The sequence below is a fragment of the Dipodomys spectabilis genome, unplaced genomic scaffold (assembly GCF_019054845.1).
Source record: "Dipodomys spectabilis isolate Male_0828 unplaced genomic scaffold, ASM1905484v1 ptg000002l, whole genome shotgun sequence".
NCBI lineage: Eukaryota > Metazoa > Chordata > Mammalia > Rodentia > Heteromyidae > Dipodomys > Dipodomys spectabilis.
In genome coordinates, this window is record NW_024870679.1 from 3,726,939 (window position 1) to 3,792,292 (window position 65,354).

The 65,354-nt window shown below is 46.1% G+C and overlaps 3 protein-coding genes and 1 pseudogene across 3 annotated transcripts; 3 read left to right on the top strand and 1 right to left on the bottom strand.

The window, feature by feature from the left end:
- Nucleotides 1–7,416: 7,416 nt before the first annotated feature.
- On the top strand, nt 7,417–9,105 carry LOC122108186 (RING-type E3 ubiquitin-protein ligase PPIL2-like). The gene has a single exon (XM_042680174.1). The coding sequence runs from the start codon at nt 7,417–7,419 to the stop codon at nt 8,977–8,979; it is 1,563 nt and encodes a 520-aa protein (XP_042536108.1). The 3' UTR covers nt 8,980–9,105.
- Nucleotides 9,106–26,984: 17,879 nt separating this feature from the next.
- On the bottom strand, nt 26,985–38,380 carry Ampd2 (adenosine monophosphate deaminase 2). The gene is made up of 18 exons (XM_042678210.1): nt 38,132–38,380; nt 34,386–34,516; nt 34,028–34,158; nt 33,682–33,750; nt 33,473–33,584; nt 32,842–33,028; nt 32,476–32,617; nt 32,276–32,365; nt 31,913–32,042; nt 31,557–31,751; nt 31,338–31,469; nt 31,042–31,205; nt 29,559–29,685; nt 29,306–29,469; nt 28,916–29,036; nt 28,480–28,653; nt 28,203–28,313; nt 26,985–28,083 (listed from the first exon to the last, which is right to left on the bottom strand). Exons 1-18 carry the CDS (start codon nt 38,220–38,222, stop codon nt 27,874–27,876), a joined length of 2,481 nt encoding a protein of 826 aa, XP_042534144.1. The 5' UTR covers nt 38,223–38,380; the 3' UTR covers nt 26,985–27,873.
- Nucleotides 38,330–39,866, top strand: LOC122109293 (annotated as a pseudogene).
- An 8,848-nt stretch (nt 39,867–48,714) lies between these two features.
- On the top strand, nt 48,715–57,608 carry Gnat2 (G protein subunit alpha transducin 2). The gene is made up of 8 exons (XM_042681156.1): nt 48,715–48,886; nt 50,464–50,506; nt 51,112–51,253; nt 51,949–52,106; nt 53,758–53,886; nt 54,101–54,230; nt 56,480–56,633; nt 57,075–57,608. Exons 1-8 carry the CDS (start codon nt 48,769–48,771, stop codon nt 57,263–57,265), a joined length of 1,065 nt encoding a protein of 354 aa, XP_042537090.1. The 5' UTR covers nt 48,715–48,768; the 3' UTR covers nt 57,266–57,608.
- Nucleotides 57,609–65,354: the final 7,746 nt, after the last annotated feature.

The following is a 65,354-nucleotide window of genomic DNA, read 5'->3' on the forward strand; positions in this document are numbered from 1 at the left end:
CCTGTGCAGGGACAGTTGCTACTCCCCTTGGAATGAACTAGGCAGACTCTCTTAATATCCCAATTGGCCATGTGTATGTCTTCTCAGAAAAATGTCATGGTCCTTGCAAAGATATATTACTTTGATATACCACATTAAAAGAAAGATTAAAAATCTTATGATCCAGATGGATGCTGATGGCCCATGCCTATAATCCTAGCTACTCAAGAGGTAGAGATCTGATGATTGCTGTTCTAAGCCAACCCAGGCGGGAAAGTCCTTGAGACTCTTATCTCCAGTAAAATACTCAGAAAAAGCTGGAAGTGGAGTTGTACCTCAAGTGATAGAGCACTAGGTTCTACACAAAAGCTCAGGGACCGTACCCAGGCCCTGAGCTCAGGCCCCAGGACCAGAAAAAAAAAATCCTATGATCATTTCAAAAGCATTTGACAAAATTCAACATACTTTGTTGATTTATAAAAAAAAAATTCTCAATAAGCTAGGTATTAGAAAAAATGTATGTTCATATAACAAAAACCACATATGACAATCATGATTAACTGTAAAACACTGAAACTGAGCTGGGCACCAGTGGCTCACACTTGTAATCCTAGCTACTCAGGAGGCTGAGATCTGAGGATCAAGGTTCAAAGCCAGCCCTGGCATGAGACTCTTATCTCCAATTAACCACCATAAAACTGGAAGTGGTGCTGTTGCTCAGGTGGTAGAGTGCTCACCTTGAGCTAAAGAGCTCAAGGACAGCACTCAGGCCCAGAGTTCAAGCCCCATGACCTAGGGAAGAAAAACCAACAGCACTGAAACTTTTTCCTCTGAAATCAGAAACAAAGCAAAGGATTCTAGCTCTCATCACTTCTATTTAGCACAGTGCTGGAGATTCTAGCAGAGCAGGTAGGCAAGAAACAAAAATAAAGACATTCAAACTGGAAAGAAGAAAGTTAAAAAAAAAAAAAGATTTGCAGATGATATGATCTTACACATAGAAAATCTCAATAATTTCAGAAAAAAAATTCAAGTTAGAACTAATCAGTTAATTCAGTGTAAAATGTATTGTTTTGTTGCAGTTGTTTTGTTTTGCAGTATTAGGGTTAGAACTCAGGGTCTCGAAATTGCTAGACAAGTATTCTGCCACTTAAACTATGCTTCCAGCTGAATTCAGTATAAAGTTACAGGGTCCAAACAATATACAAAAATTAGTTGCATTTCTATACACTACAACAAAAAGCCCAAGAGGAAACAGAGAAAGCAATCCATTTAAAATAAGACCCCCAAAATCCTTAGAAATAATTGTAAGCAAGGAAACAAAAGACTTGTACATTTAAAAAAGAAAAGGCCAGGAACATGAGGGTTTTTTTGTTTGTCTTTATTATTATTGTTGATAGTGATGGTGTTTGTTTTTGCTTTTGAGTTTCTTTTTAGGGGGGATAAAATAAGGGTCGCACAAAAGGAAGGAGGAAAAGTGAACAAATGCAATTATGCTATTCAGTATATACCATGTGGAAAATGAACTATATGGGCTGGGATAGTGGCTCAGTGGTAGAGTGCTTGCCTGACATGCATGAAGCCCTGGGTTCAATTCCTCAGCACCATATAAGCAGAAAAAGCCAAAAGTGGTAGAGTGCTAGCCTTAAGCTGAAGAGCTGAGGGATAGCACCCAGGCCCCTGAGTTCAGGCCTCATAACTGGCAAAAAAAAAAAAAAAGAAGAAGAAAGAAAGAAAAAGAAAATGAACTATACAACTTATGGGCAGGGATAGGAAGGGAAAAATGAGGGAAAGCGAAGGAAGGCGTGATATTGTCTAAAAAGAAAGAAAAAGAAAAAGAAATGTACTCATTACCAGGCTTATGAAATGGTAACCCCTCTGTACAAAGCCTTAATAATAAAATTATATTTTTTTAAAAACCAGGCAAGCTAAGCACCAGTGGCTCATACCTGTAGCTACTCAGGAAGCTAGCCAGTCCAGGTGGACAAATTTGTGAGATGCTCTTCTCCAATTAACCAACAAAAAGCTGGAAATGGAGCTGTGGCTCAAGTAGTAGAGTGCCAGCCTTGAGCAAAAAAGCCAAGAAGAGCACAAATCCCTAAATTCAAGTCCTAGTACTGGCACATGCGCGCACACACAATCATCAATGGACTAGAATCTACCCTGTGAATAGATGCTGGGCTTTGCCAGAGACCTTCCAAATTCTTGGGAAGGATAGGGATGAGGCAAAGTAGCTATATGGGTGTAAATACATGAATTTCAAAGTGTGTTTAAAGTTGAATACTGTTGGTTCATGTCTGTAATCTTAACTATTCAAGTAGGCTGAAACTCAAAAGGATCAAGTTTCAAAGTTAGCCCAGGCAGAAAAGTCCCACAGGCTCCATCTCCAATTAATCAGCAAAAAGCCAAGCCAGACTGGGGGCATGATTCAACTGGTAGAGTACCATCCATGAGCAAGAAAGCCAAGCAAGCCCCTCTAGTGACACAAAAACAAGTAAAAATACACTTTGTAAACGTCTATATGTTATTTATTTTCATATACAATAATTGGCTGTGAGGGTTGAGAGCTCCCAAGGCTGAACATGGCAGTGTCAAAACTTCTCCAAACTTTGGAGCTGAGCTCCAGAATGAGCTCCAGGTGAGGTGGGAGAGAGTCACTAAACAGGTGGAGAGGGAAGGGGAGGAGGAGGGAGGAGGAGAATGGGGGCAGGCAGAGAACAGAAGAGCTCTTTATCCTTTCTTTCCTTTTTATCTTTCTCTTTTTATTCTTTTTTTTTTTTTTTTGATCCGGTCGTGGGGCCTGAACTCTGGGCCTGAGCGCTGTCCCTCAGCTCTTCAGCTCAAGGCTAACGCTCTACCACTTGAGCCACAGCACCACTTCCGGCTTTTTTCTTTTTGCATATGTGGTGCTGAGGAATCGAACCCAGGGCCTTAGGCATGCAAGACAAGCGCTCTGCCACTGAGCCAACTTCCCAGCCCTCTCTTTTTATTCTCTACTCTTTCTCTTCTTTCTGCCTATTTATTTACTGTTTATTTTGCGATGCTAGGACTTAAACTCAGGGTCTTGTGCTTGTAGGCACTTACTCTACCAACGAAGCTATCCCCCTTGCCCCAGCCCTTTTGCTTTTATTTTGTTTTCAATACAGAGTAATACTAGGCATTGCAGGGATAGCCTCTAAACCCAATGTCCTTCTGCCTCTGCTTACATGAAGCTGGGATGACAGGCCTGTGACACCTCGACCAACTCTACTATCATATTTACATCAATTGTAGGGCTGGGAAGGTGGCTCAGTGGTAGAGCACTTGCCTTGCATGCTTGAGGCCCTGGGTTCGATTCCTCAGCACCACATAAGCAAAAAAGAAAAAAGCCGGAAGTGGCGCTATGACTCAAGTAGTAGAGTGCTAGTCTTGAGCTGAAGAGCTGAGGGACAACGCCTAGGCCCAGAGTTCAGGCCCCATGACTGGACCCCCCCCCCAAAAAAAATCAATTGTCAAGAACATATTGCTCCTCAAGACACCCCAAAGCAGAGGCTAGGGGCAGTATGTTCCAGGACTGGGGGGCTATGTTCCAGGACTGGGGGAGAGCTGCACCCCCACATGGAAGGTTTTCCCAATTAGTGTAGCTGAGAACTCTCTCTAGGCAGGGGACCTTGCAGAGAGCATGACGTCCATTCCAATGGCTAGACCAGGAGAGCAGAGGCAGAGTTATCTCAAAGGAAATAGGTAAAAGGTTTACAGTCAAGCGTGAGATCAAATCTCTAAAAATATAAGAGCAGAGAGGGACCCCAGGAGAGCACTCACTGGCCACAGAGCAAGGAAGGGCAGAGCCTGGCTGAAGATCGCACACATTTACCATACACTAGGAACGTCATGCTGGCCAGACACTTTTGGCTTATGCTTGTAATCCTAGCTACTCAGGAGGCTGAGATCTGAAGATCACGTTGCAAAGTCAGCCCAAGCAGGAGTCCACAAGACTTCAATTAACCACTAAAAAACTAGAAGTGGAGGTGTGCCACAAGTAGTAGAGCACCAACTTTTGGCAAAAAGCTAAGAGATCACACCCAGGCCCTGAGTTCAAGCCCCAGTATACACAAACACACACACACACACACACACACACACACACACACACACACACACACACCTCATACTATATGATGCTGGTCAAAGAGATTCCTACTATCAACCCCACTGCAAAATAAACCCCACTGAAGAAATTTTTGTGAAATCTGAACTTTGTCTATTTGCTTACTGCTGAATTTCACAGCAGTGATTTGGTAAGTATTAGATACCTGATAAAATGAGGTGAATAAAAGTGCCCTTTGAAGTATGAGCTACTATAATCAGAAGAGGAAATTCAAGAACAAAGGGATTAAGCCACTTACTCAAGATCCAGATTGCTTACAAGTAATCAGATTCCTGACCTTCCTCCTACCTGTTTTCAAATTCTGTCTAACCAGTTTCTTTACCAGTGTGTGACTGACTTATTTGGAACCTTTCCTGTCATGGCTGTCTGTAGGGATTTGTAGAGCCTACAAGAAATACCTTTGGGGCACTGGCTATACTCGCTATTAGCTTTCTAATTTCCCCTAGAGTTCTCCATAGCTGAGCATAAGTCATAAATTTGAATAAATTATGTACTTTATTTGCATATTATATGTCAAAGGTGGGAGACACTGAGATTTCCAGAGCTACAGACATGTGGATTTTCACTCTGTTGGAAGTCTTCTGGACCATCAGAATCACAGCTTTCCCATTTGTCTAGCTTGCTTAGTGAAGGTACAAAACACTGCTGTGATGTTGGAGTATGTTCTGCCTTCCAGGCAGCCTGGGAGGAGTCATCTCATGAAGTAGAAACTTAATAGGAAATAAAGGAGTTAGGTATGGTAGTACATGCCTGCTATCCCAGCTACTCCAGGTGGGAGTCAGGAGGATTTAGAGTTTGAGGCCAACCTTGAGAAAGTTCATGAGCAAAATGGCAGGAAATATGGCTCAAATGGTAGAGCGCTTGCCCAAACATGAGACACTGTGTTCTGCAAAATAATATATATACCTATATGTGTGTATATACATATACATATATATATATTCAGAAGACCCAGGGCCCACAGATGGTGTGTTTATATAACTATATAGATATAAATATGTTTATATAGATATAAACATTGCTTAGGAAAAATCTATGCTCTTCTCTAAAGAAGGGGTCTCAGTGGCTCACGTCTGTAATCCTAGATACTCAGGAGGCTGAGATCTGAGGATTGCAGTTCAAAGCCAGCCCAGACAAATTCCGTGAGACTCTTATCTCCAATAAACCACTCAGAAAACCGGAAGTGGCCCAGTGGCTCAAATGGTAGAGCCCTAACCTTGAACTGAGGAGCTGAAGGACAGCTGGTGTGTTTTTATAGCTATATAAACATGTTTATATAGATATAAACATTTCTTAGGAAAGATCTATACTCTTCTCTAAAGAAGGGATCCCCGGGCACTGGTGGCTCATGCCTGTAAACCTAGCTACCCAGGAGGCTGAGATCTGAGGATCACTGTTCAAAGCTAGCTGGGGTAGAAAACCACTCACAAAAATAAACCACTCACATAACCGGAAGTGACACTGTGGCTCAAGTGGTAGAGTGCTAGCCTTGAGCTGAAGAACTGAGGGATAGTGCCCAGGCCCAGAGTTTAAGCCCCAAGACCAGAAAACAAAAACAAAAACAAAAAAAATGGCAAAGAAACATATGAGGAAATGTTCATCATCCCTGGCTGTAAAGGAAATACAAATAAAAACAACCCTGAGATACCATCTTACCCCAGTTAGAATGGCCCACATCCTAAATTTAGCCAATGACAAATGCTGGAGGGGATGCGGAGAAAGAGGAACCCTACTACATTGCTAGTGGGAATGTACACCAATACAACTATTTTGGCAATCTGGAGGTACCTCAGAAAGCTAAATATAGACCTCCCCTATGACCCAGACATTCCACTCCTAGGCATCTACCCTGAGCAACAGGAACCAGTATACAAAGACACATGCACCTCCATGTTTAGTGCAGCACTGTTCACAATAGCCAAGATCTGGAAACAACCCAGATGCCCCACTACTGATGAGTGGATCCAAAAATTGTGGTACCTATATACAATGGAATATTATGCAGCCATTAGAAAGGACAAAATAATGGCATTTGCAGGGAAATGGATGGAACTAGAGAAAATTATTTTGAGCGAGGTAAGCCAAGAACAAAGAGAGAAAAGGCATATGGTCTCCTTGATATGCGGATGCTAAAGCCAAAATCCAAGAAGATATGACAAAGTAAACAGGACTCGAGAAACAAAGGACAGCCACTCATTTTGTCGTATCATTACTAAATGACTCCATGTTCTTGACCATATATATGGTAATATATGCACGCAACAGAGGGAAGCCAGGAGGAGGACACAGAATACATGGGAAACAGAACAACAAAGGGGCCCATCAGCTGACTGGACATAGAAGAAAAAGAACTAAGCAACCCAAAGACAGCAATGGGAAAGGAGGAATGAGATGGAGAGGGGGAATAGCTTACACTAAGTAAAAGGAAAGAAATGTAAACACTGATGTGGAAGAAATAATTTATATTGTCAAAGCTCATAGAATTCACAAACTTTATAGACGATGATAATGACAATATGCCTTGTGAAGGTTAAAATGTGTTTGTGACTTTAACTAAGTGTCACTATTCCACAATACTGTGAAATATGTGAAATTTATGTAATCACCTAATCTCAATTAAAAAAAAAAAAGTGAGGGAAGGGATGGGTTAGGAGCGATGGGTAACAATGTTGTCAGACACCTTGTATTCATATAATGTTTTGTAGAATGGGAATTTCTTTGTACAACTACTTAAAGATAGTAATTTTTTAAATGTTTAAAAAATTCTTCAAAGTGGAATTGCAGAAATTCATGTGGATTTAGTAAACAACATGGACTTGCTGGGCACAGGCTCCTCCTAGTGACTGAACTGGAAAAATGTGTAAGATCTTCCAAAGTTGCATTGATTAAAGGTTTATAAACCGAGGGGGGGAAACTTACCTGTGATTCAGCAAAGAGCCCCAGACTCTAAGATTGCTTCCTCTTCAGCCCCAGCCACGCCCTCATCCACCCAGCCACGCCCTCACCCACCCAGCCACGCCTTCTTCCCACAGTTAGAGGCTCCCTAGGCTCTGAGGTCATTTCCGCAACTGCTGTGGCCACACCTCCTCCTTGCCCTCCACTATATAATCCCTCTCCCCTGCCCTAAACGTTCAGTCTCTTCGCACCTCGGTCACCTGCAAGCTGGTAAGTTCGCCTTTCTTCTAAATAATCTCTTTCCAAAGAAGTCGGTGCAGGGTGTTTTAATTCAAATAGAATTAATTTTCATTCTGAGTTGTACGCTCGCTAGTTCTGCAGTCGCCGCTGACACCATGGGGAAGCGGCAGCACCAGAAGGACAAGATGTACATCACCTGCGCTGAATACACTCACTTCTGTGGTGGCAAGAAGCCAGAGATCCCAAGGTCAAATTTCCGTCGTCTACCTTTTGACCACTGCAGCCTCTCTCTACAGCCCTTCACCCACCCAGTCTGCACTCCAGAAGGCATCATCTTTGACTTGCTGAGTATTTATCCATGGCTTACAGAGTATGGGATCAACCCCAGCAATGGAGAGAAACTTGATACAAAATCCCTGGTCATTCTGAACTTTGCCAAAAACAGTGAAGGGAAGTACCACTGCCCGGTGCTGTTCACCGTGTTCACTGACAACACCCACATTGTGGCTATTAGGACAACTGGCAATGTCTATGCCTATGAGGCAGTGGAACAGCTGAACATCAAGGCCAAGAACTTCCGGGACCTGCTGACTGATGAGCCCTTCTCTCGCCAGGATATCATCACTCTCCAGGATCCCACCAATCTGGACAAATTTAACATCTCCAACTTCTTTCATGTTAAGAATAACATGAAAGTAACAGACTCAAATAAGGAAAAGGCCAAGCAAGACCCATCTTACTATTTGAAAAACACAAATGCTGAGACCCGAGAGACCCTGAAGGAGCTCTACAAGGAATTCAAAGGGGATGAGATCCTAGCAGCCACCATGAAGCCCCCAGAGAAGAAAAAAGTGGATCAGCTGAATGCTGCCCACTATTCCATGGGGAAGGTCAGTGCTTCCTTTACCTCCACCACCATAGTGCCAGTGACAACTCAAGAAGCAGCTGCCATCGATGAAGATGTGCTGCGATACCAGTTTGTGAAGAAGAAGGGCTATGTACGACTGCACACCAACAAGGGAGATCTCAACCTGGAGTTGCATTGCGACCTGACACCAAAAACCTGTGAGAACTTCATCAAGCTCTGCAGGAAGCACTATTACCATGGCACCATCTTTCACAGGTCCATCAAGAACTTTGTGATCCAAGGTGGTGACCCCACAGGCACTGGCACAGGGGGGCAGTCGTACTGGGGCAAGCCCTTCGAAGATGAGTTCCGACCCAACCTCTCTCACACAGGCCGTGGCATCCTCAGTATGGCCAACTCGGGGCCCAACACCAACAAGTCTCAGTTCTTTATCACATTCCGCTCCTGTGCTTACCTGGATAAGAAGCATACCATCTTTGGACGGGTTGTTGGGGGCTTTGATACACTGACTTTCATGGAGAATATAGAAAGTGACCCCCAAACTGACTGTCCTAAGGAGGAGATCCGTATCCACAACACTACAGTGTTCGTGGACCCATATGAGGAAGCAGATGCCCAGATTGCCGAGGAAGGGAAGAAGACACAGCTAAAAGAAGCCCCAGAGATCAAGGTCAAGACTGGCCAATCCCAATCTGGTAGACAAAGCCCCCAGACATACCGTCAGGGGGTGGGCAAGTACATCAACCCAGCAGCCATAAAACGAGCAGCAGAAGAGCCATCAACCAGTACAGCTGCCTCTGAGACCAAGAAAAGGCCCAGACGGGGTTTTGGAGACTTCAGCTCCTGGTAGCAGTGGGCTGCTACCCTGGATCTGGTAGGGGTGCAGGGATTGAGGGCTATGTCCACACCACTGCAAATTCTACCCTTGTAAACTGCCTGACAGGCTCGGATTCAATGAAACCATTGCCTGTTGCCCCATTCCTGGCCCCTGGGAGGCTGTGGTCTCCCCATCCCTCACCCGGGAGGAGTCTGGCTCCTTTCTAAGGCTCAAACCCAGCCTTCTGGGTCTGACTTTCCATCTTGCCTGGTATGCTAGTATCTATAGGAAAGCCAGCATTATTGACAAAAGTTGGGTCCCCACCAGGTTTTCCTGTCCTCTCTTCTGTCATCTTAAGAATGACCCGTGTGCTTATTAAGCATGGTCACCTGACCAGTGCCACCACCTAGTACCTTGTTAGAAATACATATTCTCACCAACTGTGTGCTGAGGTACATGTTTGTAATCCCAGCACTCAAGAGGCTTAAAGCAGAGATGGAGAGTTCAAGGACATCCTGAACTACATGGGAAGACCTTATCTCAACAAAACAAAACATCAGGCACTAGATAGAGCTGACCCTAAGGCAGAGCTTAAACACCCGTTGAGTTCTATAAGCTGGTGAGCTTTACAAACTACGTCTAGCTGCTGCCTGTTGCTTGGGTCTGACTTATCCACACTGCTGGCTGCTCCACTTGTCTTCTCTGTCAGCCATACCTGCATGAAGCTAATAGCCCACGTGTGTGTGTGAACAGCTGAAGAAGAGGCCGCTCTGCTCCAAGTCCAGCCCATCTTCTCTGGCTTGCAAACCATGGCACCAGCTCCTTCCCTTGGCCCTGTGAAATATGTCCAAATCCCTCACCTCTCACCTGCTTCTCAGTGCTTGTTGTCCAGCCTCAGTCTGTGTCAGTCCCAATCTCAGGACCTGCTATCTCATCTTCCCCTAAGGGCTTCTCTGGAAGTGTGGAGACAGTGTCATAGCAGTGTTCTGTCTGGCATTAGTCCCACTTGATGTCCAGCCCAGCCCAGGCTGCCTGTTGTCTTTGCATTACCACTCCTTTCCGGTTTGTATCAAATTCTAACTTAAACTTGATCCTTGGTTTTCTCTTTCTCTAAATTCTTGAATTTTCAAAGACTCAAAAGCTCCTGAAAGGGAACAACAAAATGGTGAGACAAAGGACAAGGGGGAAACCAATGCAACAGTGATACCCACAAGACAATATATTGGAAATGATCTGCACAACTTGGGGGGACATAGGGGGAGGGAAAGTGGGAGAAAATGAGGGAGGGGGAAACAAGTTCAACAAGAAATGTACTTATTACCTTATGTAACTGTAACCCCGTACATCACCTTAATAAAAAATAAACATGTTTGGTTTGTAATTTCCCTTTAAACAAAAAGAGATAGCTTGCATTTTCCATATATCTCTCAATGAATGTACTGTATTACTGTTTTTTAAAAAATTGATGAAATAATAATGGTTTGGTCTCATTTGTTATCTGGTCCTTGTTTAATTTGTGCAACGGTTTTTGTATATAAAAGTTTACATTTTTATGTATATTTTTCTTGTGTAAAAAGGGATGTAATATGTGTGTTAAACCTCTGTATGTATTATCTGTGTATAGTGTGACAAATGCTTTTTCTTTCTTTTGGATGTATTAATAAATTTTGCTGTGAAATTAAAGAAATAAAAATAAATCAATTTAAAGGCCAAGCACTGATGGTTCATGCCTGTAATCCTAGCTATTCAGGTGGCTGAGATCTCAGGATCATAGTTGGAAGTCAGCTCAGACAAGAAAGTCTGTGAGGTGGGCGCCAATGGCTCACACCTGTAATCCTAGCTACTCAGGAGGCTGAGATCTGAAGATCCTGGTTTAAAGCCAGCCCAGGCAGGAAAGTCCCCGTGAGACTCTTATCTCCAATTGACCACCAGAAAACTGGAAGTGGTGCTGTGGCTCAAGTGGTAGCGTGCTAGCCTTGAGCTGAAGAGCACACGGACATGCCCAGGCCCAGAGTTCAAGCTCCACAACTGACAAAAAAAAAGTCTGTGAGACTGTTATCTCCAATTAGCCACCAAAAAGCCAAAAGTAGAGCTGTGGCTCAAGTGGTAGAGTGCTTGCCTTGAGCAAAAGAAGCTCAGGGGCAGCACCCAGGCCCTGATTTCAACCAGTTAGAAATATGTTGAGAGTGTCACATAGGAATAATGACATCAACTTGAAAGGAACTCAGCAAGACAGAGTTTACTTCTGCAGAAGAATGCACCATGAGACAAAACTCTGACAAGCAAACACACAGAGTAGGCAGGCTGCTCCCTTTTTATCCCTAACACAGCAGGCTCCGCCCTTCTGCACACATTGGCTAAGCTCAGGTTCACAATCTGCAAAAGGATGTGATTTAATTAACAAAATGTAATTAAAGTTCAAGGAGCTTTTTAACCTGATTATTTATTTATTTATTTTTTCAGGTCGTGGGGCCTGAACTCTGGGCCTGGGCACTGTCCCTCAGCTCTTCAGTTCAAGGCTAGTGCTCTACCACTTGAGCCACAGTGCCACTTCCGGCTTTTTTCTTTTTGCTTATGTGGTGCTGAGGAATCGAACCCAGGACCTCATGCATGCAAGGCAAGCACTCTACCACTGAGCTACCTTCCCAGCCCCTTAACCTGATTTTTTCAATTATAGTGCAGCAGGAAAAGGATGCATGTAACTAAAATGCAATTAACAAGGGCCAAGCCACTTGGTCAAAGCAGCAACTTTTCAGAAAAATAATTTTCTTAAGATTAACAGAAAGGCATTGTCCAAAGGAAAATTAAGTCATTACCTGACTTAGGTAACTGTAACTCCTCTGTGCATCACCTTTATAATGACAATTTTTTCTTAAAAAAAAAAAAAAAAAAAAGAGATTGGGGCTGGGAAGGTGGCTCAGTGGTAGAGCGCTTGCCTTGCATGCCTGAGGCCCTGGGTTCGATTCCTCAGCACCACATAAACAAAAAGAAAAAAGCCAGAAGTGGTCCTGTGGCTCAAGTGGTAGAGCACTAGCCTTGAGCTGAAGAGCTGAGGGACAGCGCCCAGGCCCAGAGTTCAGGCCCCACGACTGGACCCAAAAAAAAAAAAAAAAAACGATTAACAGAAAGGAAGCAAACACTTTGGTAGAAATAATGTTTTTCTCACAAACCCAGGACTGGGAAGTGGCGGGGGAGAGGGAGGGATCAATTTAAAGAAACTATCAGCTGGGTGCCGGTGGCTCACTCCTGTAATCCGAGCTACTCAGGAGGCTGAGATCTGAGGATGGCAGTTCAAAGCCAGCCCAAGCAGGCCATGTTGTATATTTTTTTATTGGAGCCCTTAACCTACAAATCCTAATCACTTTAAATTGTTCGATAATTACAGATTCTGTATTATCCCTGAGTTTGGTTCAGAAATTTGGTTTTTCTCTCTTTGTAATTTATTGAGATTAAGTGATTGCATAAATTTAACCATATTGCCGCAGAGTGATACTTAACTAAAGTCCCAAACATAACCTTCACAATGCAAATTGTCATTATCTTAATCTACAAAGTTTATGAACTCTACAAACTTTAGCAGTAAAACTATTTCTTCCAAATCAGGTGATTTGTACATTTCTTTCCTTTTTGCTTAGTGTCAGCTGTTCCCTCTTTCTCTCTTGTTCCCTCCCTCCCATCCCCTTGTCCAGTGCTGCTGATGGCCCCTCTGCTGTATTTTTCACCTGTTTGCCTCTCATTCTGTGCCCTCCTCCTAGCTCCCCTCAGATGTGCACGTGTGTACCCCATAGTCATCTAGAAGCTATAGGACAAATTAAGAAGAGGTCCTTTGTTTTTTGAGTCCTGTTTACTTTGTCATATCTTGTTGCACTTTTTTTTTTGTCGGTCATGGGGCTTGCTCTGTGCCTGGGCACTGTCCCTTAGCTCTTCAGCTCAAGGTGAGTGCTCTACCAGTTGAACCACAGCACCATTTCCAGTTTTCTGGTGGTTTATTGGAGGAAAGAGTCTCACGAACTTTCCTGCCTGAGCTAGCTTTGAACCGCAATCCTCAGATCTCAGCCTCTTGAGTAGCTAGGATTACAGGTATGAGCCACCAGTACCTGACTTCTCGTTGCATTTTGAATCTAACATCCACATATCGGGGAGAACATGCACTGTTTTTTTCTCTGATCTTGGCTTATTTCGCTCAACATGATTTGTTCTAGTTCCATCCATTTCCCTGCAAATGCCATTATTTTGAGCTTTCTAATGGCTATGTAAAATTCCATTGCATATAGGTATCACAATATTTGGATCCATTCTTCTGTGATGGGGCATCTGGGTTGTTGCTATATCTTGGCAATTGTGAACAGAGCAGCAATGAACATGGAGGTGCATGTGTCCTTGTATCCTGGTTCCTGTTGCTCAGGGAAGATGCCTAGCAGTAGTATGGCTGGGTCGTAGGGAAAGTGTATGTTTAGTTTTCTGAGGAACCTCCAGACTGCTTTCCAGAGTGGTTGCATTAGTATACATTCCTACCAGCAATGCAGTAGGATTCCTCTTTCTCTACAGCCCCTCCAGCATTTGTCATTATCTGAATTTAGGATTTGGGCCATTCTGACTGGGGTAAGGTGGTATCTCAGGGCTGTTTTTATTTTCATTTCCTTTACAGCCAGGGATGTTGAAGATTTTCTCATGTGTTTCTTGCCAATTTTACCTTTTCTTCTGAGAAGTACCCCATGGCTCCCTTGCCCATTTAGTGATTGGCTTGTTAGATTTGGGAGGGATTTCTTGAGCTCCTTGTATATAATGGATATTAGGCCTTTGTCTGATATATTGCTAGTAAATATCCTTTCCAAATTGGTAGGCTGTCTCTCTAGTTTGGTAGCTATGTTTTTAGCTGTGCAGAAACTTTTAAGGTAGTCCTATTTGTTGAGCCTCTCTCCAATCTGTTGTGCCCTCTACCCCTTCTTTTTTGTTGTTTGTTTGTTTTTGTTTTGTTGGTTGTGGGGCTTGAACTCTGGTCTGGGTGCTGTTCCTGAGCAATTCAGCTCAAGGCGAGCGCTCTACCACTTGAGCCACAGCGCCACTTCCAGTTTTTGGTAGTTAATTGGAGATAAAAGTTTCACGGACTTTCCTACCCTGGCTGGCTTTGAACTGCAGTCCTCAGATCACAGCCTCCTGAGTAGCTGGGATTACAAGCGTGAGCCACTGGTGCCTGGCTACCCCTTGTTTGAAGGTGAGCTCAGGGTCACCTCTTGGTAGCAAACCTCCTCAGTCACAGTCATCATTATGCCCCTCACTTCAATACCAACTTGCTGCCCACGGAGCCCTGAGCTCTACCACAAGCCTGGGCCAGGAACTCCCTTACCCAGGACCATGAGGGCTCCCAGGAGTGTATGCAGATGACATCCTTTACCAGAATATTTTTTTTTTTTTGCGGGGAAGGTGGGGGGCAGTGGTTGTTGTTGCTGTTTTTCCTTTTTAAACACTGGGATTGGGACTTGGGGCCTGGCATTTCCTTCACTTTTTACTTCTTACTGGGAAGATAGTTCAGTGGGAGAGTACATGCCCAGCCTGCTCAAGGTCTTGGGTTTGATCCCCAGCACACTAAAAATAAATAAAAAGTAAAATGCATTCAGAAAAAGTACCAAAGTTGTAAGTGCACAACTTGATGTATTTTCAGAAATTTAACATTTTGAGGTAGCCAGCAATTGGCTGAAACAGAACATTCAACAACTCCAAAATCCCAAGGGTCTGTGCTACCCCTAAGAGTGACTACTCTGATTTTTTTTTCTGGCAGTACTAGTATTTGAACTCAGGAGCACACACTTGAACCACTCTGCTGGCCCCTTTTTGTGTGTGTCAGGGGGAGTAGAGGTGTGTGTGCATGCACTGGTCCTGGGGCTTGAACTCAGGGCCTAAGCTCTGTCCCTGAGTTTTGTTTTTGCTCAAGGCTAGTACTCTACCACTTAAGCCACAGCTCCACTTCTGGTTTTCTGGTAGGTAATTGGAGATGAGTCTCATGGACATTCTTGCCCAAGCTGGCTTTGAACTGCAATCCTCACTCAGATCTCAGCCTCCTGAGTAGCTAGGATTACAGATGGATGTGAACCAGCAGCACCTGGCTATGTGGATTATTTTTGAGATAGGATGTTGTTTTACGCCCAGGTTGACCTGGACTCTAATCTTCCTATTTGTATTTCCAAGTCCAGCTATTTAGAGAGATGAGGAGCGGGTGGGTCTCATGAATGTTAATGCTTGGGCTGACCTTGAACTGCAATCCTCCAGTGTCTGCCTCCCAAGTAGCAAGGATTACAGGCTTAAGATATCCTGTCGTGCTGGTGGCTCACACCTGGAATCCTAGATACTTCGGAGGCTGAGATCTGAGGATGGAGGTTCAAAGCCAGCCAGGGCAGGAAAGGTTGTGAAGCTTTTATCTCCAATTACCTACCAGAAAACCAGAAGTGGCACTGTGGCTCAAGTGGTAGAGTGCTCACCTTGAGCTGAAGAGTTGAGGGACAGCACCCAGGTCCAGAGTTCAAGCCCCATGACTGACAAAAAAAAAAAAAAAAGATATCCTGTCTTGATCACTTTTCTGGCTTTTAATACCGCAGATTAATTTTGCTTGATTTGACATTTCCCTAAATGGAATTATATAGTATATATTCTTTTGTGTCTGGCTTTTTCCACTCAGCATTATTTGTGGAACTTGCATTCACGTTGCTGTAGGTAACAGCACTGTGTCCACTGTTGCTTCCATCTCCTGTCCATAGCTTGACCAGATGCCATGTGGCTGTTTCTTCTACAATTGACTGGTGTATAGTATTTCCTGAGCTACATGAATAGTACTATCCCAGTGGGATTCCAGATCATCATCCTGTGTTCCATTTCACTCTGCCACCATTAATGCCTTAGAATTCTGTTCCACATCCTCACTAGCACAAACTTTGAGCTTTAGGCCTTTTTGTGTGTGTGCTGGTCCTAGGGCCTGGGTGCTATCCCTGAACTTCTTTTATCTTTTACTCTAGGCTAGAATTCTTACTCTAGGCTACCACTTGAGCCACAGCACCCCTTCTGGCTTTTTCTGAGTAGTTTGTCAGAGATAAGAATCTTATAGACTTTCCTGCCTGGGCTGGATTTGAATCCCATTTCTCAGGTCTCAGCCTCCTGAGTAGCTAGGATTACAGGTGTGAGCCACCAGCACCCAGCTTTGTCCCTTAGTTTTTGTGCTCAAAGCTAGCACTCTAGTAGTTGAGCCACAGCTCTCTTTCAGCTTTTTGTTGGTTATTTGAAGATAAGAGTCTCCCAGACATTTCTGCCTGGGTGGCTTTGAACCACAATCCTCAGATCTCAGTCTCTTGAGTAGCTAGGGTTACAGGTGTGAGCCATCAGGCACCCAGCTCTGTTGGATTGTTTGGCTTACACTTCCTTTAAGTCTTAATTTGCATTTCCCTGACAGTCATTTTTTGGTTCTTTGGATGCCTTATTCTAGGAAATGCCTGACCAAAACCTCTGATTATTTTCTATTTTTAGAACTAATGTAAAATTTTCTTATTGACTTGAAGGAGGATGACTTTATTCTGAATATAATCCTATTTGTTTATTTGCTTATTTATTTATTTTGTGTCAGTTTAGGGGCTTAAACTCAGGACCTGGGCACTGTCCCTGAGCTTTGTTTTGCTCAAGGCTAGCACTCTACCACTTGACCCACAGCTCCAACTTTTTTGGTGGTTAATTGATGATAAGAGTTTCATAGACTTTCCTACCCAGGCTAGCTTTGAACCACAATCCTCTGATCTCAGCTTTCTGAGTAGCTAGGATTACAGGTGTGAGCCACCAGTTCCTGATTTCAACCCACCTCATTTTTTAAAATATCTAATTCCATTCTGTGGCTTCTCATAAATAGGATTTATCTTAATATAATATCATTTTCCTCTTTCCTGTGTCCTGTTTAAGAAACCCTTGCATTCCATGGCTATCAATATTTTCTGTATTTCTATCTTAAAGCAGATTCATTCTCAAAGTGCCTTTCCAGTGCTCCTAGAATGGATTTCCCTGTAAAGTATGTTTTGTTGTGTGGCTCTCACTGCTGGGCTGGCACCAAAGGCAGGGAATTCCCTCATCAGAGATGAGACTGACTGGGATTTTAAAGAAAGAATCACTGAACACCAAGATGACTTGTCGAAATCACCAACTCAGGAGAACTGCATACCCAGTGATGCAGTTAATCGATGAGTTGGACAAGTAAAGAAGTGATCTGAGCCAGGCACTGAGGAATCACACCTGTCATCCTGATTACTCAAAAGGGTGAGATTTCAGGATAATAGTTCAAAACCAGCCCAGGCAGGAAAGTCTGTGAGACTCTTATCTCCAATGAACCACCAAAAAAGCCAGACATGGAGCTATGGCTCAAGTGGTAGAGTACCAGCCTTGAGCAAAATGCTCATAGACAGTGCCTAGGCTCTGAGTTCAAGCCCAGGAGTGGAGGAGGAGGAGGAGGAGAAGAACGAGGAGGAGGAGGAGGTGAAGGAGGAGGAGGAGGAGGAGGAGGAAGAGGGGGAGGAGGTGAAGGAGGAGGTGGAAGAGGAGGAGGAGGAGGAGGAGGGGGAGGAGGAGAGGGGGGGGGGAGGAGGAGGAGGAGGAGGAGGGGGAGGAGTGGCAGTGGTGATGATCAGCTTCAATATATCTACACAAAAGTCAGGACATGGGGTTCATATGAGGATGTAGTCTGGCTTAGTACTGCAACTAGTTTCTACATGTTTGAAGTTTCAGTGTTTTCTTCTCTAACCTAAACAAGTTTATCAGTGCCTAGGAATGTCCCAGGCCCTGTTTGGTTTCTTCAAACCCTGCCTCCAAGAGAGGCAAGGAGACCATCCAGGTCCCATCCCAGTAGAGTACTGGTCTGAAGGCCAAAGGCAGTGCTGTCCCCTGTTCCTGTGGCCTTCTATTGTCCCTACCCCAGAGGATGAGGAAGAGATGCCCCCAACACAGTTCCAAAGTGTCTTCCATGCAAGTCCTCCCTGCCTTGCACAGTTAGTCAAAGCCCATCTCCTTGGACACCGCCCAGGTGCTGCAGACCTCAGGGCTCCCTGGCTGTCATGACCACTCACAGCCCAGCTGGGCCTCTACCAGGGTTCCTAGTGTGCAGCCTCATCTCCACCAGACCCGGAGTATGACAGTCCATGGGGGTTCAAACGAAGACTTCTCAAAGCTCTGAGGGTTACAGGAAAGTCCATCAGAAAAGATAAAGGGCATACCTGCAGAGGGGCTCCAGACAGACAGGAAGGGAATCTGGAAATCCAGTTAGGATCTGATGATGTAAGAGAAGATGGGGTCTGCTGGACACTGGTGGCATAGGTAGCTCACGCCTGTAATCTCAGGAGGCTGAGATCTGGGGATCGTAATTCAAAGCTGCCTGGGCAGGAAAGTTTGTGAGACTCTTATGTCCAATAAACTACCCCAAAAAAGCCAGAAGTGGTACTGTGGCTCAAGTGGTAGAATGCTAGCCTTGAGGAAAAGAATTTCAGGGACAGTGCCCAGGCTCTGAGTTCAAGCCCCAGGACCAGCACACACACACACACACACACACACACACACACACACACACACACACACACACACACACACAGGGGTGTGGCTCATCCATACCACGCCCACATATCTGAAGGAAGGATATAGCAATGAAATAATGCAGTAATGGAATAATGCTCAGAGAAGCAGAGTCTAGAATGGGTGCCTATTATATGAGCTAATATATGCCCATTATATGAACTAATGGGATGGATGCTCAGGGAAGGGGAACTCTCCTGCCTTCAGCTGCTGTTCTTACAATATTCTCTGTACTGTCACCCTGTGGACAAGTTTAGAACTGCACAGGACTGTAAGTAAGTGGACACTGAAATCCTGCACTTGGCAGTTCTCAGGAACTTTTACCTTGACACACTACAGACACAATGATGTAGAAGGAAGTTTACTTGAAGATCTTTATGCAAAGATACCATCAGTTCTCTGAGCGAAGTCTGAGTGAACTCCCTGTTTTCTCACACAAAGGTTACATGGAGGTAAGCAACAGCTTGGGAACAGTGCAAGACCCAGAGGCTCAAAGCAGGCCTGCAAGGGTACCCAGAGGTAGAAAGGAGACAATAGCCACACACCTGGATTCTTCACAGTGTGAGCTCCTGGGCCACAGCAGATACCCTTGGGTCACACACACACACACACACACACACACACACACACTGTACACCATTCAGCAGTCAATATGTTTGCAGGGATGCATGTGACTGAGCTCGCACTGATTTATAGTCTCCTTTAGCTTTTTGTTGTCGTTTGTGGGAGGGGGAAGATTGTTTTTGTTGGTTTATTTGGGCCAGTACTGGGGCTTGAACTCAGGGTCTGGGTGCTGTCACTGAGCTTTTTTTTCTGGAACCTCTACTTTGTCTCTTTAAGAGACAAAGAAGAGAAGGCATACAAGCCTGACACCCATGGCTTATGTCTAAAATTCCAGCTACTCAGGAAACTGGGATCTGAGGACTTCAGTTCAAAGCCAGTCCAGGCAGACTCATTACTAATTAAACAACAAAAAGCCAGAAGTGGAGCTTGGCTCAAGTAGTAGAACAGTAGCTTTGAGCACAAAGCTTAGGGACAGCATCTAGGCCATAAGAGTTCAAACCACAGTACTTGTGTGAGTGAGTGTGTGTGTGAGAGAGAGAGAGAGAGAGAGAGAGAGACAGACAGACAGACAGACAGACAGACAGACAGTGACAAAGAGGGAGTACAATAACCCTTGATGCAAGATCATTACGTAGCCAGTACTGGAATTTGAACTGGGAGCCTCATGCTCTGACCTGGCATTTCCATTCAAGACTAGTGCTCTATCCCTTGAGCCATACCTCCACTTCTGGTTTTTTTCTGGTACACTGAAGATCAAAGTCTCTAGGAAATGTCTGCTTAGGATGGCTTTGAACTTTGATCTGTCTCCTGAATAACTGGGATTACAGGCATGAATCTCTGGTGCCCGGAGGTCCTTCGGTACATTCAATGTACTCATGCTTTTCAAGGGCTTTGCCTAATGCTAAAGTATGTGCAGATCGTTTATCTCATGAGAAATACACCCCAGTCCTTTGCTTCATTTGCAACTGGAAATAAGCTGTTCCTCCTTCACCTTGCTTATCTCCCCAAAGCCCAGGATAGCAGGAAGAGGGCTGACTTCCCACCTGATAGGCTCACAGCCAGCTCAGTTTCTCATCTGCCAAGCAAAGGTGGAAAGTGCATACAGAAGACACCAGGCAACAGTATCGGCTCCATGTCTGCTCAGCCTTGTGTGTGTGTGTGTGTGTGTGTGTGTGTGTGTGTGTGTATTGAATCCAGGGCAAGGCATTGGTGGCTTTCCTCCCTGGACTGACTTCAAACCACAATCCTCCGATCAAGCGAGAGCCGTCCGAGCCCAGCCTTTTCTTTATTTTTTGGTCGTGTGTGTCAGTGCTAAGGCTTGTACTCAAGGCACTGTCTCTGAGCGTTTTGAGCCATATCTCTCCTGTTCTGTTTTGTTTAATAATTCATTGAAGATAAAGTTCTCACAGGCTTTCTTGTCTGGCCGGCTTTGCACTGGAATTGGGGTTGGGGCTGGAGTTAGAGGGTTGGGGTTTGGGTTAGGGATTAGAGTTAGGTTTAGGAATTAGGGTTAGGGTTGGGATTTGGGGTAGAAAGGATTACAAGTGTGAGCCACCAGCTCCTGGATCTTGCATCTAATTCTCACAGGCCCCAGTCTCTGTTAACAAGCATTAAACATACTAAGCAAGAGAGTGAAGAGGTAACATTGTCCAAAAAGAAACCTACTCATTACTTGACTCATGAAATGGTAAGCCCTCTGTACATTGCCTTTATAATAACAATAAAGCATGAAGATAAAGATGCTTAGATCGCTGGGCGCTGGTGGCTCACGCCTGTAATCCTAGCTACTCAGGAGGCTGAGATCTGAGGATCGCGGTTCAAAGCCAGCCCGGGCAGGAGAGACCGTGAGACTCCTATCTCCAATAAACCACCAGAAAACTGGAAGTGGTGCTGTAGCTCAAGTGGTAGAGCGCTCGCCTTGAGCTGAAGAGCTGAGGGACAGTGCCCAGGCCCAGAGTTCAAGCCCCATGACCGACAAAAAAAAAAAGATGCTTAGATCATAAGTGAAATTCTCTCACAGGTGAGTTACTTCTCCAAGTGCAAAAATCTGTCTCCTTTCTAGAAACTTCCACCCCATGAGCCCAGCTAACTTTCATAAATCCATGTTTGGGTCACAGAGGCAACTAGGTGAGGCAGTGAGAACACCCCAAAGAAAGTATATCACCTCCTCTGGAGGTTTACTCTTACACTCTTCGGCCTCTTGGCAATAGCAAGAAGCATCCCGTCAAACATACCACTAGAGAGTGTAAAGTTGTTTAAAGAAATATAGTGTGATTTAAAGAAAATGAAACTTGAATTTCTTTTACATCACTATGAAGGGTGGACATAATTTTAAATACAGGATTTGCAACTACAGCTTGTCTTCTGTTTTTGTTTTGTTGGTTGTGGGGCCTGGACACTGTCCCTCAGCTCTTCAGCTCAAGGCTAGCACTCTACCACTTGAGCCACAGCGCCACTTCTGGCTTTTTTCTTTTTGCTTATGTGATGCTGAGGAATCGAACCCAGGGCCTCAGGCATGCAAGGCAAGCACTCTACCACAGAGCCACATTCCCAGCCCCCATCTTCTGTTTTTATGAATAAAGTTTTATTGTAACAAAAAATACACAGCATTTTCCTCATCCATGTAACGCTTTGTTTTAAACTTGAAAAGTTTTTTTTTGTTGTTGTTTTGTTTTTGTTGCTTGTTTTCTGCTGGTCCAAGACTTGAACTCATGGCCTGGGCACTGTCCCTGAACTTTTTGCTCAGTGCTAGAGTTCTACCACTTTAGCCTCAGCTCTACTTGTTTGTTTGTGTTTTGGTTTGGTTTTTGGCAGTTAATTGGAGATAAAATTATCCCAGACTGGGCTGGGAAGGTGGCTCAGTGGTAGAGCGCTTGCCTTGCATGCCTGAGGCCCTGGGTTCGATTCCTCAGCATCACATAAGCAAAAAGAAAAAAGCCAGAAGTGGCGCTGTGGCTCAAGTGGTAGAGTGCTAGCCTTGAGCTGAAGAGCTGAGGGACAGTGCCCAGGCCCAGAGTTCAGGCCCCACAACCGGACCCCCCCAAAAAAAAAATTATCCCAGACTTTCTTGCTCTGGCTGGCTTCAAACTGAGATCCTCAGATCTCAGCCTCCTGAATAGCTACGATTAAGACATGAGCCACTGGCGCCTGGCTAACAAGTTTTTAAAAAATAAATTTGCTTTTGCAATTACTTGACTATGAGTAACTCATTTAATTTACTATTGGCCATGATTTCTCTTCCATCATCCTGTATTTTCTAGAGCTTTTGCCAAAAATCCAATGTACAATTTGTTTTCAAATATAGTGACATTTGTAACGATACTACACTTAACAAATATTGAAGTTGACATGTTATTTTCTGAAGGCATTTCATTAAGCGTTTGTCAATTTTGCTTTTGTCATACTTTGTAGCCCTTGGAGATTCAGCAGCCCCACATTTCCCAGGTTTTATAAAATTGGCTCTATCCTTTGCAGAGGACAGGCTTATGCCCAAAGCCAGGGCATTTAGGGTGCCAACTCCAGACATGTACACAGCCCTTGTGGCCCAGCCAAAAGACCGCACACCCCCCAAAACTAACCAGGAAGTATCGTTGGGCAACTTTTCTCTCAATTCAAAAACAAATTCAAACATCCAAATGTGATATAATAGTTAAATATTTATTGGAATTTACTTTGAGAAAATTCATCAGAGGCAATACTGTATTGGAGTTAATGTTCCCAGAGAGAGTCTGGACTCTGATTTTAAGCACCTCCCCATCTGTACTCCTTGATAAACCAGGGCAGAATGTGGCTTGGTGAGTGGTCCAGGAATTGTCCTGTTGGCAAAGTTTTGTGACTGATAGGATCAGTCCCCAGGTATAGACTTCACTCAGCACCAGCTCTAGTATGGAGAGAAGGCAGATTCTGCTGTTTTATATTCTCTGATTAGGACTTTTTAAGGCAGAACAAGTAAAAAAAAAAAAATCTCACCACACCTGAGACAGAGCCCCGCCCCAAGTGCCAGCCTGGAAGGGAAGACAAGTCACATACCTTCCATGTGTGTCACCAGAGGTGCATGATCGGACTCCAACATGGGTAGAGGTAGAGGACATGGAAAGCTGATTCATTTATCTCTCTCCGTGTGTGTGTGTGTGTGTGTGTGTGTGTGTGTGTGTGTGTGTGTGTGTGTGTGTGTGTGTGTGTGTGTGTGTGTGTGTGTGTGTGTGTGTGTGTGTGTGTGTGTGTGTGTACGCGCCTTAATGGTGCTTGAACTCAGTGCCTGGGCATTGTCCCTTAGTTTTTCCACTCAAGGCAGGCACTGTACTACTTGTAGCATCCATGACTCTTCTTCTGGCCTTTTTTTTTTTTTCCTGGACCTGGGCTTGAACTCAAGACTTGGATGCTGTCCCTTAACCCTTTTGCTTAAGGCTAGCATTCAAGCCACATCTCCACTTCTGGCTGTTTACTGGTTAATTGGAGACAAGAGTCTCACAGACTTTCCTGCCTGAGGTAGCTTTGAATTGAAATCCTGAGATCTCAGCCTTCTGAGTAGTGAGGATTATAGATGTGAGCCAGCAGTGCCTGGCATCACTTCAAGCTTTTGCTGACTAATTGAGGATGAGTCTCACAGACTTTCCTGACCAGACTGGCTTCCAAACATAATCAGATCTCAGCCTTCTGAGTAGCTAGGATTACAGGCATGAGGCACCAGCACCTGGCTGATCTATTTCTATGGAAAATAATACTATGTCTGGACTTGGCAATTTTTCTCATGGACATCTAGGAGAAAAAATCTCTATAGTATTATACAAAGACAACAGCTAATGCTTATTGAGTGCTGAGTGCTGTGATTGAACCAACATCAAGGCATTAGGAGAGTGATTATCATCCTCATGCAATGGATGAGGCTGAAAAGAGGAAGTCACCCAGCTGCGTACAAAAAGGGGTGGAGCCCAGTCAGAGCATTGTTATTTTTTTGGTGGTAAGGGCGAATGATCTCATGGCCTTCACTTACTGAGCAGGCACTGAACCATCTTGAGCCAGGCCGCCAGCCTTTTTGCTTTACTTATTTTTCCAACAGAATGTCTCATTCATGCCTGGGCCCACCCGGGCTTAAGACTTTACTCTAAATCAAAGATGCACACCATGATGTTCAGCTATTCCTAGAGAAAGGGGCTCATAAATTGGGTTCTTGAACTATTTGACCTAGACTGGCCTTGAACTCTGATCCTGTTTCCCATGTATTAAAGTTATGTGTCTCTGTTTCCCATGTATTAGTTATGAGCCTGGTGTATAGTTTATTAATGTGTGTGTGTGTGTGCGCGTGCACGTGCGCGTGCTGGGACTTGAATTCAGGACCTGGGGGCTATACTATACACTATACTCAAGTATAGTGTTCTTCCACTTTGAGTCCACAGCTCTACTTCTGGTTTTGGGGTAGTTAGTTGGAGATAAGAGTCTTACAGACTTTCCTGCCATGGCTGGCTTCAAATCACAATCCTTAGATCTCAGCCTCCTGAATAGCTAGGATTATACAAGTGAGCCTCCAGTGCCAGGCTTTATAGTTACTTTTTTTTTGGTTGTCATGGAGCTTGAACTCTGTCCCTGTCCCTGAGCTTTTCAGCTCAAGGCTAATGCTCTACTACTTTGAGCCACAGCACCACTTCTGGTTTTTGAATGGTTAATTGGAGGTAAGAATCTCATGGACGTTCCTACGTGGGCTGGCTTTGAACCCCGATCCTCAGATCTCAGACACCTGCATAGCTAGGATTACAAGCATGAGCCACCAGTGCCTGGCTTATAGTTATTCTTAACAGAGATCTAGGATGGTAAATCGTGGTGAGGCTCACAAATGGGGCAAGGCAGTCTAGTTAAATGTATAGTTATAAAGTTTTTAAATCAATTTGTAGAATATTTCATAAGGAATACATGTTAAAATTATTTTAAATGCAAAATTAATACATATACCACCTCAACTGAAAAAGAAAAGCCATTTAAATATCCAGCATGGTTCACATCAGTAATCCCAGCACTTGGCAGGCTGCAGCAGTTCAGAAAGTTCCAGGACAGTCTGGGCTACACAGAAAACCCTGCCAAAAAAAAAAAAAATAGTGTTTTCTAAAATTCTTTGGAAAAAGAACTAGAAAGAAGATGTAAACATATAAAATGTGTCACACATATATACATAAATCTTAAGCATGCAGGTTACCTGCATTTCGTTGAACTGAAGATTGTTAGTGGATTTTTTTCTTCCAAATTTTTCTGTACTTCTCCATGTTCTTTAGCACGTATTATTTTCTTTTTAGATCCGGATTTAAGATTATTTGCTCTTGGTAAACATTAGAAAGAAACTTCTGAGAAAACTGGAGATCACAAACATTGTGGAGAGGTTGCTAAGAAACTCTGCATTAGTATATTCTTAGGGCAAGACCTCAGAACAAACTGAGAAAACCAGAGGACAAGAAAATGAACAAAAGACTCGATTAAATGACAGATTTATTCAGTGTGTAAATATAGAGTGCCCACTTCTTAGCAAAGTCTTGAGAGCTGTCATGGACAAGCAGTCCTTGCTTCAAGGCAAGGTCTCAACCAGCTTGCTTGTTTGACAAAGGAGTGGTTTTGTACCATTAGATGTATTCACCTCTTTGAAATGCCAGCTTCCATCATCTTCAAAAAGCATTGTTGGGGGTCAGACAAGGCCTGAGGGGGGGAAGAAGAGAGTATTGGATGCCAAGCACATCTAGATTCTGCCACTGGCCATTTTTACCTCTGTCAGTTTCTTCAGCAAGAAATTGGCCAATGTTGTAGCCTTCGACTCACCCAAGCTCCAGCATTTTCTTCTGATATTGGCAACACATCTTCTGTACCCCCAAAGGGTCCTGGCCAATAAGCCTAGCTATAACCTTTAGCAGGTGAGTAGGTAACCTGCAGAGGCAATGGTGGGGAGGGGTGGGGAAGGGGGCAGGGAGATTAGCCTCTGACAAGGGGAGGGAGTGGGGCAAGGCCTCTGTGGGAGGGAGGGAGGGAGGGCCTCTGACCTGGGGCAGAGGAGAAGCCCACCTTCCTCCTTGGATGTCCCCAGCCAAGCCCCCAACTACACTGGGCAGGGCATCCCTACCAAACAGCAGGCCACAGGTTTCTGTCACCTACATGGATCTGTGTACAGCTTGGTACATATCGCTTCCTCTTTGTGACACTAGGGATGGAACTCAGGGCCTTGTGTTCACTAGGCAGGTGTTCTGGTTCCTGAGCCACATCCCCAGCCTCTTGTATAGTGACAATCAACTCCAGCAACCTTGGAAGCAAGGAGATGCTGCCAGACAGCGTAAGGCTGAACACATCGCTTGTTCTAGACCCTTGTCATCACCCACTCCTCAGAGCTCTTGGGTCTGTGGCCACACGTCCTACCTCAGAGCCTTACAAAGAGCAGTGGAAACAGGTTCTGTAGGAAACCCGTTCCAGTTGCCTCCATCCAGCTAAGCATGGTGTAAAAAGTGCCAAATATCTATCTGGAAGTACAAAGAAGTGCCAGGTGGTATGAAGTGCTTCATCCAGGCTGGTATGACAGGGATGACCCCCACCTGGGGCCTGAGAGGTCCTCCTCAGAGGAAAGCTGGATGACTGGGTTATCTCCTTTCTCCTACAGCTGTCAGGTGCACACCCATATGCCATACACGTCCGGCAGCTCTCCTGTCGCTTGCTGGGCATGTTGGCACATTCCTGTACTTCCAGCACCCAGGAGGCTGAGGCAGGACAGAAAGTTGGAGACTCACCTGAACATCATCACCAAGACCCTGTTCACTCTCACACACACACACATGCGCACATGTACACATGCTACCTCTATCCAGAGTGGCCCTGCCCCCATACCACAGCTCTCCCTCTTCCAACAGACACTCCACCCAACACATTACTTAAATAGTCTTTATTTCTCATGCACTAGGAAAGATGGGTCATATCAAACACTGCTTTTCACAGCAAAGGCCTCAGTGGAGAACACAACACAGGGGCCAACTGGGATTGGGGTCTGGTCAGAGATCTGGGGACCACAAAGGGGAAACTACCCCCAGGGTTACTAGAAGATCCAGCACCCTCCAGCTGCAGTGGCCCAGACAGCACAGGGATGCCGCCCCTCCTACAGAGGCACAGAAGCGGACACCAGAGGAGGAGCATGTGGGCCAGGGAAGAATGGAGAAGGCTGCTGGGCAGAGACTGGCACAGGCAGTGGTCCAGCATTTCTACGGTCTAAGTCCATCCCTTTGGCGGCATCTGGAGCCTTGAGCAAGTTCAAGCCCAAATCCACACAGTGCTAAGCTGCTGGAGCCCCCCAGGGTCTCCGCAGCCTGAGCACAGCAGAGATGCACAGGCCCCCTACCTTCCCCTCAGTCGCATCTACAAGGTAGGGGGAACTGAACTTCAGCTCCAGATAAAACTGGAATTTGCCCAGGTAGGACCTGAGAGGCTAGAAGGGCCAGTCCCACCCAGCCATTCCACTCCCTGCTCCCCTATAGACAGTGAAGACACCATAGGACAGCCAGACAGAATTCTGAGAATGCTGGCACAGAGCCACCAGCCGGGCCAGCCCTTAAATCTTGGCTATCAGGCACCATCTGGGCCAAGACAGTGGCAAAGAAGATTCCTGGATGTCATTTTCACTGAGGTGGCCCAGGGACAGGACATGGTCAAGAGACATGCAGGACAGAAACAAAGAAAAAAGCAACGGAGACATGCAGAGACCACATCAGGGCGCGAGGGGTCTGAGAACAAGGCATGATCAAGGTGTAAGATGGGCCAGGCTCACTGAGGCCCTGGGCTGGTAACAATGCCCGCTTCCTCTGGAATAGTCTCCAGCATCTCACTCTGGACGGCCTGCGTGATGAGCGCCAGCTCCTGACAGAGAGTCTCGTGGCGGTAGCCCACACGGATGTCCGGCACATTGGTGCGGCGGATGTCATTGCCCTCGGGACCCTCCTTGGTGTAGTTAGGTCCCAGCCAATGACTCTTTACCTACAGGAGACACAAGCAAGGAGCAGAGCTGCAACCGGCTCCCAATCAACCTATCGATGAAGCCTGGACCCTAAATGAAGAAGAGGGGAAAGCCTGCCTCTAGTGGGCCAGCACGATACCTTGTGGGAGAAGCCGCTCATGAGCACGCTGTTTCGGGCCAGTTCACACATGTCGCAGGAACTGAGCTTCCACACCTGAGTGGCGATGCTATACTCCTCCATAAGTGGCTCCTGGCACAGGCCAAAATTCCTTAACCAGGTCCCCTGACCTGATGCCCCTCCCTCCCCTGTAGGACTTGCCACTTAGCCTGCAGTGCTCCACCAGCAGGGGGCAGTGCCAGCCCAGAGAGACCCCAGGGCCAGAGGCTACAGCATAGCAGCTTACTGGGGCTCTGACCTTGGTAAAGTGGAACTGTAGGGGATCATCTGTGGACAATGAGACCATGAGGCCACGAGACAGGTACTCAGGCAGTGGGTTCCGGTGGTAACTGAGGAAGAGGCTATTGTTGCTGAGTGGGGACATGGCGATGCCGATCTGGGCCAGGTAATACAGGTACTGCAGGACAGGGGCCTGTGCAGGTGAAAGGGAAGAGCAGTCAGGCGGATTTGAAGCTGGAAAATCTGGGTGATCCAGGACACAACTGGGTCCATGTTGGACCCAGTGTGAGAATGGTTCTAAACAGAATCTAGGCTGGGGTCCCAGAGTAGAGGCTGGGGGGTGCAGAATACCACTTATGTGAGGGGCTGGGTGAGGAGCCCATTGGTTGTGGAAGGGGCCCAAAGGGTTCAAAGGAAGGTGTATGGCTAGGAGAAGCTGGGGTGCAGATCCTGACCTTGCGCAGAAGCAATCCATGGGAGATGTTCTCAGCCAGCATGAAGGCTGACACCAGGTGGTGGATGGGCCCAGCCTCCCCGCAGTGCGGCCTCAGCACAAACGTGTGGAAACCTCTCTGCCTGGGGGGGTGAAGACAGGTTCAGCTTCACAGCCCTAACCCCAGCATGCCCCACACCCAAAGTGACTCTGCTGATGTGGGATTAGAAGGCAAGGATGGATCCTTGGCTAGGAAGGATTACAGGTGAGGCCCAGGAGCAGAGACAAGAATCAAATCGGCCTGGGCTTAAAGGTCAGGGTCCACAGAGTCCCTAGTCCAGAGAGCCCAGGGTGAGGTCTGATGGGCGGACCCCACAGTGAGCAGAGGTTCAGCACTGGAAGGTGCATGTACCTGCGCAGGTGGTTCAAGGTAGCCATGTTGGCGAAGGTGTAGTACAGGTAGTAGGCGTAGGGGGGGTTGTCCTCCTCCACCCAGGCTTCAGGGAGAGGGCTGTCCAGGTTGAAGACATGATTCTCGGGCTTGGACTCATCATCCACACTGTCAAAACCGTCCACCTGGCACAGGAACCAGTGGTCAGCCCCAGACGTGTGGATGGGGCCTGCACTTGGCTGCCCGCCCTCCCCCCAACCATGCTGCTGCTCACATGCTCCAGAAAAAGGTGCAGCTCTGGGTGGCTGGCGGGGTGTATGGTGGCCTCAAACAGAGGCAGGAAGATGTTCTCCAGCATCTCCTGGAAGTTAGCCAGCTGGCCCTTGGTACGGTACACATCACTGCAGGTTAAGACAGTAAACAAACCAGTGCAGTGAGGCCAACAGGAGACAATCAGGAAGCCCAGGAAGGGTCAGACGGCCAGAGCCATGGAGAGCAGGCTTGTTAGGGCAGGCCAGGCTGTGGATGAGCCTGGGAAGTCCCTCCTTAACACTCAAGAGGGCTCGGATGGATCAGAAAGAATACTCCTATGTCATTCGCAGGGAAATGGATGGACTTGGAATAAATCATGTTAAGTGAGTTAAGCCAAGCTCAGAGAGATAAATGGACTAAGTTTTCTCTCATATATGGAAGCTAGATCTAAAATACGCTAGGTTGTGATAAATTGTACAGGACTTTAGGCATTCACACACAGTGAAATCAAAGGAGAATACTCTCAGAGAAGGAACACAGAGGTGCAATGTCTATGTGCATCTGATCATAACAAAACATTTATCGAGACGAACTTCTGGAAATGGAAACAAGAGGCTTTTTTCTTTGTTCATGTTTATGCTTTCTTTTCTTTTGGTCTCCTTTGTTCATTTATATATGTCTTTGGGTAGGTAAGAGAAGGCACAGAAATGGAGGGACAAAAGAGGAGCAAATGTTGTCGGTAGTGTAATACGGCTAGTAGGCATAGGGTGGACTGCCCCCCTCCACCAGAGCCTCAGGGAGGCTGGTTCTCACACGACACTCTGTTGAAAATGAACTACAAAACTTGTAGGTGGGGGGGCTGGGAAGGTGGCTCAGTGGTAGAGCGCTTGCCTTGCATGCCTGAGGCCCTGGGTTCGATTCCTTAGCACCACATACGCAAAAAGAAAAAAGCCGGAAATGGCGCTGTGGCTCAAGTGGTAGAGTGCTAGCCTTGAGCTGAAGAGCTGAGGGACAGTGCCCAGGCCCAGAGTTCAGGCCCCACGACCGGACCCAAAAAACAAAACAAAACAAAAAACTTGTAGGTGGGGATAGGAGGGAAAAACTAGGAGTGAGGGTAGGGGTGACATTGTCCAAAAAGAAATGAATTTTTTCTTTTTCTTTTTGTCGGTTGTGAGGCCTGAACTCTGGGTCTAGGCGCTGTCCCTCAGCTCTTCAGCTCAAGGCTAGCACTCTACCACTTGAGCCACAGCGCCACTTCCACTTTTTCTGCTTCTGTGGTGCTGAGGAATCGAACCCAGGACCTCATGCATGCAAGGCAAGCGCTCTACCACTGAGCCACCTTCCCAGGCCAAGAAAAGAATTCTTTAGTTGACTTATGTAGGTAACCAATCTGTAATCACCTTTGTAATAACAAAAACATTTTTTTAAAAAAGAGGGCTCAGCTGAGGCAGGCGGGCAGGAGGCAGGCACAAGTACCTTGAATGGCGGCTCGGAGGGGTACTCACAAGAGGCGGGGCACCTGTACGAGCCAGCGCACATTGGGAGAGTGTACTCGGTGCGTCACAGCCCAGCGTGCCAACTTGTCCCACTCGTCCCTTGAGCGTCCATAGATGGAGAGCCGCAGCTCTGCATTCTGGTATTTGCTCTCCTCCAGATCTGACATTACCTCCTAGACAGGTGGGGGGAAACTGTCACGTAGAGGCTCTACCAGGACTGCTCCAGAGACCTGTTCAGGCCTCTTCGCTCTCCTCATCAAATGAGCCCCCCCCCCTCCCTTCACACAGGCTCTCTGCCTCCATACCTTGATGATGTGAGCAAAGTACTTTCCAGAAACCCTGTTGTCAGTCTTGATGAAGATCTCTCGCAGGACAGACTCCCCAATGGGGTTGTATTTGGCATTGAACTTGTCAAAGCGGTGGAAGGTGTTTCTGTCCTGGGGGAGATGGGCAAGCTTAGGTTATCCCTGATCCCCAACCCCTGCACTGACCCAACCCCCTCCAGCCAGGCTGCAGGCACGGACCGCGTGCACATCAAGTGTGTCCACGCTCAAGTCGTAGGCTGTGAGATTCATGCTTTCGAAGACCTCGCGCAGCGTCTGCTCACGGCCCTGCTCCACATGCACAATCTCCTCAAGGTGCCGCTTCATGGCCCGCTTGATGAAGCGCAGCAGATGCTTCTGGTTCATGCAGGATGAGGCGTGGATGTGCGTATCCACCTGGAACACATAGAACAGGGCTGCTGGGTCCATCAGAGACTGAGAAGGTCCAGGTTGAGCACAGCGGGCTGATGGGGAAGGGATGCCAGAGGGATGGCTCGGGCCCTGGACAGGAGGGTGCAGGGTCAGGATCCGCAGGAGGCCATGGGCAGAGGGCCCACCTTCCGGATATTGTAGAAGTCTCGGTGTGGCACTTTCTTCTGAGCAGCCAGCTCTTTCATCTCGTTGAGCAGCACATGCATCTGGAACTTAGAGCTCAGGTACTGCAGCCGGCGGTAACAGAATGACTTTCTGGGCAGAAGAAAGGAGGAAAGCAAGGTAGAACTCAGGTCCTAGAGGAAGCACCTGAGTGGGCCCAGGTAGCAGACCCAGAGAAGGCTGGAGAATATAAGGTGGGGGCCACCGGGAGGTCAGGTATCTAGGGAGCAGAATGAGCTCAGGCGAAAGGTATCTGAGGCAGGGTAGGGCTCTTGCTGGAGAATCTGGGCAGGGAGGGGCGCTGAATGGGACAGGTGGAGACTCACATGGGACCATTGATGATCAGGGCCATCAGCACATTGACATCAGCCACAAATTCCTGTAGGTCAGGGTATGGCAGCTCCACCTCTGCACAACTGGCATGTAGGGAGTTGGGGTGAGGGAGGTAAACCAGGCCCAAAGCCCTCCCCCAAGCCAATGGAGCCTCCCACATAGTGTCCCCAAGCACGTGCCACACCCCTCTTACTGCTCATCAGGTTCTCGGCGGGTATAAACATGTACCACTCCCCGCACCATGCGCAGACCCAAGCCTAGGTCCCCAGGCATGGTGCTTGGTTCACAGCGCTCGTATGGGTGCTGTTCCAGTGCAGGGGGGTGTACTGGGGCATCTGCAAAGGCAGAAAGACAGAAGTCATCCCCAGAGGTCTCACAGAGAGCAAGAGACATTGACAGTCCCAGCTCCTGCTCCAACCTCCACCCTCCCAGGCTCCAAGATGCTGGATTGAGGCCAAGGGTAAGAAAAGTAGGCAATAGGGAGATGTTCAGGTCCCAAGTTCAAGTGCCCAGGAGACCTGGGAACTTGGTTGGGGTGTGGCAGGGATGGGGGTCCCACCAGCAGACACAGGGGTGTCAGGGCCCTGCTCATAGGTCCGTGTCTCCAGGGGCTTCTCTGCCAGCTGCTGCAGATAGCGGCGCGTGGTAGGACAGAAGCTCTGTAGAGACAGAGCTGTGTACTTCTCCCGGATGAAGAGCGCCCGCACGACGCTCTTGGCTGCGTCCAGCAGGTCTGTGAATGGCACCTGGAGAAGAGGACACGGTAGGGCTGGGGATGTGGCTTAGTGATAGAGTGCTTGCCTCGCATGCATGAAGCCCTGGGTTTGATTCCTCAGTACTACATAAACAGAGAAAGACAGAAGTAGCACCGTGGCTCAAGTGGTAAAGTGCTAGCTTTGAGCAAAAGTAGATCAGGGACAGTGCTTAGACCCTGAGTTAAGCCTTGGGACTAGACAAAAAAAAAAAAAGAGGACTTGATGTCACTCTTTGGGATCTGACTTAACTCAGGCTCTCCTGCTGCCTCATGGCCTTCCCCAAACTTCATCTCCTACAAGCTCTGACCCCAGAAACACTCCATTCACTCTGGTCCTAGCCTACCAGGGGCCTCCCAGCCAGACTCTCCACTCCTCCAGGTGTTAAGAAGAATAGCACCCTCTCAGCCGGCACCCCAGCTCCAGCGCTATACTCACCCCACACTTCTCCTCCCCAGAGATGGTGACCCGCTGAAATTCCCGCTCCAGTGCCACATCCCGCTCCCGCAGGCCCCAGTCACCCTGCCCCTCACTCTGCTCCTTGTAGAGCCTAGAGGAAGGGAGGAGTGCAGTGAGGGATGGGTGCCCAGAGCAGGACGGGCCCCAGCGCCTCCTCCCCACTGCTCTCCGTGTCCCTCTGCCCTCACTGGAGGTCTGATTCACTGTCTGTCTTCAGGAAATCTTGCTTGGCCCGAAGAAGGATGTCTGGCTCCAGCCTAGAGGTGAGAGGGACAAGGGGTTGGGCAAAGCGAAAGGGGAGCGGCTCCAGCTCCCAGCATTGTGCTAAGTGGCCTACAAGGAGTGTCACCTGTCCTCATGGGACGACACACAAATCTAGAATTTAAGCAGACTTCAGTAGTCTGGCTCCAAAGAATGAGCTTTCCACTGCCTCCCGGGACCACTCTCCCTCCCCTTCCCTTCCCCCCGCCCCCCCAGGAGGAAAGCACAGGATTCTAGGCAGACTACAGCTTGCCCTTTGGCAGCCTGGCTCACTTGACATCCTGGCTGATCTGCCGCTCCAGCCGCTGCCTCCGCTCCTCCAGCTGCTCAATGGGGCTCTCCTCGGGGAATTCATATGGGGCGCTGCGGAGCTCACTCTCAGCCAGTGAGCGGCTAAACAGCTCCTGGGTGGGAAGGGGTTGGGAAGGAGGAAAGGTCAGGTGGCCTGGTCCCTAGATCCTCTGCCCTGGGCCCTCCCCTGCAGAGCCTGGACATGGGGTACAACAGCAGGATAGCAGGAGCCGGGGTTCCTGGGAAGACTGAGGATCTGGGACAGCCAAGCGTGAGGTAAGTGGAGGGTGTGGGAGCAGAGGCAGGGTGCAGGGCGAGGGGCGTGGGCACCGGGGGGTACCTCAGCGATCTCCTTGCATTTGCCATCCATAGACGTGCGCAGGTCGAGCGGGAAGTGCTTGAGGCAGGGGGCGGGGCCCGGCAGAGATCGGGCAGACTGCAGCGGAGGGGCCCCCAGACCACCCCGAGCCTCTGCAGAGACAGTGATGCCACAGTCAAGGGGTGGAGGAGCACGGCTCAGGTGCCCGTTTTCCCCAGGCCAGTCCCCGCAGAGTGGACAATTCCTCCAGAGGCAGAGAAGCAAGTAGTGGGACTCCCGAGATCCTCGTCCTCACATCTGCACAGGGCCCCTTTATCATCCTCACCCTCGTTCTACTCAGGGCCCCTTTATCATCCTCTCCCTCATGTCTACACAGGGGCCCCCTCACCATCCCAGGCTCAGGGGTGGAGGTCTTTCATCTACTCTTGGAATAAGTGGGTTCATTCACTCGACAACCCTGTCAGCTGGGCTGAAGCTTGGAGAACCCACTCTACACAGATACCACCAGGTACTGGTGAAGGGCCTTACCCCAGACCCTTAGCAGCCAGCTGTCAAGAGTGGCTAATCCAGGATCAGACCTGCCCAAGACCTGCGGATGGTCTATACAAAGGGCAGGGCCCTGCCTGCTGTTCTAGACCTACAGACTCGGGGAGGCCACTGCAGACACCCAGTTCTGACCCAGCGAAGCAGCCCTTGGGCAAGAGAAGGACTTGATTGGCAGGGAACTCTCTCCTCTCTGGAGGCCTGCTCTCTCCCTAGGACCCCAGGGCTGCCAAGATGTGGCCTGGCCCCAGCCCGCGCCTCCCACTGTTGGCTGCCCCTCCAAAGGGAGCCGCCACAAACAGTGTACACCACTTAGAGGCCCCAGGATCTGAGCTAGAGGCCCCATGGAGGGCCCCACGGAAGGGTCTACTAGAACCAGGGGTTCTTCTCCTCTGTCAAGGGCAGAACTCTTCATCTGCACTCTCAAGAGGCTGACACTGTGAGGCCTTGAAGTTGCTTGTCTATTGGAAAGGACCTTTTCTGGGTTCCAGCAGCCCAGCCTCCCCAACAGGCAGCTGGCTCTCCCATCCAGCTGGGAAGGGCTCCCATCTAGCACCCTTTACCCCCCCCCACCCTGACCCTAGGGAGGAATGATGGCTCTGTTCAAGTAGCATGCCTTAAGGTCTCTGTGCCCATTCCCTAGTCCTCCAAGTCTGGTCCCAAGGGTGGACAAAGGGAAGAGGGAAGTGCTTACCCCAGACACAGGACCCAGCCACCTGCTTGCCCTGGTCCCTGCCTGGACCCTACCTGCAGAGTTCAGACACGCTGACCAGCAGCCCTGTGCCCCTTGCCTGCCTGTTTGCGAGTAAAGCTGTAGCTGGTCCCCTAGGACAGCTCAGGGGCCGGCATGGGTTGTACCAAGTGCAGCTGCAAGCAGGGGAGACCCTGAGATGACCACACCACAGGGGCTGGGGAAGCTCAGGGGAGCCAAGAAATCCAGGGAAAGAGCAGGAATTGGGAGACAAGAGGAACTCCAGAGTTAACAGCGCCTTAACCTCCTCCATGCCAAGGAGGCCCAGCCATATAAGGGACTCCCAAGGGGGAGAAGCAGGGCAGGCTGCTATAGGCAGGGATAGGGAGGAACCAAACCTCCTTTAAACCTCAGCTCGAAGGGACAAGGACTAGGCAGGCCCTGGCTAGCCAAGAGGGGAGAAAAGGACAGGGAACAATCCTCCTCCTCCTCCTCCTCCTCTCCAAACTCTGCAGCTCCAGGCCAGCCGCCTCTGCCTATCTCTATCCCCTAGATGGTGCTACCACTATCCCCTGATTACAGGGTTTCTCGGGAGAGACAGGCTTTGCTGGAAGGGAGTTGATTGGCAGCTGGGCCTATGGCTTAATCTGGATAGGGACAGTTAGGCAGACTTCATGGGCCCTAGACCTAATCCATTTCAAGCCCACTGTCAAGGTGGGGGCAGCTGGTCTATCCAGAGAACGTCAGGAAAGGACTACCACACACAGGGATGATACTTGATTCTGCTCTGCTTATCTCAATGCTTAGGCTATAAACAAGCTACAGCCCCACGGCTCACAGAGAAAAATGTTATAGAAGTATTCTGGACAGATGCAGGCTCTGAGCCCAGCATTAGCTGCAATTAGAAACTCCTGGGACCCCCAAAACATGTCATGCATGAGCCCATGCTCAATGAAGAAGGTGGAAGGTTTTCTGATTCCAGATCAGGGTCAAGGCAGCTGAGCAGGAAAAGCAATGAAGAGAACAAAACTTGGCAGGGCTGGAAATGAGGTGATACCATCTCACTCGGAAAAGGGAAGAGTATACAAAGAAGGAGGAAAGATGAGCACCTGCCGAGGCTCAAGCTGTAAGGCCTTTGTTTATGCCCAAACTCAGACCCTATGTGCTTCCTCCCTACATATGGCCCTAGACCACTTCTAAGCTCTTCAACAGGAAGGAGCCCCCTCCTAGCTGGTGGCCTGGGACCTCCACAGCAATGCTGGGAAGGACAAGTTCTAGCAGTCAGCCTGCCAAGCCACTGCAGAGGGCTGCCTGAGACTCACTGGAGGTGACACACAGGCAGGAACCTCTGGATCTCTTAGGCAAGGCTAAAGATTGAGCACATGCTGGTCCCTTCTCCTAGGACCTGGCTGCATCATGACATATCCACACTTCATAATGGAGTCCACCAAAAGCCAACAGGGGCTACACCCCATAAAGCTACTCTACCCACTCCAAGATTCTGATCCCTCATTGTCCCCTCTCTTAATCGAGTCCCTCTCACTCATTGCCAAGTGGACTGAGAGATGTCCAAGGCTTTGACCCCAGTAAAAGGTGAGCTCACCACCTGGGTCTCTGCTTTAATAAGGCAAGCAACTGAGAGATAGCCTAAGGACCCACACCTTCTGGATAGCACAGAGAACACAGATCCTCAAGACAGCACAGACTTCCAACCAGGCATCTCTAATGGCAGGAAGGGACAGGCAGACAACAGGTAAGTGTAGCTGCAGGGAACCGGTCCGCACTAAAGTGAGTGTGGGTCTTTCATCAGCACAGGTCCTAGGGGCAGCAGACATTCCTCAGAAAGCACAGACAGAGCCCTGAAAACAAGATGGGCATAGCCACAGGATACCACCAACTCTGAATGGTGCGGGATGCCCGGAGTGGGAACCAAACCAAAGGTGCAAGGCATACAACACACAGACTGCCAAGGACACCCCACTCTCCCAAGGAGACTTCAAGCACAAACTGCAGAAGACAGTGTCAAGAGAAGCCCTAGCTCTGGTGTGTGGGCTAGCAATGGGTGGGCCCAGATGTCAGCATGCCAGAGAGGGATTCTAGATCTGGAGTCTTGGGGAAGGGAAGCAGTTGCTGCCAGAGACTAGCCTGAGCCTGCCTGGTACAAGGCACAGGCACCAATCAGCGTGGCCAGTCGGCAAACCAGTCAGCCCCACACACCCCCACCACTCCATTCACACACACTCCATATACGCAGTCTTAGCATCTGCACACGCAAACACGTGTGCACACACATTTCATCAGCACCCACACCCACGCCCACTCCTTGTTACAGAGAGGCCAGCATCCCTGACACAGAAACCTCAGACACCCCCTCCCTTGTCTCCCTGCCTTACAACTCAAGCCAGTCCTTGGATGGTGGCCAAGAGGCAACACTGCAGAGAAGAGGGGGTGCCCTCTCTGAGGGTCCAGCGTGGCCTGGACAGGAGGTGGCAGGAGGTAAGCCGGTGCCTAAAGCAATAAAGCACACACTCACCTGGAAAGGCAGTGGAGGCCTGCAGGCTGGCCCGCTTCTTAAAGGGATATTTGGCTTTGGGCTTGCTGGGGCCAGATGGATAGGATGCCATGGCTGGAGCCAAGGCTATATAGCAGAGGAGCCTGAGCGGCACCGGCTGGGGCCCGGATCAGCCACATCCAACCCCTTCCTCCGCCCCGCCCCCAGCGGGAGTGACTGATGCAGGAAGCAGCGCCCCGCAGGCGGAAGAGGCCCTGGCCACGATTTCTGATGTTGTCTAGGCAACCTCCGGGAGTGGGGCCTCCATCCCTGCCCCCTATCATTCCCTCCCCTCCGCGGGAGCCCCCAGGGTCACGTGACCGAGGTAGCCAGGCCCTGGGGGTTTGGGGAGGGGGGTAAAGGCGCTAGGGGAAGGGGGGGAAGATGGGGGCAGAGCCAGCCTCTAAACTCTGCACTAACTCTCTCTCCCCGCCTCCCGCCTCGCCCCCGAACCCTCATCCTGGACAAGGCTCCAAGGCAAAAGAGCCAAAGTCCAGGTTAGGCTAGTTCAGCCAGGCTGGGAGAGAAATACTAATGAGCAGGACTCTCAGCGTGAGCGCCTCCGAAGCTGAGAACTCGCTCCTCCCGGGGCCAGCCAGACCAGTGTTAACTCCGGGGAACGCAGCGCCCCCAGGACCGAGCCCCGTCCCCTTTGTTTTTCTTCTCCATCTGACCCCCGCCCCCCAACTCTGGGCGGAGGGGGCCGAACTGAGAATCCCAGCCCAGAAGGGAGGGGCCAGTCTCGGGAAAATTCCACTGTCCATCTGAAGCTGCCTCCGAGGCAGGGCGGACAGCCGGCGACGGGCGCGCGCGCGCGCGCGGGGCTGCGGAGGCGCCCCGGGCCTGCCGGGTCCCCCCCTCCCTCCCCACCGCCCGCCCCCGCCGAGGCTGTACGCTCGGGCTCCGCTCCCCAGAGCCGGCCGCCTTCCTCCGTCCCGCAGGCTGCGCTGCGCCCCCCCCCCCCGCCCGGTCACCCCGGTCCCCGAGCCCCTCGGCGCCGCACCCGCGTCACACTTACCTGAGGCCATGCTGCCCGAGCCCCGGGGCGGGTGGGGGGCACTGGGGAGGGCCGCCCGCGAGGGTCTGCACCGCGGAGAAGCCCGGGCGGCGAGAGAGGGGCCGGATGGGGCCCAGACCCCCCACCACGTCGCCCCACCAGCCCCAGCCCTGGCGCCGAGAAAGGGGAAGACAGTTTTTCAAAATGGCCAGCCGGCTGGGGGCGGACCCCAGCTGACCTCAGTGGCCGGAGTGGCCTCAGGAGACCCCTGGCGTCCTGGCCCCCCAGCTCTGCGCTCCAGACGCGGGCTGCCCACGTGCTCCCCGGGGGGACCGGACCCAGAACTCGGCCAGGCTGCGGGGCGTGCCCCTGGATCTGGGGATCCGGACTGCGGGCGAACGAAGCAACAGGTGCGACCCCTCGGGAACCTCGCGGGCGCGGCGCCAGCCCCCGCAGCCCCGGGTCCCGCAGGGTCCCAGGCCCCGCCCCCCGGCCCAGGCCCCGCCCCCGCCATCTTGCCTCTTCCCAGGCGCCACGTGGGCAGCCAACACGCCGCGGTTGGCCAGGCCATGCCTAGGTCTTGGGCAAGTTTTGTGCGTCAGCTTCCTCATCATTAAGATGGCATGGGGCAATAAGAATCAAGGGTTACTCTGGAAGATTAAACGTAAAACCCCTTTGCACAGTGCCTGGAACAAAGTCAAGTCCAATGATAGCTGTTAGGATGTACCAGGGTTCAGTGTGGGTGTGGGTGTGTGGTCTGTCTGTCTGTCTGTCTGTCTGTAGATATCCTGGGCATTTTCACCTGGGTCTCGTCTTCTGGCAGCATTGGTAGGTAGGCTGTGCCTTGCGATGCTGCCTTCCCTTCCCATATTAATTCCTGTGGTTGTTAAACTTTAGTCTGGTTCTAATTCAAACCTCATGCACTTCCTGACCTGTGTTGAAGAAATTACTTCCCTGTGCAGATGTTTGTAAACTTAGTAGGGAGGATACTAGGAAATGAATTCAAGGCCTGGGCACTCTCTTAGTCCCCCCCCCCCCCCCCCCCCCCCCCCCCCCCCCCGCCAAGAATGGTGCTCTACCACTTGAGCCACACCTCTGCTTCCAATTTTTAGTGGCTAAGGCGGAACTACCAGCACCTGGCCATAGGTTCAAAATGAATTAAGCGTTTAGAGCTGTGTCTGGCCTGTAGTTACTACTCTTTGTTCGTGTATTACTGTTTGGGCCTTGGGTCCCTATTGACACCTAATTGGTTCACCTAGAGGCCTACAAAGAAGTGGAGTTTGGAGGTGAGGGAAGCATCAGGAGATGGGAAGTTGAGCCATTTGTACAACTGCAGATTTTATCAAGCTAGGATCTTTCTTATTTCCAAGGGATAGAGCATCTTACCTAAAGGGAAGTGGAGGAGGAAATCCCTTCCGGTGAGTATAATTAAATTTATAAGCAGCAATTAGCCTCTCCCTGTTCTCTCCCTGTGGGAGCTGTTGGCCCCCACACCCACTTGTCCTAATGCTGTTAGTGTAGTTACTCCCCATTCTCACCACACCCATATGGAGCTCCGGCTCAAACTTTGTCCCCCCCCCCCCTTCTCTCATCACCCTAGATTCTGGACCCTATATGGTGCTATCCCTTTAATCCCATGTATTGCCTCTTGCAACAAACTTTATTAACTATTGCCTTAGGCTAGGGATATGGGCTCAGTGGTAGAGTGCCTCACAAGCTAGAAACCCTGGGTATACTCCCTAGCACTGTAAGGGGGCAAAGGGGGTGGAGTGGGGGGTGGGGACACACCAAACAAAAAACAGGATGGTACTAGTGGCTCAGGCCTGTAATCCTAGCTACTCAGCAGGCTGAGATCTGAGGATCACAGTTCAAAGCCAGCCTGGGCAAGAAAGTCTATGAGACTCTTATTTCTGATAAACCACTCAGAAGGGGCTGGGAAGGTGGCTCAGTGGTAGAGCGCTTGCCTTGCACGCATGAAGCCCTGGGTTCAATTCTTCAGCACCACATAAGCAGAAAAAGCTGGAAGTGTTGCTGTGGCTCAAGTGGTAGAGCACTAGCCTTGAGCTGAAGAGCTGAGGGACAGTGCCCAGGCCCAGAGTTCAGGCACCATGACTGGCAAAAAAATAAAAATAAATAAATAACCACTCAGAAAACTGGAAGTGGCGCTATGGCTCAAGTGGTAGAGTGCTAAGCCTTGAGCTGAAGAGCACAAGGACAGTGTCCAAGCAGAGTTTAAGTCCCATGACCGACCAAAAAAAAAAAAAGAGCTCTCTTAGGCTCTTGAAGGTAATTCCAACTACTCCAGAGGCTGAGGTTGGAAGGATCAAAGTTTGAGGCCAGCCCAGGCAAAAAGTGAAATCTTATCTAAAACTAACTAAAAGCAAAAAAGAACTAGAGATGTAGCTAAAGTAGAGAATGGTTGCCTAGCAAATGTAAGGCCTTGAATTTAAACTTCAGTGCCAAAAATATAAAACATCAAAATATCTGGCCAGAAAGATATGCGCAAAGTTGTACAGTAGGGCCAAGTGTGTCACACAGAAAATTTGGAAATCATAGGGAATGTTTATGACATTCATATAATAAAATACAGACATCAGAATTATTCTTGGAGAATTTTTAATGGTGTGAAAATGTTTACAAGACCTTCTAAGTGTACGTATGATAAGATCTTAATTATATGATTTATATGCCCAGAAAATAAACACACCAAAAAGTTTACAAATGACTCTTTGAAAGTACTAGAATTATGGGTTATATTGCTTTTTCTTATGCCTACTTGCATTTAAAAAAATTATACAGTAGATGGATGGCCCTTAATTTCATGATCAAGGGAATGTAAATTAACAAAAATTTGTTAACTTCTGCAGTGACCACCACAAACCCACATACACCTGACTTAAAAAATAGGCTATTCTGTTTTTTGGGTGCTGGTACTGAGGCTTAATATCAAGGCCTGGGCACTGTGTCATAGCTTTTTTTTTTTTTTTTTTCTTTGTTGTTTGTGGGGCCTGAACTCTGGGCCTGGGCACTGTCCCTCAGCTCTTCAGCTCAAGGCTAGCACTCTACCACTTGAACCACATTACCACTTCTGGCTTTTTCTGATTATGTGGTGCTGAGGAATTGAACCCACAGCCTACTCTTCCACTGAGCCATCTTCCCAGCCTCTGTCTCTTAGCTTTTTCACTCAAGGCTGGTATTCTACCAGTTGAGCCACAGCTCCACTTCTGGCTTTTTGCTGGTAAATTGGAGATAGAGTCTCATGAACTTTCATGGCTGGCTTCAAACCAAAATTATCTGATCTGATAGGCATCCAATAAAAGTTGATCTTCAACTTGGTTTGAAGGCCTATAAGAACTTGAGATGTTGGATCCTGAAAACAAATAAATCTCAAAATTAAAAATCAAGCACCATGTAACGTTGGTTATCTGTGTTCTGATTGTAAGGTCCGCTCCTGGATGGCGAGCAGACTCCACCCTCCTCGCAGCAAAGTCTCCACCCAGTACCTGCGTTACCTAGGCAACTGGAACACCTGGAAGAGGTCACATCTGCATCCGCTGAGGTCACATCTGAATTTGATGTGGCCACACCTTTCTCCGCCCATACCCTACATAAGGCCTAGCCCAGGCCCAGACTCTCTCTTTTTCTCTCTGTTCGTTTCTAGCTCTTGCTCTTCTTTTCTAGCTCTCTCTGCTCTCTCTCTGCTCTAGCTCTTTCCTCTCTCTTTCCCAGCCACGTGGAGTGCCAACCTTGCCTGGTCCCAGCAGGTCCACTGAATAAACCTACCCCTTACCCGAATACCACGTGAGTGCTACTGTTCTTACCCCTCTCTCTGCTCTTTTCTAGCTCTTTCCTCTCTTCCCCAGCTCTCTCTCATTGCCAGGCCTTTCTCAGCCACGTGGAGTGCCAACCTTGCCTGGTCCCAGCAGGTCTACTGAATAAACCTACCCCTTACCTGAATACCACGTGCGTGCTGGTGCTGTTCTTACTCGGCTACCTCTTTTTAAAAACCTAACACTGATAAGATGCAAATGTTGACATAATTTTAAGTGCCAGAGTTTTATAATGGTCCAGGCTTCTTTAGCATCCTCCTAATGCAGATCCACCTACCTACCAGGTCAATTTTTGATAATCCCTGCCTTCCATCCAACCCAGGAAAACCAGTCCCTTTTATGAGTCTCCCTATTCCCACCAACAACATGCCCTTCACTCCAAAACCCTCCCTATTCCCAGGCCATCTGGTGAGTAGTCATTGTTAGGAATTCTGCCCTGGTTCCAGCTAAGCAACAGTCTCACACCTACTCAGCAGTAGCAAGAATCTCAGTGGGGTTTCATTGTCCATGTAGATCAAAGCTTGGGAAATGAAGGAGTAAGTTATCCTGTGGCCTTAAGACTTTTTCCACAGCAAAGCCTTAAGGTTAATTTTGCTTGATGGCTTCCCTCATTCAAACACACCTTCCTCCTCTCCCAGTCCATTCCCATCAAGGGAATGTGCATCAAGGGGTTCTCCTGCAACCTCAGGCCCCCAATGTCATTATCTTTCTATTACAAAAACAAACCAACCTTCTTTTCTGGCTTTTAACGCACTGGTAATGTTTGCTTCCCTAGGCCAGAACACCGGGAAAGAATACCTGCAGGTCTGGGAAAAAAACCCACCTTGGCCAGGGCACTTTCCCAAGCACCACCTTATGCCCAGATCCAAGCTGTTCCAGCAGCCAACTCCTCCTACCCCTCATCTCAGTCACCCAGCACTGTTTATAGTACCATGCAGCTGTATCTGTCTTTGTTAGGCCCCTAGTGGATTTTACTAAACCCCTTAACCTGTCAGTCAAAGCTCTTCAACTAGTTGGTCCCAATAATCCTTCCCAGTCCTCGTCTCCCAGCTCTCCCTTCAATTCACCTTTCACTCCCCAGTCACTTCAAACTGCCTAATTTGAGGATGTGTGTGCCGCGAGGCCATTTTCATGCTGCTTCCTCTCCCCAAATGCACAAGCCTATTTTTTCTTTACCAGGAATGGAGGCTAGATCCTCTTTTTGTGTTTGTTGTGTATGTGTATGGGCATGCAGGTACTGGGGCTTGAACTCAGAGCCTAGGTACTGCCCCTTAGATTATTCTGATCAAGGTTGGCACTCTACCACTTGAGCCAGACCTCTGCTTCTGGCTTCTCAGTTATTCATTTATTGGTTAATTGGAGATTAGAATCTGATAAGACTATCCTGCCTGGGCTGGCTTAGAACTGTGATCTTCAGATCTTGGCCTTCTGAGTAGCTAGTATTACAGGAGTGAGCCAGAATGGGGACCTTTCCCACCCAGCAAGCAAAGCAGAACAGCATTGAAGTCTGTAGCTGTGGGGGCTGAGAAAGGATTATGTGCAAGTATTTTGCCCAAGAAACAAGTTGGAGATTTCTTTTACAACACAAGATTGCCATTCCTGGGTTTCAGCATTCACCCAAGAATTCTCTTACTGGCAGTTTGGAGAGTAGGATTGGTGTGTGGGGGGGGGGGGAGGGTGTTAGTGGAAAAGAGCATTAATTTATCTATTACTAAGCTATGTGGGCCTTCAGCATGCCTCAGAATTAAAGGCTGTGAGCCACATGCATGGTCTTTCACAGTTCCTGATAGTTGAGCACAGTTCCTGATAGTTAGGTACCAATTACCAGCATTCTGTAGGACAAAACAGGACTGGTGGTGTGATACTGTTACTGGAACCTTAGAGCCAAGATGCCAAGACAGCCAATTTCTTGTGCAAAGGGAAAAAGGGACTTTCCTATTTTCCCTTAAGTCAATAAGCACTTGCCAAGTTTCGATTAGGAAAACAGGACTGCCCCAGAAAACACCTCTGAGATGCCTCATCCTCTACCAGTCCAGCTTCTCAGATTGCTAGCTGGAAGGTGGGGAGAGAGGGTGAGGTGTCTGATAGATGGGAGACCCAGGTTCTGCCTCCTGCTTTGTCATGCCACTGGTGGCTGCTACACAATTCCAGCTCTAATAGGAAGAACAAGTCCTTTAGCTTAAGGGCTATCCAACTTGCTGGACGAAATTTTATTTTCTGTGCCAGTTCTGAGGCTTAAATTTCTCTTTTTTTTCACATGGTATTGGTACTCTACCACTTTAGCCACACCTCCACTTGCAGCTTTTTGCAGGTTAATTGATGAATTAGACATAAAAAGTCTCATGGATTTTTCGGCCTGGGTTTGGTTTTGAACCATGATCCTTAGATCATGAGTAGCCTCCTGAGTAGCTAGTTTTACAGGCATGAGCCACTGGTTTCTAGGTCACCCAAGGAAATTTTTTTTTGTTTGTTTGTTTTTGGTCTGGTCGTGGGGCCTGAACTCTGGGCCTGGGCGCTGTCCCTCAGCTCTTCAGCTCAAGGCTAGCACTCTACCACTTGAGCCACAGCGCCACTTCCGGCTTTTTTCTTTTTGCTTATGTGGTGCTGAGAAATCGAACCCAGGGCCTCATGCATGCAAGGCAAGCGCTCTACCACTGAGCCACCTTCCCAGCCCCCAAGGAAATTTTAAATCCTTATTCCTGGACAGTAGAACAGATCAATTCATTCAGTACTTAAAAAAAAAAAAAAGCTCTCTGATACACAAAATTTGAGGATTTATTCTAGGCTAGAGTTTTCAAATTTTCCAGATGATTACCTTAAAATAGTGTCTCAGACTCTGAGATGAACATTATTACTAAAATTTATTGGTTTTAAAACATACATATATGTAAGGGTTGGGAATGTGGCTTAGTGATAGAATGCTTGCCTAGCATGTATGAAGCCCTGGGTTCGATTCCTCAGTACCACATAAACAAAAAAATCTGGAAGTGGCACTATGGCTCAAGTGGGAGAATGCTAGCTTTGGGCAAAAAGAGCTCAGGGACAGCACCTAGGCCTGAGTTCAAGCCCAGGATCCACAAAAAAAGTTTATACAGCTCATGGATATCTATCTATATATACATACATATATATATATATAGGCATCTTTGAAAGCTAAGTAAACTTATAGTTGATGGCATATAAGACTTCATGAGGTAGAAACAAACTTACCAGATGGTCCTCAGGAGGAAACGTTCTAAAGGATCTCCAACTGAGAAGGTTCTACTGGAAAAACTCATTTCAGTGAAAACAACAGGCATGAGATGTCTTCTGACTAGTAGACTGCTCAGTGCCTACGGATAACTGCCAGATTGTACCTTTTTGCTCCCAAGGAGGGGAAGCAGGTATGAGGTAGAGGGAGAGCTGACCCCAACTCAGACTCTGGTTGCCCAGGGAAGCAGTTTGTTCCGTACCGGTGGCATTAATTGCACTCTGAATACCAGCAAAATTCTCTTGCCAAGTGAAGCTCAGCCTCAGGTCTCTCTAGTGGGTTAAGGGAAAGCAGCCCCACCCACCCACCTCTTTACTATGCACACTTTTCTTATTCTTCAAATATTTATTTGTTTGTTTAATGCTGTTTCTGGGGCTTGAACTTAGGGCCTGGACACTGTCCCTGAGCTTTTGTACTCAAGGCTAGCACTCTATCACTTGAGCCATAGTTCCATTTTCAGCTTCTTTGGGTGGATGATTGGAGATAAGAGTCTCACAGGACTTTCTTCTCCAGGCTGGCTTCAAATCTCAGCCTCCTCAGTAGCTAGGACTATAAATGTGAGCCACCTCTGCCCATAGCTCACTGTGAGAAAAAGTTTCTTTTCTGTGAGAATTGCTTTTCTGAAGGGTTCCAGCTTTGACCAGGTGGCTTGACCCTTGTTAACTACATTTTATATACATTCATCCTTTTCCTGAGCACTAAGACATCCTACTAGAAGTTCCTCGATTTTAATTACATCCTACCTATTGCAGATTGTGAACCTGAGGTCAGCCAATGTGAGCAGAGGGGCAGGGTCTTCTGGGTGAGGGATAAAAAGGGAGTAACCTGTCTGCTTTGTGTGCCACATTTTTGGCCCATCTGCAGAAGCAAACTGCCTTGGTGAGTTCCTTTCTTGTTGGTGTTCTTATTCCTATATGACACCCCAACATTCCAAGCTATTTTTTTGTTTATGTTGGTCGTGGGGCCTGAACTCTGGGCCTGGCTGCTGTCCCCCAGCATTTCAGCTCAAAGCTAGCACTCTACCACTTGAGCCACAGCGCCACTTCTGACTTTTTCTGCTTATGTGGTGCTGAGGAATGGAACCCAGGCCCTCATGCATGCAAGGCAAGCACTCTACTACTGAGCCACCTTCCCAACCCCAATCCCAAGCTATTTCTAACACCACCAAACCTTTAATGATAATCCACTAATAAACTACAAGTTCTGAGGGGACATAAAGATGAATCTGATTTGTTTCCTGATCACCAAGAGGAGAAATTCACAGTAGGAAAGAGATCAGTATAACAAAGTCCATTGTGAAGTGTTAAATGCTAAGGACAGAAATATATATATGAAGAAGGGCTAGAAAGTGGTAGAGTACCTGCCTAGAAAGTTCCATACCCATACCCAATACTGCAAACAAATAGTACAAACCCAAAGAAATAGCAACATGAAGGAAAATTCTTATAGCTTCTTGGAGCAGTAGCTAGTGAGAGAGCCAGGGGAAATGTTTCTAATCTTCCCAAGTAAGGGTATCACCTCAAACAAAATGTTTGCCAGCTGGGCGCCAGTGGCTCACGCCTGTAATCCTAGCTACTCAGGAGGCTGAGATCTGAGGATAGCGGTTCAAAGCCAGCCCTCGCAGGAAAGTCTGAGACTTTTTTTTTTTTTTGGGTCCGGTCGTGGGGCCTGAACTTTGGGCCTGGGCGCTGTCCCTCAGCTCTTCAGCTCAAGGCTAGCACTCTACCACTTGAGCCACAACGCCACTTCTGGCTTTTTTTTTTCCTGCTTATGTGGTGTTGAGGAATCAAACCCAGGGCCTCAAGCATGCAAGGCAAGCGCTCTACCACTGAGCCACCTTCCCAGCCCAAGTCTGAGACTTTTATCTCCAATAAACCACCAGAAAACTGGAAGTGGTGCTGTGGCTCAAGCAGTAGAGTGCTCGCCTTGAGCTGAAGAGCACAGGGACAGAGCCCAAGCCCAAAGTTCAAGCCCCACAACCGAATTTAAAAAAAAAAAAAGTTTGCTGGGATCAGCCTTTTTGATGCCTTGAATCCTTTTGAGACCAAAACCCTGTAATTTGGAATTTCAACATGGGGAATGCTAACTAGCTCCGTGCCCCTAACCTCCAGCTCTGTGATGCAAGGGAACTCTAGGAAGGAAGAGACTTTTAGGATAGGCCTTTCAAGAGGATAGAGAGGGCTTGTTGCATCTCAGAGCTTCAGGACCCATATCCTACCTTTTTGTGTCAGAATCCTAATCACTTCCCTCCCTACAGGACATTTGAGTCTTTGCCTTTTGTCTTATGGGCTAAGCTTTTAAGTGGCTTAACCCATCACATTGCTAGACAAAGTCGAAAATCCCTAATAGTTTCTAGTTGGTGTAGGGAGTCTGCAAAGGTAGGCAGAATACAACAACCCGTGCGTAGCCTATTGTCTCTTCCAGCTTTTAGGGGAGTGAGGAAAGAATACTGGATCCCAATTTTTTTTTTTCCACTCACTTACACGAACTTCAAAGAAACTGTTAAGAGCCCGAGGAAGAGGCTGAGGAAGGGACTGCAGAGATGGGAAGTGGAATCAGTGCTGAAGACAGAGAACTGGCAAAGAGGTCCAAGGAGCTGGAAAAGAAGCTGCAGGAGGATGCTGACAAGGAAGCCAAGACCATCAAGCTGCTATTACTGGGTGAGATGTGAAGCCAGAAAAGGGGAAGGTAGTGCTTCTTCCTGCTTTGTGGGAGGTGGGGAGATTCTATCACATCCCGTTGAGATTGAGGGGCAGGCCAGTTTTCTTCTTTCCAATCGGTGTTAGGCAGGAGCACCAGGATTAAGTTAATATGGAGACAGTACATCCACCTTAAGGGAACTCAGAATGCCAATGTTACTGCATTTCGTACTGTTTTTGAATTAGAAATCATATAAATGCCAGGGTGGTCCCATCTATCTCCAATTGTAACACTTCCTGTTAGCTTGGCAAATACCAAGAACTCTGGGTCATAGAACCAGAAGAGAACAGAACCTCCCTTCATGAATGGATTCTGAAGTTCCACTACACATTTCCACCACACTGCCTCAAGGATAGGTCCACTGATACTTGCCAAATATGCTGATTTCCTCTTTGGAAGTAGGGAGACCTGATTGGAGCAGCCATGGAATCTTTCTATCCACCAAAGTCCTTTCCTAATATTAAGAAGTTGTTAAAGCCCTTTGTTAAGTGGGAGGGTCATTAACTTGATGCTGTTTATGCTGAGAAAATAAAAGGTATCACAGTGAGTCATTCAATTAATCATGGCTATAAATAGAAGACAAGAAAATTTCACATCATTAGTATTTCAGAAATAAGCTAGGTGCAGCAGGGACTTACATGATAGACTGGGCTTTTGCCTCTTTGGGGATTGAAGCATCAAGGCTAAGGTGCCTCACTTTCTCCCAGTGTACCTGGGCCACAGCCCAAGGACAAAGTACAGGAGCATCTCTCTGTAAGATAGACCCAGATGCCAAAGAGCTCAGGAGCCATATAGGAAGATCTAAGAGATGGCAAGCCCACTGAAAGAAATTTGTTTAAGCCTAAACAGGTTTCTTTTAGGTTCAGGATAAGCAGCTTAGAGGAACAAGCACAGACCCAGTGGGAGGGCATTAAGGATGGGACAGTTGGTGTAGATGGAGAGAGAGGATTGAAAGGAATGTGAGGTTTGATGGGGTAAGGAAAGTGTGAATGAGGGCATTTTGGTCAATTAATGAAACCATCAAGATGACGAAAAAAAGAACTTACTAGTGAAGCAATTCTGGCTCTCTCCAGTCCTACCCAAGAGTACTCATCTTAAGTTTAAAAAAAAAAAGGATGCTTAGGAAATTGTTAAAGGAATTTTCCATGAATACATCAGTGGTTGTCAATGCTTGTTAATAGGATGACTGACTTCCAAGGTCCATTTGGAAGTATCTGGAAAACACTTGGTTGTTATAACTTCGAGTGGAATACTAGTAAGAGGAAGCCAGGAATGGTTCCAACTCTCCTACAATGCAAAGGACAGCCATCTACAACATAGAAAATCCAACCTCCAATATAAGTAGTGCTAAAGCTAAGAAACTCTGCTCTAAATCCTGGTCAAATGGCCTGAGCTCATGGTGCCAGGAGCACCATGGGGCAGCAATCATTCTTGTGTTCTTCTTGTAGCAAGGCTCCCAGATAACACTTCTCAGACCATCTACTAGAATGTTAGGGAGAATAATGGAGATTTGAAGGGTAAACATTTCTCCTTTCAGGTGCTGGGGAATCAGGGAAGAGCACTATCGTCAAACAGATGAAGTAAGTAGAAACAAGACCCAAAAGGATAGAGGTGGGGGGAAGTTGTCAGTGGGCCAGGGGAGGGACTCAAGACTGAGGCAGTTAGGTGCTGGTGGCTCACACCTGCAATCCTACTACTTAGAAAGCTGAAATCTAAGGTTTTTGGTTCAAAGCCATGAAAAGGCATGAAAATCTGGGAGGCTCTTATCTCCAAATAAGCACCAAAAAGCCACAAGTGGAACTGTGGCTCAAGTGATAGAGCTGGTGCTCTACCACTTTGAACAAAAGATGTCTAGGCCCAGAGTTCAAGCCCTAAGTACTGGCACCAGTGGGGTGGAGGTAGGGAACTGGGTATAAATAATCTGACTCCTAACATTTCCTTCCTCCTACACTTTGAGACAGCATTAGGGATAAAGAGATGGAACTTGGGCTGGGAAGGTGGCTCAGTGGTAGAGCGCTTGCCTTGCATGCATGAGGCCCTGGGTTCAATTCCTCAGCACCACATAAGCAAAAAGAAAAAAGTCGGAAGAGATGGAACTCTTAGGACCCTTCAAATCCCCAAGATTCCCAACCCCTTAGGTCGGGTTATTAAATCCAACTGAAAGTGGAGTATCTGCCCATTGAAGGATCATTCACCAGGATGGCTATTCGCCAGAAGAATGCCTGGAGTTTAAGTCAGTCATCTACGGAAATGTGTTGCAGTCCATCCTCGCTATCATCCGAGCCATGTCCACGCTAGGCATTGACTATGCTGAACCAAGCCGGGCGGTACGTGATTGATGTTACGTGATTATGGGTAGAAACAGGGATGGTTAGTGAGAAACAGACCAGAGGTCAAGAAATCATAGGGAAAGTTAGTAAGAAAAAGTTCTGTGTAGCTAAAATCTCATATGTAGATTCAAATCTCTGTCCTAGGAAAATAACCTCTGCTTTTATAACATGTTCACAAAACTCTGTTTCCTCATTTTTATTTTTTTCCTCTTTACCATTTAAATTGCTCCCCCCCGGGCTTTGCGCCTTGGTCATGAAAACTTTTATAAACAAAAGCCCTGGCTCTAGTATTATTAGCCTTAGATTTGAGTTACTGAAAGGACAAAGGTAATAGGCTCGTTTTCCATGCTGTCCATTTCTTGGATATTAGTTTTAAAGTTCTAGTCTCCCTGAAGCAAAGGACCCATGCTGTGTGGCAGTCACTTTCAGAGTAAGATCTGAAGCATGACATACCAAAGAGGAAGCACCTGGGGCTCTGTTTGCTATCCTCTAGGCATCTCAAAGCTGGATATATTTCCACTCTCCATATCTAGGGTGTACACTCAAGAGTTCACTGCAAGTTTTCTTAGATGGACTTTTCACTGTAGGTTTTGGTAGCAATGCAAACCCCTTTCCATTCATGGTTGTTTACAGATGCCTTCTGGACAGCCTGACTCCTGTATCATTCTCAGCCAAGTTTCTGCATTTTACAGGATGATGGTCGACAGCTCAACAACCTGGCTGATTCCACTGAGGAGGGGACCATGCCCCCTGAGCTGGTGGATGTCATCCGGAAGTTGTGGAAAGATGGTGGAGTGCAAGCCTGTTTTGAGAGAGCTGCAGAGTATCAGCTCAATGACTCTGCATCTTAGTAAGACTGGGATGGGAGGGAGGGTGACACTTGAGCAATCCTCCAGGAGAAAACCCAGCCAACCTTCAAATGCAGGCACTGAAAGCTGGAGATTCATAAGGCTGGATGTAAGACCACAGGGCTACCTGCCAGTTCACACTATTCTGGATTACTGTAGGCTGGCCCTTCACAGCCTACAAAGCTGAAGTCACAAAATTCAAAACAGAGGTGCTCCACCTAGCAACCCTTAGCCCTGTGCTCTTAAGACAGACCCTGAGACATTGCCAGGACAAACCAAAGAAAGGAGGTCAGGAATTAAGAGACAACTTTGCAAAGCTGGGTCCAAAATGATAAGGGACAGTTTATCGATCCTACCTGCAATGGGGTAGTATCAGATGAGTTTGAGAGTCAAATGGATTTGTGTTTAATTTCCATTTGTCATCGAATTTTGAAATCATGCTGTTATTGCCTAGCTCTGGAATGCTGCCTTACCAGGGCCATCACTGTTAAGTGTATTACATAAGGGTGTCAAGACTCTTATCCCTGAACAATAAGCCTTCAAGATAGGGTTTGTGTGTACATGGACTTGAATTCAGGGGGTCTCCCTCCTGCTTAAGCTTTTTCTGCTTAAAGCTGTCATGCTACCAGTTGAGCCATACTTCCACTTTTGGCTTTTGCTGGTTGGAGATTAGTCTTGTGGATTTACCTGCTTGGGCTGGCTTTGAACCACAATCCTCATAGCTCAGCTTCCTGGATAGGGTTACAGGCATAAGCTACCAGTGACTAGCTTCAAGATAAAAAACAGAAGCACAGTAACTAGCTTGCCTAAGGTCATATACACAAGTAGAAGAGGCTGATTTTCACTCATGTCCACAAAGGGAAATATTTTGTTAATACTATACCATAATGCTTTTGAGACAGGGATCTAACTGTCTTTGCAGCCTAGGCTGGCCTAGGACTCATGATCCTTCTGCTTTAGTCTCCAGTATGGAACTTAGTCCCACATACCACATGCAGCTACATAATATCTTTTCACCCTATTAACTCCTTTGAATTTTTCCTTCATCTCTAAAATGGGGATATAAATTTTAAAGGCTTCTATGAAGTTCAATGAGAATTTAAATATGAATATGGCTTACATTAAATACTGATGTTCACTTTTCTTCACTATTCATGAGTCACTTTGCTTTGCATCTGCCTTTATCCTTCTTTTTAACCTTTTTTTCGTTCTAGTGCTAGTACTGGGACTTGAACTCAGGGCCTTGGTACTGACTTTTAGCTTTTTCTATTCAAGGCTGGAGTTCTATCACTTGAGCCACAGTTCTACTGCTGGCTTTATTTAATCGCTTTACATCTATTCCTCTCTCCTGATGAGATTTTTGGTACCTATTTAAACCAGTAAATCTTGTTCAAGGGTCTAGAAAAGCCTCTAAGGCAAAACCCAAGGAAAAGTTATCGGACTTGAGCAGAACACATGACTGAAATGGGCTGTGCCCCCTTTCTACTTACTTTTGTAAGGCCCAGGAGGGCTCAAAGGAATCCTAGATCTAATGCTTCAGATGCCAGTCCTGGTTCTATCACATTAGTTGTGACTTTGGGTAAGAAATATTTTCCTTCCATTGGCCTTGGCTTTGGCAAATGTAGTCAACAATGGCCAATCACTTTCCTCTAGTTATCTGAACCAATTGGACCGAATTACAGACCCCAACTACCTCCCCAGTGAACAAGATGTACTCCGATCCAGAGTCAAAACCACAGGCATCATTGAAACCAAATTTTCTGTCAAAGACTTGAATTTCAGGCAAGTACTGTTTCCCTGGGGGCATCTTCAGATGCACATGTGCAGTTTCAAAAAGGGGTGTGGGCAAGCTTCGTGCTCTTTGCTGAGGCCCAATGTTCATTGCTGAGCCCAATCCTAGTTCTGCTCTCATCCCACTTCTGGCTTTGCTCACTGGTCCCATTGTGGCCACCTCTCATGTTGAATACTGTAAGAGAACAACTGCTTCCTCCTTCAGGATGTTTGATGTGGGAGGGCAGAGGTCAGAGAGAAAGAAGTGGATCCACTGCTTTGAAGGAGTCACCTGCATCATTTTCTGTGCAGCTCTCAGTGCCTATGATATGGTACTGGTAGAAGATGATGAAGTGGTAAGTGGCCTTTGCACCAAGCAGATTCAGTGGTACAATCTCTCCCATTCCCCTTTTCTCTAAACCACAAGCCATTCAATTCAATGCCCCTCACCAGGTTGAATCAGTTAGTACTGTCAGCTCAGCCATTTTATCAGATCAACCAATGGCTCATGTAAACAACTCCAGAAAAACCTCTTCCTCTACAGGCTTTAGTATACTCTTCCATGTTGCTTATAAATAATGGGAGATGAATAAGGTAGAAAGATGAAGAGTCTGGTGTGTACCTTTTTTGTGTGTGTGGTACTAGGGACCGACCAAAGCATTGACAATACCTTCCAATGAGCTGTGATTACAGGTTTATGTCACCAACCTAGTTGATGTTTTTTGTTATTATTGCTGGCAGTCCTGGGATTGAACTCAGGACATTTGTGTATTTGAAGCACTTTTGAAGCACTAGGGCTGTACCCAAGCTTCTCTCATGAATCCTAGACATCTACTTGACCCATGTCCTTAACACCCTGACCCTCCCCGCCCCCCTTTTTCTTGCCAGTCCTAGGGCTTGAATTCAGGACCTAGGCAGTCCCTAAGCTTTTGTGGGCAAGGATACTGCCCTATCACACTTGGAGCCAAAGCTCCAACTCCAGCTTTTTGGAAGTTAATTGGAGATGAGTCTCAGACTTTTTTTGCCCCGGCTGGCTTAAACCACGATCCTCAGATCTCAGCATTCTGAGTAGCTAGGATTAAAGGTGTGAGCAATTGGTGCCTGGCTCTATCTTGTTTTTGAGTCTTGCTATCTTTGCCTAGCCTAGCCTTGAATCTCAAGTCTACTTCCATCTTGTGAGTAGCTGGGATTACAGATATGTGCCAGCATGCCCAGCTGATGTGTATCTTTATGCAGCATAATAAGAGGGGTTGAAATACTAACCTCATTTAGAAGTCTAAAAATGTACTAAGTTTCAACAGGAGATTGGAAGACCAGGTTTCTCACATGCAAAATAAATTGGCAGCTGGGTTCCCTTTAACCTGTAAAGTTCTATAAGACACGAACACTACAGGACAAGTGTCTATGCCCTGCTAGTTACTTTGAGTCTGAAAGGAAATCCAAGCTATGAAGATACTAATTTCACATAAACATCTGTTCTGCAAATGGAGGCCAGCTGCCTACTAATTGTAAAACAAAGTTTTCTTCCTCTAGTTATTGTCCCTTCTCGCTAATAGATCAGGTTCACATTAGAGCACTTGCTCACTGTCTTACAGCACTATTTATTCACTTTCCAAGATCTTTTCCACCTTAAAATCCTGAGGTCTTAAAGGGCTGTGTAGAAGTATTAACAATGAAGAAAGGCTCTAACTCTATGGTCTATTCCAAGCCTCTATAGGTCCGTTCCCCAAGCCAGGTACCAGTGGCTCATGCCTGTAATCCTAGCAGCATAGGAGGCTGAGATCTGGGTATTGCAGTTCAAAGCCAGCCTGGGCAGGAAAATCCGTAAGACTCCTATCTTCAATCAACCAACAGAAAACCGGAAGTGGCACTGTGGCTGAAGTGGTACAGTGCTAGCCTTGAGCTGAAGAGCTAAGGGACAGCGCCCAGGCCAAGTTCAAGCCCCAGGACAAAAAACAAAAAAACTATTCCCTAAAAGTAAGCTGGACTAGAATACAGCCACCTCCATACTGCTTATATCTAATGCTTTTCTCAGTCTCTGAATGTAGCAACAAAGAAAATAAGAGAGAAGTGCTGGTGGTGTGGCAATAAGAAATTCCTTTAGTGTCACCAGGGCCGAAGTATCCATGTCATGTTCCTGCTCCAACTGAGATCTGGATATCATGACAGAAATCTATCAAAATATCTTAAGAGACAAGTGGGCATGTGGTAACTTGGGCCTGGTTTCAAACCTGTAACTGCAGTACTTATGAATGCTAGAGTCCTTATTTGTATCCTGGTTGCCAAAGATCTGTATATCTTTATTGTATACCTAGATACTAACCACTACCATGGAAATCACATATACATGATCTTATTTAACTTTCATAATAATCCTATAAGGATTATAGAGACTCACAGTTGCTCTAGAATTTTTCCCGAATCACCCAGCTACCAAAATGAAAGAAAGGAAATGAAAAGCAACCAAGATCCCAAGATCTGTTTGGCTGTACTCCACATTAAAGGACAGAAGCTACTTCCTGTTTTCCTTTCACATGTGGAACACAGTAAACAGGTATCTCATAAACCCAATCTGATTATTTCCAATGGTCTTTCCTCTTTCTAGAATCGCATGCATGAGTCTTTGCATCTGTTCAACAGTATATGTAACCACAAGTTCTTTGCAGCTACTTCTATTGTCCTCTTTCTTAACAAGAAGGACCTCTTTGAGGAAAAGATCAAGAAAGTCCATCTCAGTATCTGTTTTCCTGAGTATGATGGTAAGTGTCAACTGCTGCAGATAACAGCAATGCCTTTTAGTAGTGACTCACATGCCAAGGAGACATAAAGGAAACTTGTCTTAAGGGAGAAACTTGAGCATTCAGGTACAGGGTTTAAATTCAGATGTGTCCAGAATACAGGAGATAGCAGACTGAGGGGAGCCACTCACTGTTGAAAAGGATACCTGCTAGAAACCAAATAGGAAGATACAGAGATCTCTCCTCAATGTTTTGCTTCACTCAATAAAAAGCACTAGAGTACAAGAGATAACTACCTCCAAAATTAGGCCCCAACTGTGTTTATCTAACACAATGTGGAATAAGTTGCCTAAAAATGGGTGAGGGCTTAGATTCTAAACTCTAGGACAGTAGAAAAGAAAAAAAAGTAACTAAGAAGGGTTAATTTATACCATTCTTCACTATTTTTTTTTTTTAAACCAGGGAACAACTCCTATGAGGATGCAGGGAATTATATCAAGAGCCAGTTTCTTGACCTCAATATGAGAAAAGATGTCAAAGAAATCTACAGCCACATGACCTGTGCTACTGACACACAGAATGTCAAATTTGTGTTTGATGCAGTTACAGATATTATCATCAAAGAAAACCTCAAGGACTGTGGTCTCTTCTAACATTCCTCTGATCAGAATCCCAAGATTCTGCTTAATACAAGAAGGTGGATGTTTCATTTCTCTGAGCCTCTAAAATGAAGATAACTTCCCTACCTACTACTTCACAGGGTTATTCTGCAGAGCACAAACACAAATGCAGGGAAGGCTCAGAAAAGCTCTTCTAGTTAGTCACACACGAAAAGGCTGCAATTTGTGAAACTCAACACCTGGTTTTTAGAATCTCAACAAACTATCCCCAGCATAATGGCAAACCTTCTCTATAATGCAAAATAAACAATTAAAATCAAACCCTCAATAAACCTGCCACTCCTCTTTTTACAAATAGATGTCTGTGACTCAGCTCAGAGATTTGGATCCCTGGGTGGGTGATTTTAGTTTCTAAAGACACACACATCCAGAAATGATCATCACTCTGGGCTGCCAAACACACTGAGTTTCCTTTATCTCTATAAATAACTGTTTTGCTACATAAGATACTTTCTGACTAAACTCGGGAGAACATCAACACACACCCACTTAGGATTTTATTGTTGCCATTTCTGTATCAAAAAATTCAGAACAAGTGAGCAATCTAAAATTCTTATTTCAATTGCTACCTTTTGGGAGAAATAAAGACTGCTGAGCTTCCTTTAGGCACTGAAATTTTTGTTGATGGGTCCACATCAAACTGGCTGCAAATAACATCTTCCCAGACCAAGAAGTCAATTATTCCTTTGAACTCCTCTGAGGGAAAGGAAACTTTATCTTGACAGGAGGTGGTGAAGTCAAGTATAGATTTAGCATTTACACTACAATACTAGTGAGGAAAGCTCTTGGCATCCAAGGTTTAGTATATAAAAGACAAAATGTCAAAATGAAAATCTGCACCTTGTCACAAACACACATTCATACTTAGGCTGCTTCCAGCAATATTAATACTAGAGAGTGCATGTGCTTGAAATACATTAATGAATAAATTTGCAGCTATTGAGATTAGAATCATTTTGGGTTACCTGAAAATAAGTAAGTAAACACCAACCTGGGAAGATTACCAAAGGAACTGTTCTGGCTAAATCTACTGAAGATTTAAAGCCAGAAGCCCCCCCCCCCCCCCAAAAAAAAAAACCCTGGGCAAGACTTCACACATCTAAGGCCCTATCTGAATAAGTCTTTGTTTTTGAGGTAAGGTCTCATTTGTTGCCCACTGGTCTTCCACTCAGGGGCAGATCACCTTCCCTCAGCCTTCTTGTTAATAGATGTCACTCTTTTAAAGACATCTACCACCATGCCCAGTTCACAGTATATATACTTTTATCAGTTATACATATAGGGTGTGTGGGCTTCCTTGTTACAGCTTCACTTCAGCTGCACTCCAGTCAATCTTACCCTCTCCATCAACCTCTTTAGCCCCCTCCACTATACAAAACATTCCAAACAGGCTTCATTGTTCCATTTTCAGAGTTGCAAAAAAATCTATGTCATCAGTACCAGCTTAGAATATATTAAAATGTAAAGTTCAGAGAATTTTTTAAAGCATGGTTAGCACGCTGGTTTATCTGTAGTTTCAGAGCTCTTAAGTCCTGGGTTAAGAACCTTCAGCAAAGCCTAATTTATTCTATTTATTCCAGAGGATAACTCCACATCTTGTACCAGTTTGTCTTTAATTAGCTAAAACTTCTTGGTCCTTGAATCTAAGCAGAAAATACATATGGGTCAAACCACAGAGTGTAGGCCATGCTCCTTGGTTACAAACATTCACACAGAACCTACCTTCTAGATCTGCTATGGAAGACAGGTCTCCTGGCAGAATAATTAAAATTCAACAGTAAACAGTTTAATTTAGACTTCTCTTTTCTAATAGACACCTCAACTTCTTCCTGGTTTCTAAACAAATCCACATGAGGTAACTTGGAAGAACACTTTACAAATGTTTGTCTTAGAGGAGGGAGGAAATAGCAACTCTTAAAAGCAACATGTTCCACAGCTGTTTTTTATTGAGGATAGATCTGGTTACATTTATCTTAGAATGTTTTCAAGTTAAAACACTTCTGGCAAGTCTAAGTATACTACTTCTTGGGGCCACTCACCTGTATCTTAGAACCAAGTCAAAACAATTTTCTGAAACCCATGGCCTGGATAGGGATCTCCTCCAAATAAGACAACTTTCTTAATGCTCTTCTTCCCAAGCTTCCAACAAAGCCATTAGTACTTACCCCAACTTAATTCCCAGGCCCAGAGATTGTTCCCAAACTTCACACTTTTTAGGGCTAGAGAAAAATACACTTGTGCATCTACACAAATGGCTTATTTTTATCTCATGGAAACTTTGTGTATAAAAGTTCTTTATTATATAAAATGGCCATAAGAAAGCTTAAAACCAAATCTATGCCACATAGCCTTCTGACTTTGCCTTCTTTTGCTTCATTTAAAACTTAGTTTATTCAATACTATTGAATTTTATCTTGATAAGCCATCATGAATTATTTTGGTAGTAAGATCAGAAACAGGCATGCAATACTGTTTTGTTGCACTGCAATCTTAATTCTTTTTTTTTTTTTTGGGGAGGGGGGGTCCAGTCGTGGGGCCTGAACTCTGGGCCTGGGCGCTGTCCCTCAGCTCTTCAGCTCAAGGCTAGCACACTACCACTTGAGCCACAGCACCACTTCCGGCTTGCAATCTTAATTCTTCAAATACTGAAGTCGGAAGAATGTAAAAAATTTCCAGGTTCATCCCTAGCAATTTATGGAGGGCAAATGGAGTAAGTCCCAGGGAAATATATTCTCTTCAAGATCAGAGTGCTAGGAAATAGTTGATCTGGAACTCCAAAACAGCTCTTCTGAACCCAAGGCCATCCATGACCCTTGGGATTACCCTACTAATTGCCCACCATAGATTACATCATCAAAGCCAGTTTCCTATTCTAAGCAATTCAGTCCCAAATTATTGTTTCAGCCATCTTGAAATAATGGATACTTAACAAAATCAGAGGCAAACAAAGATAAATAGGTCTCCAAATAATATGTGAAATTATAATGAAGTGCCAAAAATCCTATATAACTTAAGTCTGTTTGTGGAAGGCATAAATTCCTGTTCATATCCCTAAGTGGGCAGAGACCACAATATACTTTAGTTGTTGTTGTTTTTTTTGGGGGGGGTCCGGTCATGGGGCCTGAATTCTGGGCCTGGGCGCTGTCTCCCAGCTCTTCAGCTCAAGGCTAGCGCTCTACCACTTGAGCCACAGCACCACTTCTAGCTTTTTCTTTTTCCTTATGTGGTGCTGAGGAATCGAACCCAGGGTCTCATGTATGCAAGGCAAGCGCTCTACCACTGAGCTACCTTCCCAGCCCCCATAATATACTTTTGTACAAAGTGCGATTAGACAATAACCACAATAAAGTGAATGCAGAGTTTTGTTTTAACATAACACAGTATGGGCAGAACAAAAGGGCAAATACTGTTTGACTCCATTTTATATGAGGTATCTTAAATAGTCATTAACCAGAAAGTAGAATGATAGCTACCAGGGGCTGGAGAAGGGGGAGAGGGGAAACAGGAATTTGAAATCAAGATGAAAATAAGTTCTGGAGATGGACAGTGATGATAGTTCTACAATGGGAAGGTACTTGATGCCACTGGACTATATACTTTAAATTGTGTTATATTTTACCACAATAAAAAAATAAATGTATTCATACTTTTGCAGATAAAAGAACGAATAAAACAGTACAATAATTGTCTTAACAGTAATATAAAAGACACATTTACTTGTAACAGTTCCTACTTTGATTATAAATATCCAGATCACCCCCTCCTTCCCCCAGGTGAGACAACAGCATTCAAACCCCACTCTCTACTTGGAGATATGCCGTAGACCAAAGTGTGCTGGCCATGCTGGGTGGAGAAGGTGGTGAAGGGTGAAGAGCTCTTACCTCCCACTGCCCTCTCTACCCGGCACAGCCCCCGGAGCACAGATTCCAGCAGGACTTCGGTGTTGGGCCATGGACTGCAAGTGTGCCAGAGCCTCTGGTGGTCCTGCTTGGTAAAAGTGTGGAGACATTTCTGTGAGGTTAAGACAAGCCTATTGGAGACTGTGGAAGGGAACTTTCTTGCCTTCTGGCTATGAAAAAGTACCAGTATTTATAGAAATAAAGAATTACTGAAATGTTAAAAGCAAAGACCTTTTCACCCTGCTTCATAAACTTTAGAACAATTTATACATCAACTTCATTTCAGGTCCTCAAAATTAATACAGGGAAGGTGAGGTTGCAAGAAAGCTGCCAGCTACAATGAGAATACCCTTGTTTGTACTGCTGTAGATACCACGTAGCAAGAATATTTGACCAGAACCATAGACTATTATTCCTAGAAGGAATGCCTACTCCATCTGTACTTAATGCATGGTTACAAACTGAAAGAGATTTGTATAAAATTTTGTGGCTAGTGGAAGCAGGGGGGAAAAAAATCAGAACCTAGCATTCTCAACCCTATATGATTCTCAATGGTCTCAAGTCCTTCCTCCTGCATGTCCAAGGACAAAAACTGAAAGAACTGGCAATTTCTTGAGTCATGTCTACTGGGAATCTCTTACATATAAAATAAGCTTTTTAGTTAAAATGTCTGGATAATATAAAAAACACTGAGGTGGGGTAAGAGTAGGTAGAGGACAGAAGATAAACCAGGTTATACAGAATTTAATATTCCAGCTGTCAAAGACCTTATACTGAGGTTGAATACACTGAAACAGTAGGGTACCTAGCAATGTATTAATACTTCTAATGTCTTATTATTTTTACCTTGTGATTCTCACAACATTTTGGGAAAAGAAAACACTAGCACTGGGCAGACTCCCATTTGACCCCTCAATATGTTAGAGCTAGGCAGTTCTGCTTTACTCACCAACTAGAACATGAAGATGATCACATATAGGAACTTGATCACAAAACTTTTTTCAAATCAGTAATTTAATGTGCCTATCTTTCAACTTTCACTGCATAAATTCCACAAATGAATTATACGTTTGTATATCCCAAATTTCTTGTCTTGATTTTTATATTAAAAACTAGACAGTCTATATCTAAAACACAGGAATGCTTTTTGACCAAACAGTTCTTGTACTTTTTTTTTTTTTTTAAAGTAGAAGGCACTTTAAGACCTGTATAAGAAGTCATTTATTTATTTATTTATATATATTTTTTTAACAAAAAGTAACTAATTTGTTGATTTTTCCCCCCCTCTGTCCAGTACTAGGTTTGAACTCTGGGCCTTGTGCCTTGCTTGCTTTTTCACTCACAACCAGCATTTTACCACTTCAACTATGCCTCCGCTTCTGGCTTTTTGCTGGTAAGCGGATACAAGTCTCTCAGATTTGTCTGGCTCCTATCCATGATTCTGAGATTTCAGCCTCCTGAGCAGCTAAGAGTATAGGTGTAAGCCACCAGTGCAATACTGTAGTTATTTAATGTTCATTTATACTCAGTTTCTTCAAAATTGGTCCAGAGTGGCTGCATCAAAATAACTGGATCAATTTATTTTAAAATATACATTCCCTGGACCTGACTTCAGTATTTTAGTTTAATGGAGTTCAGAATCTGTTTAAGTCAACTGCATACTCTAGGTTTCTGATGTTATACACATTCCTTATTACTTCGGATTTCTAAAAAGACTGAGTCATGACAGGCTCAGGCCTGGCATAGTGTCAGAAATAAAAAACAAAAACAAAGAAACAACCCCTGCCCCCCCTCCCCCCATATATATCTGGGCACTAGTGGTTCATGCCTATAATCCTGGAGGCTGAGATCTGAGGGTCACAGGTTGAGACTAGCCTACAATCTTTGACATTCCATTTCTGAAATAACCAGAGAAAGGTCAGACTGAAGATGTAATTCAAATGGCAGAGTAAAACCTGGGCAAGGAAATACAAGACCCTGAGTTCAAACCTTGGTACCTGAAAAAAAGAAAAACAAAACACACCATACTGTCCTGCCCTGACTTGTTCTGTGGTATGATGTACTCAGCAGAAATAATCCATGAAAGGTCATGACAAAATTGGGTCAGTGGGTGGGAGAGGCATTTCATAGCTAAAGGAAAAAAAAAGATTATAACCATCTTGGAAGTTAACTCCCTTGCATGCAGAAAAACCTTCCTTTTACTCCCTAATAATCAACAGTAAAACCAAATTTCAGTGTCAAGCCTCTAGATACAACCTGCTTTGCTCTTGTTAGAGCAATGTAACAGAACATGATGGTCATAAAGTTATATAGAGAGCTGAGCCGGTCAGGTCAGATTTCTGGCTGAGAAGAACACAACAATTACCTGGCAGTACAGACAAGCTAAAATGAATTAAAAAAAAAAAAAAAAAGTCTATACATATGAAATGGAATGATTCCACAGGAGTAACACTGAAGGATATTAGATGCTCATTTTGTTTTGATTAGAAGACTATTTTTGGCTGCTGGTTTTTTTTTTTTCAATATCTGGAAGGGGGGGGAAATCAAAGCTAAGTTTCTAATTGGAATTAGGGACTAACTTTACCTTAATGTAACTGAAATACAGCAAGGAGTTCTGCAACAGGAAATTCTGCAACTGTGTCATAAATGGTAAGCAAAACACACACACATATGAAGTTAACTAAGTTACAGCTACAAAGCAGAAAACAGGAGGCAGGATATAAGAATATAGGGCTACTGAATGAATTAGAAAAGCCAGCAAGTTACTTTCGTCTAAAAATAATCTCAAATGTACAAATAACAAGTAGAGCAATAAGAGAATTTAAAATAATCCAACCCAGAAAAGCTACCAAAAAATGTTTGGATTACCTATTCTATGACTAGAATATTGAGAAAAATAGCATCCATAGTGAAAATAATGATACACTGATCTGCTGATTTAGAATTGAAACTTCAAGAGGAAAAATATCACTTCAACATCACCTATAAATAACTACAATGATCTTTTTGGATTTTCACACCAATAGGTAAACTATTACAAGGCTGAACTCACGAAGTTAGGGAAGATTTGTCCATTAATGAGAATGCCTCCTATTCACCCAAGGTTTTCATCAGGTTTTTCACCCAAGTGCATCAAGAGGAAATGTACAAAAATATCTACAAAATAAAGCTATTTGTTGCAATCTTTCCTGATAAGTGTCTATTTACTGTTCTTTGTTCATTAAACTTTAATTTTCTTAGTAGTGCTGACTTAGATGGTCCAAAGGTCTAGCCACCTAAATTAAAAAACATTATCTATCACCAATTTCCAGCATTCTCCAGAGAAAATACACTGCAACTATCACTTTTTTATTCCTCTAGACCAAGAGGTTTGAGGTTTCATTCTCACATTCTGGCTTTGCTATGAGAAAAGGTTTTTATTTTAAAATTCAAATTAGTGACTTTGAAAGCCTAGCTGATCTGATTCAATTTCTAGTTTTTAATAATAGATTTCCAGCTTGCCAGCTAAGAATCAATCTCCTTGAACAGGTTCAGGTGATTAGGACATCAACCATTTTTTAAACTTAAAACTGCATGCATCCCTATATCTGAAAGATATGTGTATTTAGATAAGGGTGATCTTCATGAAAAAGTGGGAACTACTATTGTTCATTAAATAGAATGGCTTAAAAAAAAACAACATATTGAGCTGGGTGCTGTATTATTATTACAGGCTCACCCCAGTAATCTTAGCTACTCAGGAGGCTGAGATCTGAGGACTGAGGGCCAAAGCCAGCTCTGGCAGGAAAACTTGTGAGGCTCTTATTTCAAAAAAGGCAAAAGTGGAGCTGTGGCTCAAGTGGTAGAGCACTAGCCTTTAGCAAAAAAGCTCAGGGACAATGATCCAGGCCCTGAGTTCAGCTCACAGGACCAGCACAAAATAACTTAAAAAAACCATCCAAAGACAAAACAAAACTCCCAAAACACATTGAATAAGCATATGCAAATGAAACCCATTGTAAAGTAAAATTAATTTTATCTATTATTTTACATTACCAATATCACCCCATTAAACCCAGAGGACAGAAAAATTATGAAAAATAGTATTTCACCAACTGTCATTTCCAGATGATGCTATATTAAAGAATATAAGAAAAAATGTATTCAAAATGAGTAGTATCTAT

Bases quoted from the DNA above. Each gene is read 5' to 3' on its own strand.
- LOC122108186 (XM_042680174.1), top strand. From the start codon at position 7,417: ATGGGGAAGCGGCAGCACCAGAAGGACAAGATGTACATCACCTGCGCT.
- Ampd2 (XM_042678210.1), bottom strand. From the start codon at position 38,222: ATGGCATCCTATCCATCTGGCCCCAGCAAGCCCAAAGCCAAATATCCC. The intron at 31,752-31,912 runs GTGGGCCCTCTG...TATGTGTTCCAG, and splicing joins ACTTCTACAATATCCGGAAG to GTGGATACGCACATCCACGC. The intron at 29,686-31,041 runs GTGAGTACCCCT...CTTAACCTGCAG, and splicing joins GTACAGGTGCCCCGCCTCTT to TGATGTGTACCGTACCAAGG.
- Gnat2 (XM_042681156.1), top strand. From the start codon at position 48,769: ATGGGAAGTGGAATCAGTGCTGAAGACAGAGAACTGGCAAAGAGGTCC. The intron at 51,254-51,948 runs GTACGTGATTGA...TGCATTTTACAG, and splicing joins ATGCTGAACCAAGCCGGGCG to GATGATGGTCGACAGCTCAA. The intron at 54,231-56,479 runs GTAAGTGGCCTT...TCCTCTTTCTAG, and splicing joins TGGTAGAAGATGATGAAGTG to AATCGCATGCATGAGTCTTT.